We start from the raw sequence: 69,738 nt of genomic DNA, 5'->3' as shown, positions 1-69,738 counted from the left end.
AAAAGATGAGATTTGCATAGCCTCTTTCCAGCCCCCAGCTCATGCCTCTTCATTTTAGTTTCGGATACAATCAACTCTAGGAGATGTCCTGGTCAAGAAGGGTGAGGGAGAAAATCCAAGAATGGCCAAGGGGAGATGGAACCACACTGCAGTTGTCCTGCCCTCTTTCCTGCCCACCCCTCCTCATCCATGGAACCAGCCGTCTGCCCACCAGGCCTGGAGGAGCTTTCCTATCCAAGACTCAAGCCATTATATGTAAGGTTCTGCTTTCAAGTGGCCTTTTATAGACCGCTCAAGCAATGGGTGTGGTGAGACAAATGAATACCAATGAGAAAGGCATGTACTTTGCCAAGGAAATTGAGTTTATTAGGTTACAAGGGAGGGTTGCTGGCACGTGGCAGGCTCTCTGGACAAGCCAAGAAGAAACAGTCCCCAGTGAAGGAAAGTGTGGGCAGGGATCATCTAGAGGAGGCCAGGTGAGCTTCTGGATCCCCCCCCCACCCCCCCCAGGCAGCTCCAACCATGCACATTATGTTTTCTGGCTTGTTTGGTGGAATGAACCAGGGCCAGGTCATAGCTCCAGAACCCTGGGCCCTGTCTCCTTGTTCCTCGGGGAACCGCTGGACTCTAGCGCACGTAGGAGTTGCAGGGCCCACAGCGGGAGCGGGGGACACAGGGCGTGCAGGGGGCAGCAGGAACACAGGGGTTGCAGGGACTGGAGATGCAGGGTGCGATGGTCTTGCCGCATGCATTGGTCGTGGCACAGGGATTGCAGGGCAGCCTGGAGAAAGGGAATGATATAAATTGAGGGAGGCCTCTGATGGAACCAGAGAGACCCCAAGAGTGGACTGCCCATTGGGACTTGACCCAACCTATAACAGAGAAGGTCACAGGCTCACCTGATACAAAGCTCACTATCAGTGTTAATGGTCTCCCTGTCATATGCTATCAAAAGTGCTGGACAGAGACACAGAAACTCTGGTCTCAGCTCCCAACATTGTCCATTCCTAGCTGATGATCTTGGATAAGTCACTAAATTTCTTCAAGCCCCAATCCCTTCATCCATGGAATGATGAGAATACTGATCCTGTCGGCCTCATGGTTAACTCTAGCGGCAAATGAGGTAGCATTTGGAAACATACCCTCTACACAGTATGGTATTACAAAATGCAAGAAATGTCATTGATCACATATCAATATCATCACAGTAGACTGCAGAGTTGGCTGTACAATTTCATTGTATCCCTCAAGCAGTTCATGCCATTTTATGTTTTAATGTTAACCACATTGCTTTCTGAGCTCTGTTTGAACATGTCTGGTGTGAAGGCATAATTTCCTCTCCAAAGTATGTAGTCTTTGCCTGGAGTCCAACTAAGAAGTACACCTGTGTTCGCATGGCTTCACCAAACACCTGCTCAGTACTCACTTGCAGTCCTCGCTGTCCAGCAGCCCCCGGTATGTGTTGATCTCACACTCCAGCCGGGCCCGCACGTCCAGCAGCACCTGGTACTCCTGGTTCTGCCGCTCCAGGTCACTCCTGATCTCCGCCAGCTGTGACTCCACGTTGCCGATCAGGCCCTGCACCTGGGCCAGCTGGCAGCTGTAGCGGGCCTCCGTCTCCGTCAGGGTGTTCTCCAGGGAGTCTCTCTGTCGGGGGAAAGGGGAGGAAGGTCACAGAGCTGCTTCTTAGTCACAATTGTGACTTCCAAATAAGTCACAGTCTCTAAGAGTTCAGGAGAGGATGGTCTGGAGGGCATCCCAGTGCCCCTGACTCCCTGACCTCACCTCCTCACCAGGAGTCTCATCAATACCCACCAGGTTGTGCTGGGCCTGCAGTTCCACCTCCAGGGCATTGACCGTGCGTCTCAGCTCGATGATCTCCGTCTGGCAGGACTGCAGCTGCTCTGAGCTGGACACCACCTGCTTGTTAAGCTCCTCAGTCTGAAACACCAAAGGGCAGAAGGCAGGCTCAGACCCCGCCTGAAGGGCCCCAAGGGGCCGAGGGTCCTGAGACACCACGTGCTGAGATGCTCACCTGCCTGATGTACCATTCCTCCACGTCCCTGCGGTTGGTCTCCACCAAGGCCTCGTACTGAGCCCTGGTCTCGTTGAGCACGCGGTTGAGGTCCACAGTGGGGGCGGCGTCCACCTCCACGTTGAGGCGGTCTCCCAGCTGGCTCCGCAGGGTGTTGACTTCCTGTGGATGCAGAAAATGCAAGAGTGATATTCAATGAAGAGTGGAACCTAAGAAATGGCACTGCTTGTTGACATCCTATTCATCTATTTCCTTGGAAAAGGAACTTCCAGTAGAACAGCTATGACAGCAGAAGATAAAGTGGTCTGTGTTCCATGTGTTCAGCTCCTTCCCACCATGACTGTGTCATGATCCTTGGATTCAAAAAAAATTTCCAGGGGTTTGCTTGGGGGCTATTCAAGAATGTATAAATGCCCAAATTTCCCAGGTTGTAGATTGGCTGCAGATAACCCCATAAATAAAAATAATTGGCTGTATAATTTCAGATTGTATATCAAACCATTCTTGCCATGAAGTAAGATGTTGTCATGACCCCTCCCAGGAGACAGAAGGAACCCTGGATCATTTTTTATCAAGACTTTGAAAGAATAGAGACTTTGATTCACCAGGACTGATATTTTGGCTTTGGGGAAGAGAGACGGCTTCGAATGGCATATCAGAGCAGTGCTGGGACTTCTACAAATCAGCAGCCAATCACAAGCCCAGGGAGGTGCCCTGAGAAACTAAAGTGATGCCCCAATTTCGAGTGAAAGATACAGCTTATCTGGGAGCATGGATAGGTTTCATCTCCCAGTGTTTTCTTTCATCATGAAATTTTGGTATTTTCAAAGAAATCTGAAAGATTCTTATCCCTGATTCCACCACCCCAAGTCACTAAAGCCGCCCTAGGCCTGAGGCTGAGTCATGCTTCTTCATTTCTCATCTCTGGTCTCACCTCCTCATGGTTGCTCTTGAGGCAGATCAGCTCCTCCTTCAGGGACTCCACCTGGGCCTCCAGGTCGGCCTTGCACAGGGTCAGCTCGTCCAGGATCCTACGCAGGCCGTTGATGTCTGACTCCACCAGCTGCCGCAAGCCCAGTTCTGTCTCATACCTGCACAAGGACAGGGTCAGAGCGGTAGCTAGCAGACCCCAAAGGCTCACAGGAATGATCTTGGATAACCCCAGTCACCTTGCCTTCCCCCTTCGGCAGTGGGTAGACCCAGGAGACAGAGACAGGGTGCTGGAGGCTCAGTCAAGACCCAATATTGATCCCCAAATTGACTTGAGTCCTCATCTACTTTTGTGCCTCCTTTGTTTGGTCCCCCCAATCCTCTGCAGAATCCTTCATGATTGATGGATTGACTGCTGTTCAATCAGCCATGGAAAACCCTCTACTTTCATGAGAGACTGAACAAAAGGAGTGGGTACCCATGCGAAATCTGAACCACTTACTTGGTCCTGAAGTCATCTGCAGCCAGCTTGGCATTATCGATCTGCACCACCAGTCTGGCATTTTCAGACTTGGCGCACAGGATCTGGGGAATGAGAGGTTGCTGGGTGAGGACTGGAAATAGCTATAAAATCATTAACTTCTTTTAAAATGCTTATAAAGCCATTTTGAAGGTAAAAGGAGGAAGCAAGCATCAAGATGGCCTAGATGCAAGAAACACAGTTCTCTCCGCCAGACTGAGAATCCTGGCGCATGTCCCCTGCTTAGAGATGACAGCAAAACCCCTCACCTTCTGCTGGAGCTCCTCGATGGTCCGGAAGTAGGACTGGTAGCTGGGGCACAAGAGGGGCTCCTGCTGCTGGCTCCTCTCCAGGATGCGGCTCTCCAGCTCCGCGTTCTCCCGCTCCAGCTGCCGCACCTTCTCCAGGTAGCTAGCCAGCCGGTCATTTAGGAACTGCATGGTCTCCTTCTCGTTGCCATTGAAGGAGCCTTCACAGAACCAGTTGCAGCTTCCCACGTTGGCAGGGATGTTGCAGGCCCCGGGCAGGGTGGTGCCACAGCAGCTGGGAGGCACGCAGGGCCTGGAGGAGCAGCTGGAGCGGAAGCTCAGGTTGGGCAGGCAGAAGTTGTAAGACATGGTGCTGAAGGGAGAGAGGTGTCCAGTTGAACACAGAGTCCAAGTTCTCCAAAGAGCTTGTGAGCCTTCTGCCTCTGTGGAGCATTTATACCCCATCCCCAGAGGGTGTGGACACAGTATGTAATGTCTTTTTTCTTTTTATTTTTTTCACTGCTTTTCAAATGCCCTTCCCTTCAATCTGTTATTGGCCTTCCTCAGAAGAGTCCCTTATCCCATAAATTTTTTTACTTGGCTTCCTGTTAAGTCAGAACTACTCTTCAGGCTGTGCACCCATGAAATCAGAGTCCTGTGGTAGACCTTCAAAGAAGCCACACGGTCTAGCCTGAGGATCTGCCCTTGTTAATTGGGAGTTAGTCCATCCAATGACATTCTTTTGTGTTACGTGATCTGGTAAAACCATGATCAAATTCACCTCCTGGCCCACCTGGCATTTCCAGGGAGGGACTAGGATTGAATCAAGGAACAAGTTGCATTAAGGGTCAGAAATGGGTTCCCTTTCCATCTGCTTTGAGACAAGAATCCTTCAATGATATAGCATCCAAGCCTTAGAAGACATGAGGTAGATGAGAATTGACTCGGGCTGCAGCCAAGAAGGATACACAACTATTTGTGTAATGCTACCTGCCTATCACTCAAAAGGACTGTAAAAGGAAAAGAATCTAAAAAAGAGTGGATATACGTATGTGTGCAGACATGCTCAGCCACTTCACTAGTATCCACCTCTTTGTGACCCTAAGGACTGTAGCCTACCAGGCTCCTCTGTCCATGGGATTCACTAGGCAAGAATACTGGAGTGGGTAGCCTTGCCCTCCTACAGAGGATCTTCCAGACCCAGGGATCAAACCTGGGTCTCCCACATTACAGGCAGATTCTTTACGGCTGAGCCACTGGGGGAATCCGGATATATGTATATGCATAACTGATTCACTTTGCTGTATAGCAGAAATGAATGTAATATCATAAAGCAATTTCCCTCCAATTAAAAAAATAAATTTAAAAAGTAATAAATTTTAATTGATTAAAAAAATAAAATTTAAAAAGTTCTGTAGAGAAGGGACTCCCCTGGAAGCCCAGTGGTTAAGACTCCACACTTCCCTTGCAGGGGCCATGGGTTCAATCCCTGGTCAGGGAACTAAAATCCTATATGCTTTGAGGTGTGGCAAAAGAAAAAAGCACTGTAGAGGCATTTTAAAGACAGAGACTTTGATAATTAGTTTGAGAATGAGAACAAGGAAGATTCTGGAAGAAGAGATCATTTAGAAAGAAGGCTGAGAAAATGCAAGCTGAGAAATCCATATAAATGCATTAAAACTAAGGAAGTCTCTGGAGGCAAGTGTGAGAAAGGAATACGACTAGGCTTGCAAAACTTTTCCAGTGAGGTACCTAGCCATTGTGTTAAAATAGAGTGAGTGGTAAATCTAGGAGATAGTCCAAAGGAGCCCCTCAAGCATGAGAATTTCATGTTGGCTTTAACAGAAAATGTTTTTAAATTTCCATTTAGACTTTCTAACGTTTTGCCCAATTCTCCAAGTATAATTGACACACCAGGAAGATGCATCGTACCCTTTCCCAGGCTCCCACCATCAGCCTTACTGGGTTACCTGCTACCTGGTTTAAGAACCAAAGGTTGAAGGTTCCAAGGGAGGGGGCTCCATGGTCATGACACTGAATCCAAGGACCTGGGTACCCAGGAGAGAAAACGAGGAGACACAGCTAATGGGAATTTTGCAAGACAATCTTGGAGTCACTGAAGGCACTAGAAGGTCTGAGGAAGGGCTGACCAAAGTTCTGAACATATAAATGTTGCACCACCAGGTACCACCTGCCCCTTGGGGAGAAGAGCCCCAGCCTCCGCTGTGGCTTTGGATGCCCTCCAGAGGCAGTTTTATTGACAGCTTATTGGAGTCCTTCCCCCCAGCAAGCTTTCATGATAGTATTCACGTGGTGCTCTGCTTTGTCTCAGATGAAAGGTCCTTCATCTACCCTCTCTCCAAGGCCATTATCACCACTTACTATAACGCCATTCAGACCAAAAGCTCCGGACTTATAATAAAATCAAAATCTCTTTGTTTTCCTCTAAGGCAATTAAAGGGGGAGAAATAGGTGGGTCCTGAGGCAAGCATCTCTGAGACTTCCCAGAGGAAGAACTCAAGGCCAGGAGCTCCTGTCTCACTCATCCAGGCTTGGGATGAGTGAAAAGCCCTATGAATCAGGCTGATGGGCATTTGCTCCTTGGGAACAGCACAAACCTGCTTCCCAATTCTTGTCAGCCTGCTCCAAAGCACTGGCTTTCCAGCAAGGCACCACAGTCCTGTCTTCCTCCCCACCCAGGGAGCTCAGACTAAATGCCATCAGCATCCTCCAAGCTCTTCGGTCTTATCTACTGATTGGCCAGTGCAGCATCATGGAGGCTTTAAGCAAAGGAGAATGTTTAGGTTCTAAGTATGAGAAGATTCAAGGATTGAGACAAAAAAGCGGACATACCTTGCATACAATGCAGAAAGAGCAAAGAAATGGGAAAAAAGGGAAGCAGGGAGAGATGTGCTTAATAAGAAAGATAAGAATACAAAGAAGAGGCAAGGAGGGAACCTGGAAGGAATCCTCAGAACCACAAAGTGTCATGTTGATCAGACGAAGTTAGCCTGTCTTCAAGTGAGGGAACCTGAAGGATGGAAAGCTGAGAAGTAACCAAGATAACATAAATGAAGGTACCGAAGAGTGGTTCACCCTGATGAGTGTCCTGAGAGATGTAAATGGGGACTCAGAAGAGATCTACAGACGTGGGACCATAGTTTCTGAGACTTTGGACAGAAGTGACCATGGTTGCAAGATGTCCAGACCAGAGCATCACCTCTATGATCCAGTCTGAGATTTGTTCGTGGCTGAGAAATGCACTGTTGTCTACATCCAGTCTGCAAAATGTCTAAAGGGGCCCTGATACCTGTCCCTGAATGATAGAGTTATGTAGAAGAGAAAGGAAGAAAGGAACTGGGGTAGTCACACCTGTACATCTTCAAGTCACCGTCAATCGGCAACCACAGAGAAGATGCAGCAAAGAACAGATTACACCTGTTACCTGCTGGCTTCTCCTGGAGATTCCTTTTTTCCCTGCAGAAGATGAAATGGCACAAAAATTCAGGAGGGAGACAGTGGACAGAAGAGCTGGTAAGTAAACAAAAATGCTACCATCCCTTGTAAATCTAGCTCCTTTCTTGCAATGCTTTCAAAATAGCAATAGACTTATGTGAATTTCCTTCTTGAATTAGTGGGGAAGATGGGACTTGAGGGGCTTCCCTGGCAGCTCAGACAGTAAAGAATCTGCCTGCAATGCAGGAGACCTGGGTTCAATCCCTGGATTGGGAAGATCCCCTGGAGAAGGGAATGGCTACCCACTCCAGTATTTTTTCCTGGAAAATCCTGTGGACAGAGGAGCCTGGTGGGCTACAGTGCATGGGGTTGCAAAGAACTGGACATGACTGAGCAACTAACAATTTTCATGGGACTCCAAGATTATAAGGTCTCCATGGTCTCACACAGATTAGGAGCAGACTTCAGGCACTCTCTTGATCTCCTAATTGAAATACTTTCAGAGTTTATTCACTCAGAGAGAAACTGAGCAGTCCTGGACTATCAAACCCACAATTTTGCTTAATTCAGTTTTTTCAAAGCACATTTAAAGAGCAGCTTCTCCATGCTGGGCATGGGATGAAATTGAAACAGAATAATCACAGTTCCTGTAGCAGATTATCTTTTTATGAACAACTCAAGCTAACATGGGTCCCCTAAATATATGAGAAATGACAAGAAGATGAGGAGAGGAGATATTTTAAAGGTATACGGACATTTGGAAATTTACTTGTATTTAATGGATTTAGAAAGGTGTATATATGACATTAAGGGCAGTAACCACTTTTTGAACTTCTACTAAGTGCCTGGCATAGTCCCAGGACTGTGGGATGGGGGGCAGAGGGCCAGAGGTGGGTGGGGAAGGGGATACTTGTGGGGGACAGGCAGATGATGTGCTCTCAGCCCCGCTGAGCAGGCAGTCAAGTCTGTAACTAACTCTAATGTACGGTAATATAATTGAGCCATTCACCTCCCCTCAAAAAAAAAAAAAAAAAAAAATTCCTTCCTTCCCCCTCCCTGTTTTCCCACACTTATTCCTACCCCAAACTCCAGTCAGGCCATTTCAGCCCAGTTCATGATTCTCAGCCAGGAGGTGAAGGATGAGGCCATTTCAGATTATCTCCTTGTCCCCTACAAGAGATTTATTGGTGACTCTACTCTCTAGGTGACACAGAGGTTGGCTTCAAACAACTGATCTCACTAGAAACTTAATCCCTTTAAGAATCTTTTCTTCAACCAGGCCTGGTAATGAGTTATTTTATTTTAATATTGGTTCTTGTTGCTTGGTGGTTCTGCAGCATCCCTGTAAGATCTGTGGTCATTGAGATGAAGTTTCAAAGCAGGTGAAAGAGGCTTCCAGGGATGGGGCGTGGGACAGAAGATGGAAAAGAGGTAACGCTGAGTCAAGCATGTGTAAAATCTTCCTCTTTCTAGAAAAGGGAACAATATTAGGAAGGAGAAATGGAGGTAATGGGTGACCCTGCTGGTAGGTGGACACAGTGGCCACCCTCAGAATCAGTGAGATACTGGTGGTGGAGGCCTCTTGGCAGAGGACCTTGAAGCTCATGTGAATGAACAAACCACATGTTTAGGATGCCTGACAAGCTGGGGGAGGAAAGGGGAAGGAAGGCAAGAGAGGTTTGGGTACAAAAAATAGCCTAAAGGGGGAGCCTCAGCTGAAGGAGGCCAGGAGACTCAGCCTGCAATGTGGTGAGTGGAGAGGATGTTGCAGGGTGAGAGGATGCACTGGGAAGATTATCCTTTCGGGGATTCCCAGACCCTGCAAAACCCATCTCAGCCATCTCCCCCCAGACTTATTGCTGTTATTCAGTCGCTCAGTCGTATCCAACTCTTTGCGACCCCATGGACTGCAGCACACCAGGCTTCCCTGTCCTTCACCAGCTCCCAGAGCTTGATCAAACTCAAGTCCATTGAGCCAGGGATGCCATCCAGCCATTCAACCATCCCCCCAGCCTTGGAGAGTGTCTAAATCTAAAGTTTTATCCAGAGGTACCTCCAGTAAAATTCTTGGCAGTTTGGTTCAGGGTAATGCGCCAGGAATGAGAAGACTTGGACTTGAGTGAGTCCCTAACTTTGAACTTCTTTCACTGCAAAATGCAGATTGTGGAACCTGTTCTGTCTCTCTCAGGGTTTGGGGGTGGGGGCTCAAGTTGGATAGCAGATACGAAAGTACTTTGTAAATGGAAATGATGAACATACATACAGGGTTCTATTTCTCTTCTTCTCTACCTGAGTGGACAAAGTGGTCCTAGTGTTGGTGGAGAGTAACTGGCCTTCTTTGATGATTTCCATCAACATTGCCAGGGTCCTCATGCTATTTTCAGATACTATAGAACTTTCATTCTTTGCACCTACCTTTTATGGCATAAATTCTCAGATATAAAAGAATTCTCAAGCACAAACACTGTCTTATTCCCTTCAAGGAAAACAAATCAAGACATTGGTGTGATTACGGTTCTGTTGTCCTGCTAACACTAACGGAGACTTGGCCTCCATACAGCACAATGGTTGAAAGAACAGTCACTGGAGGCAGACTACCTGGATCTGAACCCTGGCTTCCCCACTGAGTCGCTGTGTGTCCTTGGGCGTGTTATTTAGCCTTTCTGAGCTTTGGTTCCTCATCTGCAAAATGGGGATAACAATAATATCGGCTTCATAGGATTGCTATAGTGTTAAATGAGTATATGTATGTAAACTTATCCCTAACTTAAATTAGTGCCTGGCTAATTAGTAAGAGCTCAGTGAGTGTAAGCATCAATGATGATGATAATGTTGAAGATATGTAATGACGATGATGATGGTAGCAATGGTGATGCTGGTGATGATGATGAAAAAGATAATTGTGGTGGTGATGGTAGTGATGATGGTAATAATGGATTGTTGGTTTCCAGGGAAGCTCTTCACACCTTCCCAAGCATAATTATCTCCTTTACCCAGCATTTCTTCCCAAACCACTTCACACATTCACACACAGACACACACACACACACAAAATGTCTCATCAAAGCTAATATTTTAATTATAGATGACAAGGCATTGTATATGAACTTAAGAAGCACAGGTCAGTCACCTTGAGGCCCCACTGACTCATTTCATGTCCCCAGAAGAATCCCTCCACCACTGAATGACTCACCTCCTCTCCATCTCCTTACATGGGAAGAACAATGCTTCCTTCCTCTCTCATGGTGCGAGAGTAACTGGCTTTATTTTGTTAAATGGCTTTGAACTTGTTGGATGAAAGGAGCTATTTAAGTACAAAGGGAGAAGCAAATGTGTTTGGGCTGGGGAGCTAAATTAAGACTGCTTGAGATCGGTCTTTCTTATTGGGACCTACTCTTGGATATGTGTCTCAGGGATGCATCGCCTGTGCCCACACAGCTCTACACTTGGGAAAAGAGCAGAGGCACAGTGAAGGGGCGGGGAGGGAAGGGTGAACAGCCTCTGACCTTCCAGAGCTTCCTACGATGCAAATCTTGATGGCTCCCAAGTAAATCAGTCCTGTCTACAGAGACAGTGGCCAACAGGTAGGTTTCCAGGCTTGAGAGCAGTTGGAGGCACAGTAGTCACGTTCTGACTTAAAACCTCTCCATCCCTGAGACTTGGGACTGTGGTCACTCCTGTAGAGGATGGGCTGGACTCAAGTGCCATCAGCTAGACTTTGTAAATTTCTCAGCAAGCTACTCTGATTCAGAGAGCTCAAGGAGTAGAGAGGGAAGACAAGAACCAGCTGCTGAATTCAGTGTATTGGCTCTGCTTGTAGTTTCACTGATTAATAAGACCTAGAAAGCAGAAAGTCATCAATTTGAGGGGCTAGAAGACCCTCTACAATCATCTTATCCAGCTCCATCAGATACCTGAGTGACTTCTTCAATGTCTTCACCACGTGGTTATAAAAGCCCTCTTTGAATACTTCCAGTGATGCGGGACTCAGTACTTACTACTTGGCCAGATCTGATGCTGCTTTCTGGAGACATGCTCTTCTTAGCCATGGCTTCCTAAATAAGGAGCTTCTGGTTCATGTGTCTATTGACTAGATTTCCAAGCTCGGCAGCCAAAAGCTTGCCAATGGAGCCTGTAGGGGAGCTTGGGTGGGTGAGTTTGGCCTTTTCTAGATTGATATAGTGACCAGTTCAGCAATTACCATTGCTTAACATGTTCACCACTAACTCAATGGGATCAAGAGTTCCTTATCCATGGGATCAGGGAGTAAGGCCCATCCCTTCTACAGCGATCTCACTTCCCAAATAAACCCCCTAACAGTGGTTCTTAAACTTGATTATGCATAGAATCACCTGGAAGGCTCAATGAAACAGACTGCTTATTCAGAAAGCCTGGGGGTGGGGCCCAAGAAGTTGCATTTCCACCAAGTTCTCATATGACGCTGGTATTACTGGTTGGAGGACCACAATTTTAGAACTACTATCATAAACATTCTCACGTTTAATTTTTGCCTCTTCAAAGCTTCCAAAATATGGACTTTGGATATAGTTCAAAGAAACTGGGCTTCAAGCCTTGATTCCCAGCTGAAAATGGTAACAGCCACTCCCTCTTTGCAGGGTTTTTGTGGGACCCTATGTCCCAGTGTTTATAAAGCCCCAGCACGATGCCTTGCTCATAATGAGCGTGTGATCACAAAAGCTTACTTTAAGGAGAGTATTCTGGAGGGGCCAGCAGAACCTCTGACCTGAGTTTTTCCTTTGCTCAAGGACCAGCTGGCTTCAGCCAGATAAAAAGGCGGGTACGTGGTGGGTGTTATTTAGTCTGTATGTTTAAAGCTCTGCAATCTGGCACTGTGATCATGCTTGGTCTGGTCAAGAGCTAGGTATCTCTCACCTGTGCCATTTTGCTGCACTTTCATATTTTAGCCACAGTCCTCACTGACTTTGCCATCTCCCAGAACCACCCTGGTGAGTAAACCACAATCTCTGCTTCTATGTGAGTGACTGGCTCAGGGAGCTCTGCAGCATCACTCTCAGCATCACTCAGCATGGGATGAAGGAACAGACCCTCAGGCACTGGGCTTCTTATGCTGCAGAAATGAAGTTTATTAGCAAACTAAAAGCAAGGTCTGAAAGACCAGGAGGCAGCAGAAGAGAGAAAATAGAGCAGTCAGGACACTCTGAAAGGAGGAAGGACAAATCCAAGGGCCAGGGCTGAGCAGCTGGACCAGAAAGTCCATCAGTAGAGAAGTTCTGCCTGCCTTCAGCCTCCCCCTAGGCTGACTGGGGCAGAAAGACCTGGGGTGGCAGGCCTGGAGGACGGAGTCAAGGAACTACAGGCATTTGCCATTTTCTGGCTCCTCCAGGTGACGAGTAATTCAGCATCGAGGTGATGAGCAGGGCCCAGAAGGCCCAGAAAGGCAGGGAGAACAGGAGGTACAGGCTGAAGGGCCCACACAGGTGCTGGAGACTGGGGTTGCACATGGGTTGCAGGGGAGCCTGTAGAGAGAGGGAAAAAAGTGTTTAAACATTGGCATGAACTGTGGTGCTGGAGAAGACTCCTGAGTCCGTTGGACAGCTAGGAGATCAAACCAGTTGATCTTAAGGGAAATCAACCCTGAATACTCATTGGAAGGACTGATGCTGAATCTGAAACTACAGTATTTTGGTCATCTGATGCAAAGAGCTGACAACTGGAGAAGTCCCTGATGCTGAGAAAGATTGAGGACAGAAGGAGAAGAGGGTGTCAGAGGATGAGATGGCTGGGTGGCAACACGCTTACAATGGACATGAACTTGGACAAACTTCAGGAGATGGTGAGGGACAGAGAGGCCTGGTGTGCTACAGTCCATGGGGTCACAAAGAGTTGGATATGACTGAAAGACTGAATGACAACAATGAATGAGAAGTACATGGAAGTCTGAAATAAATAGGCACTTTAGAACTGAAAGAGCAGGGGACTTCTCTTGTGGTTCAGGAGCTGAGACTCCATGCTCCCAGTGCAGGGGGCCTGGGTTCGATCCCTAGTCAGTGAACTGGATGCCACATGCCTCAACTAAGAATCCTCATGTCACAATGGCAGATCCCATATGCCACAGCTTGAAGATCCTGCATGCCACAACAAAGATTGAAGATCCTACATGCTGTAACTAAGACCTGGTGCAGCCAAATAAATTTTAAAAAAATCTGAAAGCACAAAGCAGAGCTTAGGCCATATAGGTCCCTCTAAGCCTAGAAAGGGGAGGGACTGTCCGGAGTTCTCAGTGAGGCTGCAGCCAGAGCTCAGAGCGCCTTGTGCAAAGCCAGTGTTCTCTCCCACGAGGAAAGGAACACAGCAGAGAGAAAGGCAGAAAGCAAGTGGAGCAGGAACAGGCCAAGGCCAGCCACTTCCTCAATTTAAACACAGCCCCTAGGGGCTTCCCAGGTGGCTCAGAGGTAAAGAATCCACCTTCGGACACAGGAGACCCAGAAGATGCGGGTTTGATTCCTGGGTCAGGAAGATCCCCTGGAGAAGGAAATGGCTACCCACTCCAGCATTCTTGCCTAGAGAACCCCAGAACCCAGAACCCCAGGAGCCTGGTGGGCTACAGTCCACTGGGTCATGGAAAGTCGGACACAATTGAATGATGAAACAACAACAAAGCATTTATAAACACAGCCCCTGATCCTGTTCCTGACTGCTCATAGGGGTATACCATCTGTCCACCTATGTCATAGTGCTACTGAGAAACTAAAAATGAGGTAATAGGTACCAGTGCTCCATGAAATATTTTTAAATGCTGATCACTCACTGCACTCCTGGGATATTCCAGAAGGAATTTAGCAAAACCTAAATGTACTGAACCCTCAGTATGTCAGCCCCTGTGGGAGTGACTAGCACCTAGAAGCGTAACATGGATGGCATGAGTTTCAGAATTCTTACACACCTTCCTCTGTGTCCAAGCAGCACCAGGCTTGCTGGGAGGCAAGTTTGTCCTCAGAGGTAGAATCTGCAATGCCACTCCCTCCTTTTAGTTCATTCCCAATAAGAGGTTTCTGCTTTTACACATGATATTGACATAAACAATATCAGGCTACATACTTGCAGTCCTCGTTTTCCAGAAGGTTCCGGTATGTGGCAATCTCGCCCTCCAGCCGGGCCTTGACATCCAGCAGCACCTGGTACTCCTGGTTCTGCCGCTCCAGGTCAGCCCAGATCTCAGACAGCTGCTCCTCTACGTCACTGATGAGGCTCTGCATCTGGGCCAGTTCGGTGCCGAAGCGGGCCTCAGATTCACACAGTGAGTTCTGCAGACAGTCCTTCTGCAATACCAAAGAAAGAGGGGAAGAGGTTAAAAGCCACGGACCCTGTCCTCAACCCCTTCAGACCATGAGACCCCAAGCCGTCGTCAGGCCCAGAGAGCAAGTCCTCGGCAGCAACAACTAACAATGCGTTGTGGCTCTTCATCATAGACTTTAGGAGACGTTTGCAGAACCTCCCTCACCGCATGAATGTTCATTTCCTCAGCATTCATACACACTAGAGAGTTCTTACAAAGGCAAAGAAAGTGAAAGTGAAAATGACTTAGTTGTGTCCAACTCTTTGCAACCCCATGGACTATACAGTTCATGGAATTCTCCAGGCCAGAATAATGGAGTGGCTAGCCTTTCCCTTCTCCAGGGGATCTTTCCAACCCAGGGATCAAACCCAGGTCTCCCACATTGTGGGCAGATTTTTTACCAGTTGAGCCACAAGGGAAGCCCAAGAATACTGGAGTGGGTAGCCAGTTCTCTTCTCCAGTGGATCTTCCCAACCCAGGAATTGAACCAGGGTCTCCTGCATTGCAGGCGGATTCTTTACCAACTGAGCCATCAGAGAAACCCAGAGGCAAAGAAGTCAAGGTAAAAGGTGGGTCCTTAGATGATATCTAAGTGAGGCATGTACTGAACCTGGGGACTGCCCATGAGAAGTGGGAGCCCACCTGAGTCTTCCACACTCCCAGAGGAACTCACCAGCGTGTGCTGAGCCTGCAGCTCCACCTCCAGGGTGTTCACTGTGCGTCGAAGCTCCAGGATCTCCGACTGGCAGCACTGCAGCTCCTCTGAGCAGGACATGGCCTGCAGGCTGATGCCTTCAGACTGTAGCACGAGCACATGGAGAAGTGATCACCTCCCTGGCCAGATGCAGCGGATCCCTCCCTGCTCTGCCGCACTGCCCTCACCTGAGTTTGGAACCACTGCTCCACGTCACGGAGGTTGGTCTCCACCATGGCCTCGTACTGGCCCCGCATCTCCTCCAGCACCCTGCCCAGGTTCACAGTGGGTTCCACGTCCAGCTCAATCTTGAGCTTATCTCCCAGCTGACACTTCAGAGTGTGGACTTCCTGTGGACATAGGAGGACATCCCGTTGGTGGGGCTCCTGCTGCCCTCCACTCAGAGCCACAGCTCCCACTTCCCATTCGCTCCAGCGATTTCCCTGCACTCCTCTGAGGACGACACCCTGCCTGCATCAGTGTGGTAGTTTCTGAAGTCATTCAGTGGACCACCTCCCGGTGAAAGTCAGAGCTCCCCTTCAAGCCTTAACCACAAGGCACAAGCATCTACCCCGAGCAGGAGGAAGAGCCTCATTGCTTCCTCTGAAGAAGCCTGAATTCACCCCCAGGACATCTCCATGTGCCACCCAAAGGGCCCCTGCACCTGCTCATGGTTCTTCTTGAGGCAGAGCAGCTCCTCTTTCCGGGACTCCAGCTGGGCCTCCAGGTCAGCCTTGGCAAGTGTGAGGTCATCCAGCACCCTGCGCATCCCGCAGACATCAGTCTCCACCAGCTGGCGGAGGGAGTGCTCCGTCTGGAACCTTCAAGGGCAGACGCAGGGATTGGGGTTAAAGAGAAGAGAGCCCATGAGACACAACCCACAGGGTGACTCGCTGGCCTTCTCTCTGCTGTCCAGTTGTGAGTTGGCATTGCCTGGGTCATGCGCTTACAGAAACTGCAGGGTGATTCTCACTCATTCAACACTAAGCACCTAGGACAACCAGGCAGAGCGGCCTGTCCTGGGGATACCAGGGTGGTCCGCAGACAGTGCCGCTCTCGAGGGCAGATGGCCAAAGTGGAAGCAGCAGAGTAGCCAGACAAGTGGGCTCACTGCAGACCCTCATCTTCCATGCCCCCCGACTGAGATGGACCCTGGACTCTGTCCCAGATTAGGAGCCAAGGATGGGAAGAAGCTTCCTTCACCCTGGGGGAGTGAGGCATCCACAGTGCCCAGAAGAAAGACAATAGAATATAATGTCCTTCCTGCTGCCCTGCTGGGCCCTCTCGGAGAATGTAAACCCTCTGACCTCCACAAGGCTCCAGGCTCCCGATTTCTACCATGAATTACTAGTACTCACAAACTGATGAAGCTGCACTGTGGAGATACATCTTATACCAAGGCAGCAAAATTTCTTACAAAATGACCTTGGATAGGAAATGAGGTGGTGAGTTCTGGTTCTACTGCTCAACAGCCACGTGACTTCCAGTTGGCAAGTCCCCTCAGGGCGCTGGGCCCCATGTCCTCAGAAAGCAGATGCCAGCACTGCCCTGCCCGCCTCACTGGGTTCCTCTTACATGGAATCAAGTGGAGGAAGTGTTTCAAATCACACTATAAACTATAAAGGCTAAACAATTGCAGGGGGCCAGGGGTGTTTTCTCAAGACCTTGAACTTAATGCCCTCTGTTTATGTCAGCTGTAACTGTTGGTTTGGAATCTTGGTCGATTGCATCTCTGATGCCAGGAGCATCACCAGAGAGACATCAAGGTAGGCGTCTGGCTCTTCCCCTAAGTGTGCTACCCCAACTCACTTGGTCCTGAAGTCATCTGCGGCCAGTTTGGCATTGTCTATTTGCACGACCAGCTTGTTGTTCTCAGATTTGACACACAGGATCTGGGGAAAGAAAGTACGCTCAGGGATTCATTTATTCTCAGCGTCACCTATGGCCTCAGTCAAAAGAAGAGCCATTGGCTGAGTTCAATCTACAACATCGCCTTGACAACACAAACTCCCAAAGGTGTGAGTGATGCTGGTGTGGCTGGGAGGGGCACACGCAAGAGGATGCATGACAAAGGGGGAAGGTGTAGAGCCAAAGGAAGCAAGAGGTGGGAGATAGTAGCAAACTGAACACATAGCTAAGACTTATTATTTTGCCAGATCTGAGGCTTAATCTGATATAAACAAGAAGAGCTAGACTCTAGGCCACAGAACAATGGGTTGGTTATGAAAGTTTCAGGTAAGATGGAATCCATTCTTTTTTAACTTTTTTTTCCTTGAAATATAGTTGATTTACAATGTTGTGCCAGTCCCTGCTATAGAGCAAAATGACTCAGTTATACATATATATACATTCTGTTTTATATTCTTTTCCATTATGGTTTATCACAGGATATTGAATATAGTTCCCTGTGCTATATATTAGAACCTTGTTGTTTATCCATTTTCAATGTAATGGTTTGTCATTATCAGCCCCAAACTTTTAATCCATCCCTCTCTCTTCCCACCATTCCCTTGACAACCACTAGTCTGCTCTCTATGTCTGTGAGCCTATTTCTGTTTTGTAGATAGGTTCATTCTGCCATATTTTAGATTCCACATATAAATGATATGATATGGAATTTGTCTTTTTCTGACTTACTTAGTGTGATAATCTCTAGTTGCAACTATGTTGCTGGGAGTGGCATTTTTTCACTCCTTTAATGGTTAAGTAATATTCCATTTTGTATATGCACCACATCTTCTTTATCTCTTCATCTGTTGATAGCCATTTAGATTGTTTCCATGTTTTGGATATTATAAATAGTGCCACTATGAACATTGGGGTACATGTATCTTTCTGATCCTGAATTATATTTTTATCTGGGTATATTCCCAGGAATGGAATTACTGGATCATATGATAATTCTATTATCATAATTCTATTCTGTTAGAATTAGTTTTCTGGGAATCTCCATACTGCTTTCCATAGTGGCTATACCAACTTACACTTAAGGTAGGATCCATTCCTAATAAGTTGTCTCTACCACTGGTTGGTCAACCTCCTCAAAGTTCTTCTCTGAATCTAGACATAGCTCCATGGCCCTTATTTTGACATTCTTTGTCTTTCTGTCTCCAAAACTAAGTAAGCTCCACAGAAGCATTCCATTATAATGGAAGGGGATAGCAGATACACATAAGAGATTAATGCTACTGAATACACTGGCTCTTAAAGGACATTAGAACATATATCCCTGACCCCTTTAACTGCAACAGAACTTAATTTGCACTGTTTTTGCAACTACAATTGAGGAATTGTAAGTACTGAAACTAAGTGGAAACTCAGAATCCCAGAGAATCAAATGCTGCATCTTATCCTTTACACATTCACATTCACCTTCACTCAAGAGAATCTCTTCCCTCCAAGTCTGGGGTTAGCAGGTGCAAACTATTATACAAAGACTGGATAAACAAACTGTACAGCACAGGGAACTATGCTTGATATCCTGGGATAAACCATAATTGAAAAGAATATTTAAAAGAATATAGGGACTACCCTAGTGGCCCTGTGGTTTAGATTTCTGCAGGGGGTACAGATTTAATCCCTGGTGGGGGAGCTAAGATCCCACATGCCTTGCAGTCAAAAAACCATAACATTTAACAACAGAAACAATAATGTAATATTTCAATATTTTTTAAAAAGTATCCACATCAAAAAAATTTTAAGAATATTAAAAAGTATATATACATAAGTTAATCACTTTACTGTACATCAGAAATTAACTGAGCATTGTAAGTCAACTACACTTCAATTTTTTAAAAAATTGATTACAGCTGATTCGACCATCAATCCAGGCCCTGAACATTTAGTGCAAAGGCCAGTCATTTTTTTCTGTAAAAAAGCCAGACTGTTCATCTTTCATACTTTGCAGACCATTGATCTCCATCAGTACTACTGGACTCTGCCATTGGAGCATAAAAGCAGCCAGAGACAGTACCTCAATGAATGTGCATGGCTGTGTACCAATAAAACTTTATTTACAAAGTCAGGCAAGAGGTTGACTTTGGCTGAGGAACTGTTGTTTGTCCACCTCTGGTGGGAAGCACCACAAACCTCACCTTCTGCTGCAGCTCCTCGATGATGCGGAAGTGGCTCTGGTAGTCCGGACACACGGTGGACTCAGGGCATTTGCTCAGCTCTCGGATGCGGCTCTCCAGCTCCGCGTTGTCCCGCTCCAGCCCGCGCACCTTCTCCAGGTAACTGGCCAGCCGGTCGTTCAGGAACTGCATGGTCTCCTTCTCGTGGCTGTTGAAGAAGCCTTCGCCAAAGGTCCCGCAGATTCCGATGTTGCCTGGAATGTCGCAGGTGCCCGGCAAAGGACAGGCGATGTTGCAGCTGTGGGGCAGACAGAGGCTGGGTCGACCCAGAGGGGTTGTGCCCACTCGGACTCGGTTGGCGTGCGCCAGGGTGGCCGAGAGGCCCAGGGGGGCGGCCCCGGCCTGTGAGAGCGGCCCACTGAGGAGAGAACTGCAGCTGATGGAAGTCATGGCCAAGATGCTTGCTTTGTCCACGGCTGGATTTGCTCGAGTTTGAAACCTCCCTTCTTCCCTAGACCTTATATAGGCCTGTCGTGGGCGTTGGTACAAGAAAACTGGCGTTTTCCTCATGAATATGTATATGGATTCTTAAACAATCGCGCTATTAGTCAGTTGAGTTTGTCCCCTGTAAAGAGTTAATGAGCGCATGAAAGAGGCCATGACCCACACAGCCTCCCCTGACCGCAGGGTCCTAGAAAACAGGGAAAATGAGGTGTCTTTGAGCTGCCATGTCCTGCGGCTTTTGTCTCTCACCCCTCTGTCCACTGATCCCTGTGAAGGCATGGAGAACCAGAGCCTCCAACAATGTCCTCAAAATCCCTCTCACTTCCATACTCTTTTCCTGCCACGGAATGTTCCCATCATGGCAAGTTTAAAATATTAATCGATCAGGCACACTAAGGAAAGGAAAAAGCCAGGAGTTCATTTCAGCTGATTGGTGTGGACTATGCATTGTGGGACAGTGTTGGAGGGAGGGAGTTAGATTTTAATAAGAAGGATAAGGAACTTAGTGATCTTGATATTAAAAAGGGCAATGAGAGAGAATGCTGGAAAATAATTTTTTTAATTAAAAAAAAATTCTTAAAGAATTATGATGATTTTAAGTAGAAGAAAACACATTGAGAGACCAGAAAGACTTCATGGAAAAGCAAATGTTTAAATTAGTTTTCTATTTATTTATTTTTGGCTGTGCTGGGTCTTCATTGCTGCCTATGGGTTTTCTTTGTTTGGTGAGCAGGGGCTACTCTTTGTTGTGATGTGCGGGCTCTAAGAGCACAGGTTTAATAGTTGTGGTGTACAGGCGTAGTTGCCCTGTAGTATGTGGGGTCGTCCTGGACCAGGCAGGGATCAATCCCATGTCCCCTGCATTAGTAGGCAGATTCTTAACCACTGGACCACCAGGGAAGTCCAATAGGAACATTTAAAATGTGTTTTGGGGACTTCCATGCTGGTCCAGTGGTTAATACCTTGCCTCCAAATGCAGGAGGTGTGGGGTTCAATCCCTGGTCATGGAGCTGAGATCCCACATACCTCATTGTCAAAAAATCAAAACATAAAACAGAAGAAATATAGTCATAAATTCCATAAACACTTTTAAAATGGTCCACATCAAAAAATAAAAATAAATGTGCTTTGAATGGTGGCTTCCAGAAAGGGTTGGGGTGAAGAGCATTTCTCATAGAAAACAAAATGAACAGAATGAAACATGTTTGAGAAAGGGAAAATAGTCTACTTGTGTTGGTACTTACTGTGAAGACTATGAAGACTCTATGCTAACACTAGAAAGTTATGTTCAGCCCAGGTTGTTGCAAGCTTTGAATGCCAGGACCATTTCATATTTAGCCTTCAGTTAAGGGGAATCAAAGACAGGGAACTTGCCCTGGAAGCTGATTCTCCTCAGATCTGAGGGAAAATAAATATCCAGGTCCCTTTAGAATGAAATTAACAGAGAAGAGATGGAAGTTTCCTATGTAAATATGAGGGGAAAATACTAGGCCAAAACAATGAAAGAGAAACCTAAATTCCAAGCTGATTTTGGTGACTGAAAACTGAATAACACACTTTTTAAAAGAAACTTTTTACTTTGTATTGGGGTATAGCTGATTAAACAATCTTGTGATAGTTTCAGGTGAACAATGAAGGGACTCAGTCACACTTGTACATGTATCCATCTTCCCCCAAACTCCCCTCCCACCCAGGCTGGCACATAACATTGAGCAGAGTTCCATGTGCTCTATAGCAGGTGAAGGAATACTTAGGGAGTTTGGGATGGACATGTACACACTGCTATATTTAAAATGAATAACAAGGACCTGAATAGCACACTTTTTGAGAATCCATGAGCCAAAGTCAAATGAGAAATTAAAGTATTTTAAACTAGATTAGATTAAAATGAAAATATAACTAATATTGGCAATTTAGACTTTCCCTATACAAGTGTAAAGCATAATTTTTGGAATTGGGAAAAAAACTAGTGAATGAAACTAGGTTATTCAAGATTCTCAAGAATTAAATTATGCTCCTGTGTATTGGCGTCCATAGGCTAATTAAGGTGGGCATGGTTAGTACTTTTTGATGTCTGTTCTCAGATGTCTCCCCCTGCTTTCTGGCATCTTCGCTTGTTAGACGCTGGTCCTCTCATTGACTGACTTCTTCCTCATCTTATTTAAGAAGATATACACTCAAGAACTTTGATCTTTCATCTTTTGAAACTTCCTGTGTTTTCTTTGAAAGTCACTTACCTTGGTTGTCCGTGACTCTAGGAGACTCTAGAAAAAATTTGAATGTCCTTAATCTTCAGACACACTCAGAGGATCAGAAGTTTTATGGCGTCCTCTGTTACTCAAACAAACAAAGTGGCCAGTTGTTCAATAACCTCTAGAAAAGGGCAGCTAGCCAGCTTCCAGGCTATGCTAACGAAGATGCTACCTTGACCCCACTCCTAAGATGAATGAATTCACCACGAGGGCCCCTGAGGCAGCAGTACATATTTTGTTGTTATTTAGTCATTCCATGTTGTCTGACTCTTGTGCAACCCTGTGAACTGTAGCCCGTCAGGCTCTTTCTGTCTGTGGGACTTCCCAGGCAAGAATACTGGAATAAGTTCCCATTTCCTTTTCCAGAGGACCTTCCCAACCCAGAGACCAATAGATTCCCCAGCAAAACCTCTTGTCCAAGCCCCTCATGTGAACTATGCTGATGTCACCACAACTCCCCTGGGCACCAGCTGCTTCCATATACAGTTAATGAGACCCTTGGGGACATTTCCCCATAACTCCACCATGTACAGATGTGAGCAATATTCACTGAGGTGCCTCGTCCCAGTGACCTTCTCCAAATGATCTATTACTCATGAGCTCCTAGCCCAGCAAAACCCTCCCCAAGCACCAGAGGCAAAGCAGAGAAACTCCCACCTCTCAAAAAATTCAGAGCAGAAAGAGAAAAAGGTCATGTAATTCAGAGAAAGAGAGGTCACGGAGAGTTAGAAATGTAGGGGGACATCAAAGAGACTGGATCTGGAACCTTAAAGATAAGTAGATTTGGACAAAGAGGATTTTCCAAGAAAAAAAAAAAAAAAGGCAAACACAGGCACTCTCAGAAAGCTGTGTACATGGGCTCAGGAGAAGCACTGTGCAATCTCAGAAATGTGAGGTTGCAGCCAGCAGGGGTCTGCCTCTGAATGACACAAAAACATAGCCCTGAAGACTCACAGCTTGCACTAGTGGTAAAGAACCCACCTGCCAATGCAGAAGACATAAGAGACCTGAGTTCAGTCCCTAGGTTGGGAAGATCCCCTGGAGGAGGGCCTGGAAATCCACTCCAGTATCCTTGCCTGGAGAATCCCATGGACAGAGGAGCCTGAGAGGCTATACTCCATAGGGTCGCAAAGAGTCAGACACAATTAAAGTAACTTAGCACACACGTAGAGAGTCACAGAACATTTCTAAGGCCAATTTAAACTGAAACTCAGGCTAATTCATGGCTAAAAATGTGGTTTCCTATTTTTGTAACATCTGCACAGGTGACTCTCAAACTTTACCCAACATCAGTACACCATGTGCTTCACATATAACCATCTCTCTTTTTTAAATACATTATTTTAATTAAACTTTACAGCTATTGCTTACTTGTTGCTTCTTTTGTGTATGTGCTCAGTTGTGTCTGACTCTTTGCAACCCTATGGACTGTAGCCCACCAGGGTTACAGAGGGTGCATGGGCTTTCCCAGGCAAGAATACTGAAGCTGGTTTCCATTTCCTTCTCTAGGTAACCATATCTTAATTATAATTACACTGCAGAGTAGTTTCAAGCATCCCATTGTAGAATAAGGAAAAACTCAGAACAATTAGGTAACTTGCCTGAGCTCACAAACCTTGAAATATTAGCTCAAGTCTGCCTGACTCTCAAGTCAAGGTTCCTTGTTTCCAAACACCAAGTCAAAGCCCCTAGATCTTAGCCACAGAATGTCCAATAGACCCATCTGATCACTCTAATCATTCAACAGACAGGTACCAATTTCCTGCTCTGGACCACACACTCATCTAAGGAGCTGGAAATACAGCAGGGGACAGAACAAAGTTATCCGGTGGTGGGAGTAATGATTAAAGCAGCAGTTCAGGAAACTTAATCTAGTACAAGTACACATCCTGGGGTAGGAACACTGAATTTCCCTTTTGTGTGCTCTCTAGTACATAATGCAGTGCCTAGTACATAATATATGCTTCAGTTCAGTTCAGTTCAGTCACTCAGTCATGTCCGACTCTTTGTGACCCCGTGAATCGTAGCACGCCAGGCCTCCCTGTCCACCACCAACTCCCGGAGTCTACCCAAACCCATGTCCATCGAGTCAGTGATGCCATCCAGCCATCTCATCCTCTGTCATCCCCTTCTCCTCCTGCCCCCAATCCTTCCCAGCATCAAGGTCTTTTACAGTGAGTCAACTCTTCACATCAGGTGGCCAAAGTATTGGAGTTTCAGCCTCAACATCAGTCCTTCCAATGAACACCCAGGATTGATCTCCTTTAGGATGGACTGGTTGGATCTTCTTGCAGTCCAAGGGACTCTCAAGAGTCTTCTCCAACACCACAGTTCAAAAGCATCAATTCTTCAGCGCTCAGCTATTTTCACCGTCCAACTCTCACATCCATACATGACTACTGGAAAAACCATAGCCTTGACTAGACAGACCTTTGTTGGCAAAGTAGTGTCTCTGCTATTAAATATGCTATCTAGGTTGGTCATAACTTTCCTTCTAAGGAGTAAGCATCTTTTAATTTCATGACTGCAGTCACCATCTTCAGTGATTTTGGAGCCCAAAAAAATTAATTCTGACACTGTGTCGCCATCTATTTCCCATGAAGTGATGGGACCAGATGCCATGATCTTAGTTTTCTGAATGTTGAACTTTAAGCCAATTTTTTCACTCTCCTCCTTCACTTTCATCAAGAGGCTTTTTAGTTCCCCTTCACTTTCTGCCATAAGGGTGGTGTCATCTGCATATCTGAGTTTATTGATATTTCTCCCGGCAATCTTGATTCCAGCTTGTGCTTAAAAAATGTTAAATGGAAGGGTGAAGGGCTGGAGGTGTGTGCAGGATGAACTTGGCAGAGAAGGGATGAGGCAGGAGGAGGCTTTTAAAGAATCCAGACAGCATATGATAGAAACCAAATCCAGCTGCCTGCAGTGCTATCAGAAAGAAAGGGATGGAGAACAGAGATATTACAAAAGAATGCTACAGGTCTGGGCCATGTACTTTATATGGGGGTGGGGTCAAAGGAAGGACTTCCTCAAAGGAAGGAGGACCCCCAAAATTGTGCTTGGGGTCACCTCTGGGTTCCTGGGACAATAAGGTAATGTGAAAGGAACCTGAGAAGTCAAGGCAGAGAGCTGGCTTGAGAGGAAGAAGCTGAGTTGAAGTTTGGAGCCCGTGAATGAAATGTAGTTAATAGGGGCTGCCCAGCAGTGAGTCAGAGATAAACGCCTGGAGCCAGGAGAGATCAGTCTGGATTCTTTGGAGGGACAGGGAAACTCTTCGCAGATGCAGATACTGATATTTATTACACCTGGCAGGCAGGTACAATGGCTTGATTTAGCCCAGGGGCTCATATTCAAGCCAGCAGTGATGGTCAATGAGAGTCTCTCCTCCCTTTGCTAAAACTGGAGGGGTGGCAGTCTCCAAAACAGGTGGCAGGGAAGATAGTTTGCTTAGAGGGCATGTCATTTGAAAACAATCACAATCTGTTTTATAACTGAACAGTCACTAGTTTGTATTTATATTTTTGAAAGTTAAAACAATTTTAAGTAAAGAGGTGGGGTTTTTCCATATATATTAAATGAAAAGGCATGGTTGAAAAACATGTAATTAGATAGGAAAAAGACAGAAAAATGGTTCAACAAGTTGAGCTCATGAAAATTATTGTAAGTGGGCTTCAGAAGAGGCAAATTTGATTTTGTTCTTAGGAAGATGTTGTTCAGTGGCTAAGTTGTATCCAATTTTTTGTGACCCCATGGACTGCAGCACGCCAAGCTTCCCTGTCCTTCACCATCTCCCAGAGTTTGCTCAAACTCATGTTCACTGAGTCGGTAATGCCATCCAACAATCTCATCCTCTGTTGCCCCCGCCTCCTCTTGCCCTCAATCTTTTCCAGCAACGCGGTCTTTCCCAATGAGTTGGTTCTTCACATCAGGTGGCCAAAGTGTTGGAGCTTTAGGTTCAGCACCAGTCCTTCCAATGAATATTCAGGACAGATTTACTTTAGGATTGACTAGTTTGATCTCCTTGCAGTCTATAAAGGAGAGGAAGGCGAAATGGAGCCTTAGAGTCGCATATCATGGGCCATCCAAAAAAAAAAAAAGGTGTCTAGATGAAAAAATGCTCCTATTATGGAAAGTCTAGAATTCCACCTCAGTTTTCTTGTCCTGCCAGCATAGACAGTGATGGGAGCAGAAGTGTGGGTTCTTTCCCAGAGCTCTCTGTGTGGGCCAGCAGCCACCCCAGGGGCCTGCAGGCAGTCACGCTTACACCTTTCCACTTTGCTAGGATTTGGGGTAAATACCATTTGGAGTCAAAACACAGGTGATGAATGGAGTGGGCTGCAGAGACTTAATTGGTGTTATTACGTGAAGCTTGGAAAGAAATATTATACATGAGCATCTTGGTAATACAGGGCTGGTAAACAAAAAACTAATGGCCTTACTTACTAGGTGGCTCAAAACTGGACCTGGTCCCAAGCCAAGGGAGCAAAAATCTCAGGGGAAAAAAATAATCAATCCACATGGCCAAAATTTTTGTGGCCCAAGTAAAACCAGATACTAAATTCAGGGCCCATATCAGTCTAATCCATGAGGGTAGGTAGTGTGATACGGGGAGACCAGAGAGAGGAACCTAGTGGCCAGGTGGGAGAATCACCTTTAAGAAGAGGAGTCTTTGGGATTTGGTACCAGAGGGAGCCCTGAGTCCTCTGGTTGTAAGAATGGATATGAGTGAAAGCATAATGTCTAGGTGTCCTGGGCCAGAATGGTCACCATCTGCCAGCCTCCTCGGCCTGCAGTCCCCTATATCTGAATAACCTTTTCCTCCACACCTCATAGCCCTGGGGGTCCCACAATTAGCGTTCATTCAGGATGTGACCTGGTCAGGCATGCAGGGTACTGGCCAGACTTCCATGGCCAATCACATGGTGGTCACGGCCACTCCTTACAACATATGACATTTGAGTTACTTGTTAGAAGAAAGCCCACAAGAGCCCCCAGGACATTATAATCCTTTAACTGCCCATAGAAAGCTTTTTGATGTTGGTTAGGCCACTTGGAGTGGAAAACTGCGCTCCAGAAGCAATAGTGGTTGTATTTCATTATTGTTTATAAATGGCCAAAGAATACAGCAAAGCTTCCAGCCCACCCACATGGGAATGTATGGCCCCTGGTGCTGCTAATGGGTTCTGTGGCCACCTCTCTAGCTCCTCTGTCCCTCTAAGAAGAAAAAACTATCCGTGCAGTTTTCCAGGAAACCCCATAATCAGATATTCCACAAGCACCTTCCATATGACAGGAGCACTGTACAGATTATCCCTCAACAACAGCGAGAAGAAAGTACAAAGTTTCTAATTTTACCACTGAGGAATCAGTCTCAAGAGAGTGTAGTGACCTGGCCAATTTCACTCAGCTAGTGTCACAGAGGTCAGACTGGAACCCAGGTCTGTCTGACTCTGGAGCACGTGCTCTTTCCCCCACCCTATGGTATTGTCACCAACCAGGGCTCGTGGCCTCCTGCAATCAAAATAAATTGATAAGAGGTCAGACAAGAAATTCAGGTAAGGCGTTATGGGGCTTCTGCAGCTGCGGGAGGGAGCAAAACAAGTAACAGTTTCCCTGGAAGGGAGGGGTAAGGAGGGGCAAGCTGGTTCCTTAACATGCAGTGAGAATAGGGGTGTGTCCAGGGGCCACACCAGAGTGGTGACTTAGATAGTTGGCCCACCCCTTTGGTGGTGTTGAGTGCAGGGGGCATTTGCAATACCCTGCTTTTGCTCCCAACGCCCTGTTTTTGTCCCCAGCTCTTCAGAAGCAACAGTTGGTCTTTTTGGTCTTTTTGCTTCTTCTTGTCTAGGATTTGCCTTAGCTGGGCATGCGCGCAGTTATTTTTAGTCCCTTGTAGTTTCTTTGTATTTTGTTGCTCAAGGAGACATTTGTCTAGGTGCATGGCTTCCCAGGTAGTGCTAATGGTAAAGAACCCGCCTGCCAATGCAGGAGAATGCGGGTGTGATCCCTGGTCAGGAAGATCCTCTGGAGGAGGGCCTGGCAACCCACTCCATATTCTTGCCTGGAGAATCTGATGGACAGAGGAGCCAGGTGGGCTACAGTCCATAGGGTAGCAAAGTGTCAGACACAACTGAAGCGACTTAGCACACACTCACACATGCGTGCATTGCAGTAGAAGGTCCCAGGTCCCAGCCTGTCTCACTACCATGAAGAAGAATTGATTCTGCACTGGTCATTGGACCAGGGTTCAAGAGTAAGCTGAGACCTGAGACTTTCATTCTCCTGGACCCGCTCAGCATATATATGCCGAAAGCTAAATTGACTAGCACAGCAAGGAGAGAATAGAGCCTCTCGGGTGCTGTTCCCTGTCTGCTCTTCCACTGTGTCTGGCTGGGAACCATCTTAGCCAGGTCAGAGCCATGTCCAAGAAGCAGACCGCACTCATGCCAACTGCATTCCTTACTCCAGAACTTCGAAGGCAGCAGCAGAGGAGACAAGCCTATACAAAAGTGGCAGCATCTGTCTAGAGAAAAATATAAACAAGAGGTGGGCCAGGACCAAGAAAACTGTCCCTGGAACCCAATCTGGGCTGCCATGTCTAAGAGAATAGATGAGGATCCCATGCCTTCATGAAAGGGTAGTAGTGTAGTGTTAGTCGTTCAGTCATGTCGAACTCTTAGCAACCTCACAGACTGTAGCCCACCAGGCTCCTCTGCCCATGGGATTTTCCAGGCAAGAATACTTGAGCGGGTTGCCATTTCCTCATCTAGGAGATCTTCCTGACCCAGGGATCGAACCCCGGTCTCCCACATTGCAGGCAGATTCCTTACCATCTGAGCCACCAGGGAAGCCTGCCTCCATGAAAGGGGCCAATTTAAATAAGAAAAAACTTGGCAACTTGGCCAAGGCAGCTCTCAACATGACCTCCCTTTGACTAGACTGGAACTCTGAGTTGTGTGATTTTTGCTCTTGGACAAAATACCAAGAGGCTGAAGATGCCAAAAGCACAGTAGGGACATGTTAGTTCTGAGCTGTTCTGAAGGAATTCAGGTTTGGCAACGAATACCGCTTCCCTTCACCAGTCAATTGAGATTGAAGGGCAAGGTATGTACACATCCCAATGTCAGCAAAGGGCCTCCATCCAGAGGCTAAGACCCCAGTGCCCCAGAGAGCTCCTGGCAGCGACACGCCAGTGCCAGTGACCACCCAAGGTCTTGACAGCCAGGGCTCTTTATCACACCACATACATTGCCAAACACCAGAAGCATGTCATACAGGAAGGAGGTTTATTGACCACTGAATACAGGAGCCCAATTAAATTTGAGGAGATTCTGAAGCACTGGCGTAGAACCAAAATCCCAGAAGAGATACTGGGAAAAAACAATAGCTTTAGTGAAAGATCATTACAACATGGAAACAAAAGGAAAAAGTACAGCTTAAGGAACAAACAGGAAACCACTGCTCAGAAGTTATCTGTTGCCCTATGATTCAGTGAAAATGCCTCCATTGGGTTTGGTCTTTTTGGAAGGAAGACCAAGCTGGTGAGGGCAATCCTAGCCCCGGTACAAGCAGCCTGGATCTCCTGCACTGGGACACAGACCTTCAGAACTGGCTCTTAGTGCTGGTGCAGGCAGGCAGAGCACTGCTGGGATGAAGGGTTCTAGAGGCAGGCGTAGAGCAGGGATTACAGGGGAGTCTGCAGGAAGAGAGAGAAGAATGAGTTAGACTTGGGAGGTGAAAAGTATCTCAGTGACAGGCAGAAAGGTAAGACCAAAAGTCTTAAGGACAGGTCCACCAGCAACAAATTGCACAGCTCAATGGTATCTACAAAAGCAGTCCCCCTTTCACTCTCACTGTATCTCTCCACATCCAGGAGTCCCTTGGTCAATGTGGCTTAGGGACCCTGCTATCATTCCTGTAACATTCTATCAGCATTGCAGTCTGCACACACCAGGAGAGGTGAATGTTTCACTTCAAGAGCATGCACAGGGAAGCTTGTTCTTTACAATGAGATCTTCCACAACCACTTCAGTGCTCTGTGGAATGGCTTAGCCAGGAATCGCCTAGATCAGCAATCCCCAACCTTTTTGACACCAGGGACTCGTTTCATGGGAGACAATTTTTCCAAGGACTGGGAGTCGGAAAGAAGGGGTGGCTTGGGTGGTAATGGGAGCGATGGGGAGAGGCAGATGAAGCTTCGTTCATCTGCTGCTCACCTCCTGCTCTATGGCCTGGTTCCTAATGGACCGAGGACCAGGATGGCCCGGGGCTTGGGGACCCCTGGGCCTAGATCATACATACTTGCAGTCTTCACTCTCCAGAAGGTTCTGGTAAGTCTTGATCTCACACTCCAGCCGGGCCTTGACATCCAGCAGCACCTGGTACTCCTGGTTCTGCCGCTCCAGGTCAGCCCGGATCTCAGACAGCTGCTCCTCCACGTCACTGATGAGGCTCTGCATCTGGGCCAGCTCGGTGCCGAAGCGGGCCTCAGATTCACACAGTGAGTTCTGCAGACAGTCCTTCTATAGTGGGAAATAACAGGGTGAGAGAACTAGCTGCCCCCAAATCATGCAGTGAAAATCCTGGCCACACTCACCCACATGGGACAGATCCCAGGAAGTCATAGGACACTCCTGAGCTCTGGATAAACCACTGTCAATATGGTCAAGACTTTTCACGAAAAAAAAAACCTAACTTGAATGGTGTCATGTTTGCCCATGCCTTCCCCCATGCCTGACATAGACATTCAGTAAAATTGTGTAGAATGAGTGCCTAAATCACCACACCTGATTCTGAAGGAAGTGACTTTTAATGGAAACCGTTCTCTGGGTCAAAATAACCTTGACAACAAGGCATCAAGGTTCAGAGGACTCAGATCCTGAGCTCTGACTTAACTGTTAATAAAGCTGATTAGAGAGACATCTAAGAGATGCTGCTGTGAGCCCAGGGCCTGTGGCCCTCGCAGCATGGTGGGAGTGAGGAGGACCATACCAGGTTGTGTTGGGCTTGGCGCTCCACCTCCAGGGTGTTCACCGTGCGTCGAAGCTCCAGGACCTCCGACTGGCAGCGCTGCAGCTCCTCTGAGCAGGACATGGCCTGCAGGCTGATGCCTTCAGACTGTAGCACAAGCACATGGAGAAGTGATCAATCACCTCCCTGGCCAGATGCAGCGGATCTCTCCCTGCTCTGCAGCACCACCCTCACCTGAGTTTGGAACCACTGCTCCACGTCACGGAGGTTGGTCTCCACCATGGCCTCGTACTGGCCCCGCATCTCCTCCAGCACCCTGCCCAGGTCCACGGTGGGCACCACGTCCAGCTCAATCTTGAGCTTATCTCCCAGCTGACACTTCAGAGTGTTCACTTCCTACAGAGACAGAGAGATCAAGACCTGCAGTAAGAAAAGGGCATTTCACAGAGCAGACAGCACCTGAGCCCCATCCCTGACAGGCAGCATGAGATGCAACACCACACACACTGATGTGAAAGGTCTTGCCCTGGGTCCAGTGGGAAGGACCCACCTGGAGACCTTCCTAATCTCACAAGGCACACCTTTAGAGACGAAACACCCACTCTACCACATCCCGTTGGGCCAGCCTGACTCTCAGGCCCAGATCAGTCCTTTATCCTGCTGCCGCCTGAGCCCAGACTCTAACCCTGGAGACCCTTGGTGGGAGGCGCTCCCTTCTCTGCCCAGCGCCCTCCCCTCCCCACAGAGTCAGCAGCCACAGGACCAGACCTGCTCGTGGTTGCTCTTGAGGCAGAGCTGCTCCTCCTTCAGGGACTCCTGCTGGGCCTCCAGGTCGGCCTTGGCCAGGCTCACGTCATCCAGGATCTTGTGCAGCCCACACAGGTCTGCCTCCACTGCCATGCGCAGGGAGCGCTCACTGTCGTACCTTCCATCACAGAAGGCTCAAGTCAGCCGAGATGCCAAGGAGAGCCCCTCTCAGCTGGCCCCGCCCCCACCCTCTTCACCAGCATGGACCCTTGTTTGCTCATTGGGTTCAGCACTGGCCTTGGAGATGAGTTAGACACAGTGCCCACTCTCAAACAGCTCACTGTCTAGTGAGGCATTCACAGCACTTAATCATTTTCACCATTGTGAAATGAGGCAACTTTGTTTCAGAAAGATTAACTGACCCGCCTAAGATCATGTACCTTAGGACCCAACACAGGGTTCATGACATTGTATGAGCTATTAGTTAACTAGGATAAGCAATATTGGTCATTGATTTGCTCCTTTATCCCTTATGTTGGGATATTTTTCCACCTCTCATCTTTCATCTTTGTTTAGTGGAAATACCTGGCACCTGAGAGCTCCATAGACTGCTCCATAGGTAAATATGGACCCTGACTTATCTCTAAGAGGCTCCCTTAGCTTATATGTGAAATTCAGTGGCTGTCAATGGCTCAGTTTATTCTAGAAATCACTTCATTTTGCTCCTGGTTAATGAAATTGGACTGCTTTATCACAACCATTTTAGGAAACATAAATGAAGACAGACTAATACCAAACTATAGATACTCAATTTGATCTACCTTGTTTGTAAAAGTGACAGAAGCCCAGCAAAAAAATTTTAATAAGGAATAAAGAGGACAGTAATTCACTCATTCAGCAAGTATTCGGACATTGGGACTCAGAGTGGAGGAAGGAGTCACCCTGAGCCCTCCTTCAACCTTACTTGTTAGTCACTCAGTTGGGTCTGACTCTTTGCGACCCCATGGACTGTAGCCCACCAGGCTCCTCTGTCCATGGGATTCTCCAGGCAAGAATACTGGAGTGGGTTGCCATTTCCTTCTCCAGGGGATCTTTCCCACCCAGAGATTGAACCCAGGTCTCCTGCATTGCAGGCAGATTCTTTATCACTGAGCCAACAGGGAAGCCCCAACCTTACTTACTTGATTCTAAAGTCATCGGCAGCCAGCTTAGCATTGTCCACTTGGATGATCAGCCTGGCGTTCTCAGCCTTGCTGCACAGGATCTGACCAAAGCCAGGAATATAGTTCACATACAGAGCATCACACTCCGGACTCCTGCTCTACATGAGATGTCTATGTTCACGCTCGGGAGACTCCAAGAAACCAAAGCTCCCTGAGCTCTTGGTGGGTGTTTGCCTTCCATGCTCTTCTGCCTCCCTCGGGCCCAGCACACCCCACCCAGGCTGCTCCACACCTCACCTTCTGCTGCAGCTCCTCGATGATGCGGAAGTGGCTCTGATAGTCTGGACACATGGTGGACTCAGGGCATTTGCTCAACTCTCGGATTTGGCTCTCCAGCTTCGCGTTGTCCCGCTCCAGCCCGCGCACCTTCTCCAGGTAGCTGGCCAGCCGGTCGTTCAAGAACTGCATGGTCTCCTTCTCGTGGCTGTTGAAGAAGCCTTCACTGAAGTTTCCGCAGATTCCGATGTTGCCAGGGATGTCGCAGGTCCCCGGCAAAGGACAGGCGGTGTTGCAGCTGTGGGGCAGACAGAGGCTGGGTCGACCCAGAGGGGTTGTGCCCACTCGGACTTGGTTGGCGTGTGTCAGGGTGGCCGAGAGGTCCAGAAGGGCAGCATTGACCTCTGCCCCAAGCTGGTCTCCAGTGTCAATGGAGGAGATGCAGATGTTTCTTGCTCCAGGAGTGTTGGTGCAGCCCAGAGAGTGGCATGAGCTGATATAGGAGGAAGTCATGGTGGGCTGAGGATACAGAGGAGGTTCAGAGCTGCTGAGAAGGCTGAGCCACTGAGTCTGACAACCCTCTTCCCTCCTGGCCCTTTTATACCCCAACCCAAGTGGGTGTGGGCTCCATGCTTTGACCTCCCTGCCTTGATTCTCTACCTACTGTTGTACCGTCATCCTGTTACTCAGCTGTTGAGTTTACCATTAAGAGTTCCTGACCTCATTAGAGGAATGTTGATGAATCTGAGGTGCTTCCTGGCTCTTTGATATCAGATGAGCTGTTGGTGGGCTGTCAGAAGCTTTTCATTGTATTTAAAAGAACAAAAGTCCTTTCCGTCATCAGATGGTTGGCCTCCTTAGTGGTATGTCCACACTGAACACGTGGCTATTCCTGTAGGTCATCAGAGCAGCAAGAGAGACAAACTTCTGTGATTACAGTGCCACTGACCTGGGCGAAGACTCAACCAGCCTTCCCTATCCAGGGAAGAAACTGGGTTTTGGCAGATGTTATGGGCTCATTGGTTATCGAGAAGTTTTGTATTTCTTCTTTCTTCAGTTGTTTGCCTTTCTGCTCCACTCTGAGGGGCAATAAGGTTTCTCTGATAAGTCCATTCATTCAACGCACATCTCCTGACACATCCTATGTGCCAGGCTCAAACCTGACACACAGTCGTTTAGACACGATACCATTTCTGTCCATCAAGAAACACTACAACGTGGGTAGCCATGGGTGTTTTCAATAATGTCTGAGAAATTCATTAGTATGCGCGTGACTGTGAACACCTGATCTAGACCAAGAAAAGTGAGCATAAAAAAAATAACAAAGATTATTGATAATAATAATAATCTTTTTGAATCTCATATAAGAGATTCAAATAGTCTTTTTGAATCACATATAAGAACTTGACCATGAAATGCAAGAGTCAAAGTCACTGATATCTCTCTCCCAGTCTTACTTCCTTGATTCTAAAGTCCGTTATGGAGCACTTATCACGTGTCTTAGGGGATTTATTGATTATGTTGTCTGTATCCTTCCTACATTATGTGAGGTAGGTATTCTTATCTTAATTTTACAAAAATAAATAAATAAGGCTTTGGGGACCAGAGATGTGAAGCTGTTTTTCTCTGATCAGGCCAGTTGTAAAATGTCAAAGCCTCTTCTCAGTATGTTTCTTTCCACTCCAGAGCCTGTTTTTATTCACCTTGATCCCCCACCCTAGCCCCCAAGAGGAGAACAACTATGTCATTGCTAGACGAAGAAGGATTAAAAGGCTCAGAAACTGAGCAAGAAGTTGAAATTGAGAGAAAAAACAAGAATCTGATAGTCTATATTTTTCTCTTTTGTTCTAAATTGTTTCTCCCAGAAAATACAAACGTTGGGGTACCAAAGTAGTAGGGGTTCTCCAAGGACTATGCAGGAAATGCTCAGGGGAAAAGTTCCATCTCCAAAACGGTTATACATATCAAACACATCACTAGCTCTTAGTACCAGGGAACCAAAACAGCTGACGGCTAAGGACTCAAATTTTCTCAAAATTTTTGGCAGGCTATAGGCCCCTAGTACTGAGAAAGATCTAACATGGGCCCCGAGGTGGTTGTAACTAGATCTTTGAGAAAGTGAATATTAGGCAGGGCTCTGAGCATTAAACAAGAGCTGAACAGACATCTCTATAGGGACTAGATATGTAGAGTAGAGACTAGATATATAGAGACATCTATAGGGACTAGATAACCCTCTCTCTCTCTCTCTCTCTCTCTCTATATATATATATATATATATATATATTCATATGAATATGTATCTGCTTTTCAGGTGCATGTGTGCATGCTAACTCACTTCAGGCATGTCCAACTCTTTGCAACTCCATGGACTGTAGCCTGCCAGGCTCCTCCACCCATGGGATTCTCCAGGCAAGAATGGGTTGCCATGACCTCCTCCAGGAGATCTTCCCATCCCAGATATAGAATCCACATCTCTTTCGTCTCATAGGTCTCCTGCATTGGCAAGCAGGTTCTTTACCACTAGCAAAAGAAACTGCCTGCCAATGCAGGAAAATGAGGGTTTGATCCCTGGGTTGGGAAGATCCCCTGGAGTAGGAAATGGCAACCCAGTCCAGTGTTCTTGCCTGGAAAATTCCATGGACAGAGAAGCCTGGCAAGTTGCAGTCCATGGGGTCACAAAAGAGTTAGACACAACTTATTGACTAAACAACAACAACAAAGTGAGTTTAAACCTATCTCCTGTAAGGTTTTTATTATTTTTTAATTATTTTTTTGTTATTATTAATTAGACTCACAATGTCAAGTATTCACATATCAGAGATTCAGACTATTCTGAAATGTGTCTCAGTAGGTGAGAAAGAACTCACTTCTAAAAGTTCTTAACATCTTTAAACGCAATTTACTAAGTAAAGTGACTTGGAAGGAAATTTAGGAAGAAATAAATGAGAATGAAACCTCTTTACTACTTTGGGTTCTATCAAGAAGAAATACAGAATTCGAGAATTCCATCTACATTCCCCAGAAAGGTCAGCTCTGGCCTAAGAGTCACTCAGAGTTCATCAATGAATAGCCCTTTCCAGACACCATAATTAGGAGGCATCACCAGGCCAGACCATCCCATCCTTCAGAGGTCTCTGGATGCAATCTGCATAGGTTACATCTTCAAACACTCCTTTGTTACTCTCCTCCACTTCATCACATAGCAACTCGCTTCCCTATAAACCAGAGAACTAGACTTTTAAAGTCATTTCATTTGACTTGCTAAATAGAAGGAATCTTGACCTTATGCTCTGACAGGATTTATTCCATTGGCTAAAATGCATAATATCTTTCATCTCAAAGCATACTTATTACTGCATTACATCACTTCTGAAGACTTGTATGTCTGGATGATGCTCCTCCCTGCTAGAGTTTGATCATGGTCTTGACATGGGTGTCTACTGGATACACTATCTTTATACATGACACTGATGTTCCCTTGTAAATTTGCTTGGTTCCACTGATCTGCATTTTTCTCAAAGGAAGTGAGTATGGGTGAGGATCCTAGCTCTCATACCTAAGACTGCCTTCCTTCCCAGTTCTTTAAAAAGAGTTCCTGTAGCCCTTGGTGATCAAATATGAACCAGGCTCAGTGATAAGAAGTGGTGAACACAGAGCATGAAACAGGAGATTATGGCCTTCCTTCTTTCACCTATGTGCAAAGTTCTCTGCACTGAGTCTAACTTTAGGAATACTGATATCCAGAAGCAGGAAGTCTACTGCAGACAAAAGTGAGGAGCTGTGTCTTTAGGGTGCTATCTTCAAACACAGCATTGATACACGTGGATGTATCTCAACCAATGGGAGAGAAGAATGTGGAGTTGCTGACCAGAACCTGGAAATGTGCCTCACCCACAAACCTGCCTTTTCTAGGCCTGTCCTTTGCTGCAGGAAGATGCGTGAGGGCATCAAGGGGATTGTTCTCTGAATAGGGACATCACCATCACACATTGTGATGGATGTAAAGATCAAAGACAACTGTTATATGGAGAACTTTGCATGCCATGTGTCCTAGGTATTAGGAAATGGTGCCAAAGGTAATCATAGGTCAAGAAAGCCATGAAGACTCAATAGAAGAGGCTGAGCATATCAGTTTATTATTCTAGGTATATGACACTTGAGTCTTCGATGATGGAAAAGACACTTTTCTTTTTCAGTTAGATAAAACTTTGCCATCTGATGTCTTAGGTCCAAGCCCCATAATCCACAAAGTTTAGTCATTTATCAATGTTGTTTTTCCACCTACCATGAAATAGCCTAGACACTAGGAGTGTATCTACAAAAGACATGGTCCCTTAGTTGAGGGGGAGACATTAGGAGCAAGTCTCCACCCTGGATCCATGGGGTTGGTGCCACACTTAATCTGAAGTCTTTAGACATGTAATTGTCTTTCTTCCCATTATTCTGTTGGTGGCCCAAGAGCAGATCAAGATTGAACCTAGCATTCTTTGCAACTCTCTAGAGAAAATATGCCTGGTTTTTCTTTGCTTGTCCACTCATAATATTTCTGACTCCTGATGTATGGGTTTTCCACATGTTAGGCAATTCTCTGCAACACCAGCTAGAGGTCCTTATAATTCAATTCAATTCTGATACTATCTACCTGGAGTTAAGTGTCAGATCCCGAAAATTAAGGGCTCAATCCCACAAAATTTCTCCCACTCCAGACACTCATTCCAAGTCCCAGATTGTTACCTGTGCTTCTGACCAAACAACTAGAAATCAGAGTTCCCACAGCCTCCTCTGTGTGTTTAATAAATTGCTCGCATAGCTCACAGAGCTCAGGGAAACACTTTCCTTTACTAGTTTATTATAAAGGATATAATAAAGGATACAGATGAAAAGGTACAGAGCGCAAGGTATGTAGGAAGGGGTACAAAGCCTCCATCCCTCTCCAGATCACCACTCTCCTGTCACCTCTATGTGTTCACCAACCTGAAAGTTCTCTAAACTTCACACTCCTGGGATTTTCATGGAGGGTTCATCATGTAGGCATGATCAATTATTAACCGTCTCCAGTCCCTCTCCCTTTCCCAGAGCATGGGGATCAAGTGGAAAGTTCCAAGCTTCTAATCATGGGTTGGTCCTGCTTGTGACTAGCCAGCATCCTAAGTTTTGCAGGAACCCGACGAGAGTCACATCATTGTAACAAAGAACACTCCTATCACCCAGGAAATTCCAAGAGATTTAGGAGCTCTGTGTCAGTAACTGGAGTCAAAGATCAAATAGTAGAACAAAAGATGCTCCCAATGTTCTTATCACATGGAAAATCACAAGAGCTTTAGGAGCTCTCTGCCAGAAACCAGGGACAGAGATCAACATACATATTTCCTGTTACTTCGCAGCAACAGAAATAGAAAATACCAAAACCTCCATTTCTGAGCTGCCTGACCTCAACCACATTACCTAACCTTTAAAAGCATCCATTTTGCCCTTTTGCAACCCCATGGACTGCAGCTCGCCAGGCTTCCCTGTCCTTCACTTTCTCCCAGAATTTGCTCAAGCTCACATCCAATGACTCAGTGATGCCATCCAACCACCTCATCCTCTGTCACCCACTTCTCCTCCTGCCCTCAATCTTTCCCAGCATCAGGGTCTTTTCCAGTGAGTCAGCTCTTCACATCAGGTGGCCAAAGTATTGGAGTTTCATCTTCAGCATCAGTTCTTCCAATGAATATTCAGGGTTGATTTCCTTTAAGATTGACTGGTTTTATCTTCTTGCTGTCCAAGGGACTCTCAAGAGTCTTCTCCAGCACTACATTTTGAAAGCATCTATTCTTCGGCACTGAGCCTTCTTTGTGGTTCAACTCTCACATCCATACATAATTAGTGGGAAAAAAAACATAGCTTTGGCTATATAGACTTTTGTAGGCAAAATAGTGTCTCTGGTTTTTAATATGCTGTCTAGGTTTGTCATAGCTTTTCTTCCAAGGAGCAAGCATATTTAAATTCTGTAGCTGCAATCACTGTCCAAAGTGATTTTGGAGCCCAAGAAAATAAAAATCTGTCACTGTTTCCACTTTTTCCCCATCTATTTGCCATGAAGTGATGGGACCAGATGCCATTATCTTAGAGTTTTAAATGCTGCATTTTAAGCTAGCTTTTTCACTTTTGTCCTATGAACATTTACAGGAGTATTTACACACAGGGCTACTGGTAGGAATAAAGGACACCAAGTGGTAGAACTCTAGCATAATACCTAGCACACAGTAAGCACTTAATAATGTCAGTTCCCTTCCTCTTCAGGATCTCCATCACCATCACCCCCTTTAAAAAGTTTCATGTTTTCAGAAAAATAAAAATAAGAATAGCTTAATATATGAAAGAACATTCACTGATGATTAAGAAATAGAAACTAAAATAGTAAGGAGATACTACTTTCTCCTTATAGGATTAATTTAATTGGATAGTGCACAATGTTGGTGAGAGTGTGGGGAAACAGGTCTTATGGAATCCTGGAGATGGGGATGTTAACAGGTGCAATCATGAGCTTGCACCTCCGCTCACAGGCACGGGGACCAGGGCCCACGTGGTGGTGTCTGTGAGCCTCTGAGTCCACCCTCTGCTCCTCCAGGTGATCTATCCTCCTTGCCCTGGCCAAGATGATTGGGGAAAAGGCTCCAGAAGGTGGATTGGTAGAGTTGGGGCGTCCTCAATAATCAATGCTCTAGAGAGGGAGGAAACACAGAATTGTGTTTCAGCTAGACTAAAAATAGATTTTTGACATAGATCAAAGATTCTGATGGTGGGAAATAGAAAGGTACTGGAAAGGGCTTTATTTTGCTTATTATAGATCCATTATTACTAAATATCCTGAGTCTGAAACACCTAGAGGTAGTGACTATCACAGATGAATGAGCTCGTGGGTTCAACCACACTCCCTGTGAAGCCTTCCTGAGCCTCCCAGGAAGGTAGCGCACCCCTTGCTGGCACACTCCTTCCATCCCTGAAAATTATGGGTGTGCCCCCCCACTACTGAGTGGGGAACTCCCTGAGGTCAGGGAGTCTATCTTGTTGCTTCTCTTCCTTCATTTCTGTATCCCCAGAACCCAGCGTAGAGCCTGGTTAGAGTCTATGGAGAGATTAAGTACTCCATCAATGTGCATTTAAGTAGAGAATGAGAAACATCCTGTGTCCACTCGAAGGTAGTTAGTTGTATGTTGAACCAGTGAAGTAAAATCAGAGATTCTTAGACAATGTGGAAAAACATATATACCAACCAGGGGTGCACCAGTAAATTAGCTTTCCGGGAGGGGTAGGAAGCCCGATTTGTAGCGTATGCCAATTTCTGTGCTGTAAATACTTCCATAATAGCCAACACCAGGCACCCATATGATATCCCTGAAGGTGGAGCTGGGAAGAATCCATAGGAGTCAACTCCATGTACCACTCAATGTCACTTGCCCAACCCAAACTGATGAAAATATATTTCTTACATATTCGTTTATTTTATAAACCTACATAGAAGTCAAAGGTAGATCACATTGAATGACACATTCAACAGATCTGCCCTTAGAAAGACAGAAGGCAGTGTAGCCATGGGGACGGTTATGACTGCTTCATCATCTCACCACCTACTGACGCGCCATGCTTCCCTTAGAGTGCAAGATTCCAGTTGGGCCTGGAAAGGGTAGATTCCACTGGTTGGTCTGCGTGTCTCAAGGAACAGCCTTGCTCTGATAGTGCCATGTGCTCTATGAAGGGTCATCTTCTGCATTTCTCAGATTCTGACACTGACCCATGAAATGTACTAACCCAAGTGAGCCTTTGACAAGGGTAAGGCAGGGATGCACCAGGCACAGAGTGGTGCTTTTTGATAAGAAAAGCTCCAGAGTTATGTTGGTTTCCACACTGTGCTGAAAAACCCAGGGTCTGGACATTTTCTAATCTAGTTTTTTCAGCCTCCAGGGCAGTGGTTCTCAAAGTCTGGTCCTCTGGCCAGCAGCATTAGGATCATCCAGGAACTTGTCAGGATACACATTTTCAGATCCAACTCCACATACACAGAATTCAAAAACTCTGGGGTTGGAGCCAAGCAATTTGTGTTTCAAAAGCCCTCCAGGAGATTCCAAAGGATGCTCAAGTCTGGTAACCACTGCTCTGAGAAGGGGCAACTCTCCTGAATGTGGCAGTTAGAAACATCTGGAGCAAATTCTCCCCCCTTAAAATCCCATGAAGAATAACTTCTAACCATAACTGTGCAGTAGGATCTTCTGGGAAACTTATAGAAATTCTAATACCCAGACCACAACCAGACCAATAATGTCAGAATCCCTGGACATGACACCCAGACATCGGTATTTTTTAAAGCTCTTCAGGTGGTTCCAATGTGCAGCCAAGGTTGAGAAGCAGTGACTTGGAAGAATAAGAAAAGAGACCATGGAAATGTGATATAAGGAAAACCAGCACTTTAGAATCAAGCAGAAGTGTGGGTTCTGGCTTTAAGCCACAGAGCTTTCATTTTCTGTTGTACAAAATGAAGATTATAAAATCTGTCCTGAGAGTATTTGGGGAAGAATCACACCCCAGAAAGCAGAATTTAGGGGAAACAGAGAAAATAATGGTATAGTAGAGAGAGCAAATTCCTTATTTACCATAACAGGAAGGCTAGATAGCATCTAAACTTGAAGACTCTAAAGTTAACCATATTCACATAATACTCAGCATTATAGAAATGTATACACACCAGAAAAAAAGAGCTAAAAGCTGAAAACAGTTGCTTCTGGGAAGACAAACTGATGGGAGGGGTGAACTGCTATATTTTGATATGTGTATTTTAGCGTAATTTGAAATCTTAAACTATTTGCAATGTATTAATTTGATAAAAATAAAAATTAATTATCTTTAAAATAAAAAAACTACTTTTCCTGAAACAGTAGAAAGCCACAAAGAGCTTATCTGCAATTCTGAAATCTAAAAAATTCTGAAGACTGGATGTTTCCTGGTGAGTCCCTTGTCTTCATATGGTGTTTATTTAACCCACTTTGTATCACTAGCCACACCCTTCATGGAAGAATTAGTCATGTTTTACAAGGTCTCCCCCGCCCCATCAAAGGTGAGGGAGAAAGAGCTCAGCATGTGAGCATAGACATTGGAACTCTGTGAGGAACTGACTCTCTCACTCCCCGGGGATTGGAGTGTTGCCTCCGATGTGTGGATGAGTCTGTGGCTGTAGACCCACACCCTGTGGCACGTGGGGGCCCCCCTGACACATCTTCACCTGCAGAGAAGGGTCATTCCCCAAAACAGAAGAGGCATTTTCTAGACACCCAGAAGTCTTGTTTCTGGAACGGAGCTCCTGGGAGCATCTTGGGCTGGTACTGTTTCCTGCCCACAGAGGAAAATGGGAGCTAGAAGAAGGTAGGTCTTAAGACAAGCTTGTTTTCCTGGAAGGACCAAGTGACTAGGACAAGACAGCATCGAGCCAGCTTATCTAGATTTGGGATCCATAGACCCCTTTTGTTAATCCTCAGTGTGGGCCTGAGCCTCCTCTCAACCACCACCCTCCACCAGCAATCTGGGGAATCTGGGTCCTCTGTCCAAATCCTGGATGGGATGCTTAGTGACAGTCCCCCGGGCAGGCACGACCAAATCACTCGGCCACTTCTCCCCACAGAGGAAAGTCTCCTTTGAGGGCTGACAGGGCGGGATTAGGGTTTTGTTCTCACTAAATAGGGGGCATCTCTGTACAGGGTCTGCTCCAGCAAGGTCACTCACTAGCCAGAAACCAAAACCAGTGGCCCAAAACCAGTCAGTGAGTTCTCTCTGGTCCCTCGTTTCTCATCTGAAAAGGCAAGTTCTGGAACAGACCATGGACTTGAATTCCTGAGCCCAAGCCAAGGAAGAATTACACTGTATGTTTTGCAACCCAAGACTATGTGCATACATAGAGATTCAATTTCCCATAAAAATGCTTCTTTCTAATTTCTATTGTTTCATTTCAATCTGTGTACATGTGTGTGTGTGTGTGTGTGTGTATCTCAAGCTGATTAAAAACAAGTACAATGACTTCATACACCATCAGTGATTCACAGCCATTATTTAAAAAACACTGGACCAGTGCCCACTGTAACTCACTGAAACAACCCAACAATGATAGATTCAGATTCAACATGCAACCTCACTAAATTATTCATTTCATTTATCAGCTAGGATCCAGAAGAGAGAGATGCAGCTCCCCATGTGCTGCAGAAAGAAAGTGGCCCCACTAAGAAAACTTGAAAGTCAAGCCGAGCCACAGGGAATGCCCCCTGCCCCCCATCAGAGATGAGCCACTTGTAAAATCGGCTTCAGTTGCTTCCTACCCTACTCTCATCTGCAGTGACAGGAGAGTCCCCACCAACCCCTGGGTGAGCATTAGAAGGACCAGGCAGGCCTGGCCATAAACCGATTCCTACTAGGCTTGTTACTCTCTCATGTAGGCCCCATGCAATGCTGGAGGCTGAGGGTCTCACTAGATCTTAGCCTCTCTGGGGCAGGCAGCTGCCCCAGCCTCCCTGCAGTAAATACAGCTTTTCACAGAGCCTGAAGAGCAGGGGTTCCGGCTGCAGGGGTTCTAGTGCTGTCCCAGTCACTAGAAGCCATGGTCCTAGAAAGCCCAGCTGCGGGTTAGTGACCAGGGCCAAGCAGACAGCTAATTTCTGCTGTCTAGCAAAGAGATCCAGTTACACATATACATATATATACATTATTTTTAATATTCTTTTCATTATGGTTTATCATAGGATGTTTTAATTCCACAGGAATAATTTTTTAATATTTATTTATTTGGCTGTGTGGGGTCTTAGTTGCAGCATGTGAGATCTTCATTGCGTCATGCAGGATCTTTCACTGCAGCACATAGACTCTCCAGCTGTGGTGCCCAGGTGTAATAGTTATGATGCACAGGCTTAGTTGCTCTTCAGCATGTGGGATCTAAGTTCCCCGATGAGGGATCGAACCTATGTTCCCTGCATTGCAAGGCAGATTCTTAGCCACTGGATCACCAGGGAAGGCCATATCATAGGATATTAAATATGGTTATCTATGTTATACAGTAGGACCTTGTTTATCCACTCTCTATATAAAAGCAAAGCAGATTTTCTTTAAGCAACATTTACTGAGCACTTACCATGTGCCAGGCATCATGACAGGCATTTTCACACGCATTCTATCCCAACAACTCTGTGAAGGAGGTAGAATTATCCTCATTACCACAGGGGAGAAGGAGACAGAGATGTGTAGAGGTTAGGCTATCTGCCAAAATGACACAGCACGTTAGTAATAGAATTCAAATGCTAGCCCAGGTTTTCTAAAGCCAAAGTCACTGGTTATTTCCATTATGGCAAGATGCTAGTTTGTGTGTCTGTCTGGTTACTTATTGATGGCTAAAGAAGAGGACTATTTGAAAATACACTTATCTCAACCAATTGTTCGAGAAGATAGACATCAAATGATCTTAGGAACTTCCTGTTTTGCCAAACTGAGATCACTGCATTCACAGGCTAAAATTTATGAAACCCAAAAAGAGAAATGTTTCATTGTGAATGATTCTCCCAGTTCTCACCTGGCATATCCTGTTTTGATCATATTGTGAAAGTTTTCTTAACAAAATAGGCAGGGTACCATTAAGCATAATTCAGTCCACAAATCACCCGGCCTCTTCATCACTGTGTCTGATTCCTGGGCCCTTCTCTCTGCAAGTATCACCTTCTGGCCAGGCTTCTTAAATGGCTCCTTTGCCCCAGTGGGCCCCCACTCCCACCCCAGAAGGAGGCCTTGTTCTAGGACCATGAGTGGTGGCAGATGTGAGGCCCAGTCTCTTTAATATTCTCAGGGAAAGTTGCATCTTTGAAATGCAGGTCCTTTCTTTCCTAATCCCCACTCAGGGAGTATCCTGCTACCCGTGGGAGTTTCTCCCAAGCATCAATTATGCCAGAGGCTTTATTACTTTGCTGTGGCCCTGCCAAGGTTTTCCTATAAACCTGAGTTAATTAAATCCAGAGGCTTTGATATGAGTTCCTCTGAGAATCCCCACATGTGTAGCACTGGGTCCAGTCTCCAGGAGGTCCTGGTGCTGGTAGGCAAAAAAGCCTTTCCAGAGTTTACGCCTGAGGCTTCCTCATCCATCAGACAAGAGAGATGGGTTGATTGGGAGGATCACTTGTGGTGTTTCTAACTTGGAAATCCAAAGCTTTAGTTGCTCAGTCATGTCTGTGTGACCCCATAGACTGTAGCCTCTGTCCATGGGATTCTCCAGGCAAGAATACTGGAGTGGGTTGCCACGCACTTCACCAGGGAATGTTCCCAAGCCAGTGATCAAACCCAGGTCTCCCACACTACAGGCAGATTTTTTACCATCTGAGCCACCAGGCAAGCCCATTGGAAGGACCATCCAAACGTGAAAGATGGTGGCCATCTGTGACCAGCAGGGGGTAGCACTCCTGGCCCTGGGCTGTGGGGCTTGGTTTCATATTAAAAAGCTTGAATGAGCATTTGAGTGGTCAGACAGGTCTTGGCAAGTCAGAATGACACACAAGTGTGGAAACAGTGATGAGGTTGGATTAGACAATATGCGATGGGGGACAAGGAACTTACAGCGGCCCTCAAAATGTCTGGGGCCTGGACTCCTGGTCCTCAACTCCCTGTGTGATTACCTCTGCTGCAGCACTGGCTACAGCCTAAGGTCCAGGCACCTACTGATTCAAATGTTAAAAGGATGAGGAGAGACAGAAAACAACAAAAGTCTGTAAAGCGATTATCCTTCAATTAAAAAATTAATTAATTTTTAAAAAAGAAAAAACGTTGAGGAGATTCTGGGTTTGGTGGTTTCTTTGTTTGTTTTTAATTCTTGGCTGCTCTTCGCAGCTTGCAGAATCTTAATTCCCCTACCAGAGATCAAACCCATGCCTTCCTAAGTGAAAGTGTGGAGTTCTAACCACTGGACTGCAAGAGAATTCTCAGATAGTTGCTAACTCTTTTTGAAAGGAGAATTATATTCCTGGGAAACAGTTTCAGCATCTCAGGGGGAAAAAATTTTCTCTAGTCTTAGAGATGTGAAAGCAGGAGAAAGGGGAAAATATTTATTAGCCTGAAAAAATAATAAAACTTAGTGTTTGGAGAAAGCATACAGAGCTCAGAGAGACCTGCTAGGCTTGGCGGCGAAACGCTTGACTCTAGTTTCCACCTGTTGGTTGTGTATCTGTGAGCACATCTTTCCATTCCCCTAGGCCTGAGACTCCCTGTCTGTACATGGGAGAGATTGGACCAGCTCATCTGTAAGGCTCTTTGTGATTCTGACAGTTTAGGACTGTGGCATCCAGCAGAACTTTCTACAATAGTGGAAATATTCTATTTTCTGCACTATGTGGTACCACCAGCCACATATAGGTATTGAGCACTTGAAATGTGGCTAGCACAACTGAGGAATTGAATTTTTCCATTTTATTTCATTAAAACTTAAACAGCCACATGGAGGTAGTGGCTACAGTATTGGACAGCAAAGGCCCAGGATTCTGGAACTGAATGAAGATTTGGTTCTGTTCAGTCTGTTGTGTTTATCAAGCTAAGCACATTCTAGATAAATTTTGCACAGCGATAGAAAGTAAAAGGGGCTCCCAAGTGATGGCACTGGTAAAGAATCCACTTGCCAAGGCAGGAGATATAAGAGATGCAGGTTCAATCCCTGGGTCCAGAAGAGCCCCTAGAGGAGGGCATAGCAACCCACTCCAGTGTTCTTGCCTGGAGAATCCCATGGACAGAGGAGACCAGCGGGCTACACTCCATGGGGTAGCAAAGAGTCGGACATGGCTGGAACAGTTTAGCATGAATACATGGAAAGTCAGAAGGAGGTTTTGTTTGCAGTCAGTTATTGGAGCATCCAGTGAGGTAGAAGCCCCTCTCTCTTGACATTGCAGCTCACTTGAAGTTACTCCAACCAGTAACCACAGTTGGCTAAGCAGTGCGTTTGTGTCTCCTGCCAAGCTCATGACCCAGTCTGCCAGGCTTGCATGCAGGATCATGTACAGAGAGTCCCAGGCAGCTTCAGGATCCAATCCATTTCTCATCACTTCTTGGCAGGTCTCGAGGGCAGATCCTTAATAGAAATATCACCTCAGCTCATTAAAGAAGGACTTTGTATTTGGAGGATGAGGTTCAGAAAGGTATTCAAGATTCCAGCTCTCTCCTCTTCATCTGCCATGGCCAATCTGTTGCCTACTTGGCTCCTTCACTGAGTTGCTCAGATTGACCCTTCTTTTTCCATTCTCACTGTCATTTCCTTAGTCAAGATCCTGTTAGTCTCTTCCACTCACTTTCTCCCTGCCTCTCAGCCACCTTCTTTATATTCCTTGGTGGAACTTTCTAAAATACCACTCCAGTCATATCATCCTTGGACTCAAATCCTACAGCCCTCCCACTGCCTTCAGAATAGAGTCCAGTCTCTTCATAGGGTACCTGAGGCCTCCCAAGGGCTGAAGCCTTCCTACCATTTGAACTTTATTCCCACCAGTCTTTCCCATGAGCCTGCTGCTTCAGTCAGCAGATCCATTCAAAGCCTCCTGGGCCTGATTTCTATTTTCCTATGGACCCCAAATACCTATTCCTGTCCTTTGCTCTGTAGACATCCTAGTCAACTTTCTGGACCCATCTCAAACACCACAAGCTACATGAAGCCCTTCCACTCTCCTCAAGCTAGTACTTCTCCCAATCTTTGTCAGCTTGTACTCTTTCCAGGTAGGAATTTGGGGGTGTAGCAGAGTGGCTAGAATAAGGCTGCAGTGGAGCTGGGTTCAAATTTTGTTCTTGCCTATAACCTTGGGCAACTGACTAAACCACTCTCTGAGCCTCAGTTTCCCATCTGTAAAATGAACATGATGCCTGATGCCTACCTTACAGAGCGTCTGTGAAAACTGCATAAATCAATTTATGTAAGGTGCTCAACACAAAACCAGGTGCACTGTGCGTGCATGCAAGAATGTGTGCATGCTCAGTCATGTCCAACTCTTTGTGACCCCACAGACTAACCAGCCAGGCTCCTCTGTCCATGGGGTTTTTCAGGCAAAAGTACTAGAACAGGTTGCCATTTCCTACTACAGGGGATCTTCCTGACTCAGGGATCAAACCCACATCTCCTGCAAGTCCTGAATTGGCAGGTGAATTCTTTACCACTGGCAGGAGGAGAAGGGGACAATAGAGGATGAGATGGCATCACCGACTCAATGGGCATGAGTTTGAGTAAGCTCCAGGAGTTGGTGATGGACAGGGAAGCCTGGCGTGCTGCAGTCCATGGGGTCGCAAAGAGTTAGACACGCCTGAGTGACTGAACTGAACCAAATTGAGCCACCAGCGAAGTCCACCAGGGGCAATATAAGTGTTCAATAAGTGGTAGTAATAGTTGGTTTTGTTTTTTTTTTTTTTTTGCTTATTGTGGAAGGAGTGTGGCCTTACACATGCTGGTAAGCTCTCTCTAATTATAAGTGTCTGGACTGTGAAAATTGTTTTGCTTGCATTTTTTTGTATCCCCTGCACTCAGCTGTGTTTGTGATTAGTGGGGACAGAGAATATGAATTGCTTGAGTATCTCTGGGACCTGAAAGTCTATATTTGAGTCCTGGGTTCACAACTTACCAGCTGTGTAACCTTGGGAAAGTTTTTTAATCTCTCTGGCCTCAATAATGGTACATTTTTCACTGACTGTTTCAAGGGTTAAATGAAGCATTAACAAGGTTCTAGAGGACTACCACAGTGGGTTTCTCAGTCCCTAATATGGAACCTGCATGAACGTTTTTTGAATGAATGAATGACCCCATTGTACCAGGTGTAATGAGGTTTGGGGGTGGGGTTATCAGATACTCAATTAACAGTAGTCTGGCATAGGATTCTGGCATCATCACCTCCCCCTCCTCTTTATTCTTTTATTACTTGGCTCTGGATGGGTAGCCTGGTTTTAACTGGTTTGTGGCATGCAGGTCTTTTTAGTAAATGCCGCTCAAGTCTCTATAGAAGCAGAAAGGGCATAAAAATAAAATAAAATTTGGCCACATTCCCCTGGAGCCCAACTGAGCAAAATTGGCTGGTGGATACAGCAGCATGCGTGACAAGGAGAGGGAAACAGGTGTGCAGGACACTGGATGAGGCTTTATTTACTAGTTAACTAAGAACAATGCTCCAAAGTGCAGCATAGACCGCCAGAAACACCCGCGAAGAGAGCCATTCACCCGTAGAAATAAGAGCAGCCATTTCTAAGAGGCGGGAGCTAGGGCGCCCCCTGCAGTCTCAGAGCGCAGTTGCTGACGGCTCACTTCCTGGAACTGCTAGTGGCCTTCCTTGCCCCCAGGGGCTGGCCCTGCTCTTTTGGTGGCCGCTGAACTGCAGTCAGGCGCAGCCTCAGGAAGCAGCAGCCACCGAGTTCGCATCCCTCAGGATCCAGCATCGCTGAGGGATTTCAGTGGCAGCCTGGGTGGCAGGGCACACAAGGCACACAGAAGGTGCGGGGCACGCAGAGGGTCCGGGGCACACTAGGGGAGTGGGCACAAGAGGGCTGGGAGGGAGTGGAGCACGGGTTACATGGCAACCTGCGGAAGAAAGGCACGTGGCAAGGTTTAGAAAGAAGCCCAGCTCGGCAACAAGTCCTGTCAATTCTGCATCCCCCACTCCCACCTCACTCAACCCCAACCTTTGTGCTTCCCAAGGGCTCCCAGTGGCCACCATCTCCACTGTTTTCCCTAGTATAACCTCATTGTCTTCACCTATGTGAGCCCAACAGCTTCTTAACTGGTCTCCCCAACCCCACTCTTACCTCTCCTAACCATCCAAGCATCCTCAGTTTCTTAGCCAGAGTGATCTTCTAACTTGCCCCTCCCCTGACCAAGGAGAGGGGTGAGGCAGAGGATGAGTTGATTAGATAGCATCACTGATTCAGTGGACATGAGTTTGAGCAAACTCAGAGATAGTGAAGAACAAGGAAACCCAGCATGTTTCAGTTCAGTTCAGTTCAGTCGCTCAGTTGTGTCCAACTCTTTGCAACTCCATGAATCGCAGCACGCAAGGCCTCCCTGTCCATCACCAACTCCCAGAGTTTACTCAAACTCATGTCCATCGAGTCAGTGATGCCATCCAGCCATCTCATCCTCTGTCGTCCCCTTCTCCTCCTGCCCCCAATCCCTCCCAGCATCAGGGTCTTTTCCAATGAGTCAAATCTTCACATGAGTTGGCCAAAGGGATATCAAGGGATATCAAACAGGTCTTAGCGACTGCACAACAATCTCTGCCCAAAACCTAAGTGGCTCAAAGGATATTAAACAGGTCTTAGCGACTGCACAACAATCTCTGCCCAAAACCTAAGTGCCTCTCCCTTGTGCCAGGAGGAAGAGCAGCTTCCTTCAACTCAACTGCCACAGCCACCCTGAAGCTGCCCCTGATCTCTGTCAGATCCCCCCAGGGCACCATATCCCTCCTTCCAGAGTTTTCTGTCATTGTTCTACTGTGGTCTGTCTCCCCACTAGCCAGAGAGATCAGCAGTCCCTATGCCCACCCTGCATACCTAGCATAGAGCTGGACTTGATAAGAGTGTTTTGAATAAGATGAATTCATCAATTGTTAGAGAAGGAATACAAAAGGATGATCTCAGAGACTGACAGGTGTGGGTTCAAAACCAGCAACAACACATTGGACATAGGATGGAGGGTAAATAGCCCAGAGACTGGATAGGCAGCCCAAGGACCACATCCAGTGTGAAGTGTGTTCCATTTGGCCAGCACTGGGCTTTTTTTTTAATTTGTTGAAAATATTTAAAAATCATGAGAATTTAACATTTAAAAGAAAACCAGCTTCCCTTGAATAATGGGAAGATCCAACGATTCTGAATCTTCATCTCACATGGTAGAAATGGCCCTGAAGGGGGGCAGCACCATCCTCGGTGGACAGGATAGAGCTCCCCAGTTCTCCACCATCCCTTGGTGACCCACATCACTCTGGTATGTTCTTAGCCTGGTCTTTGAAAAAGATTTGACTCTGCAACTCTTTGCTCTGGAGGACAGGATTATAAATGATCGAAAAGCAGGGCTGAATGTCTACCTACAGTCATCAGCCCACCTGATTTCCAAGGCCCAGAGATATCCTGCATCCAGACAGCCACCAACCCTGCCAGTTCTACCTGTACCACGGCTGGGAGTGGATGCCTCCACTGCCTGGATTCAGACCCTCCCCATTTCTTGTTACCTAGGCCACACCCACGGCCTCCTGAATGGCTCCCCTGCCTGCCCCTCCTCCTCCTTTCCACTCAGTCCTTTCTGCTGCCATCTTCTTGAAAAGTAGCATGGAGCTCTCACTGGCTTGGTCATTTTCTGAGCATTCACTACACCAGGTACCAGGTACAGGTACATTGTACCCTGAAGCAGATACAGGGAATGAAAATATCTTCTCTTGGGCTTCCCTGGTGATTCAGTAGTAAACAATCCACTGCCAATGCAGGAGACACAGGTTCCATCCCTGACTGGGGGAGATCCCACATGCCTCAGGGCAGCTAAGCCTGTGAGCCACAACTACTGAGCCTGTGCTCTAGGGTCTGGGAGCCACAACAAGAGAAGCCACTGCAATGAGAAGCCATGCATATTGCAACTAGAGAGTCACCCCCGCTCACCACAGAGAAAAGCCTCCACAGCAACAAAGACCCAGCACAGTCAAAAATAACTAAATAAAAATAAGCATTCAAAAATAAGTAAATTTTTTTTCTCTTGTCTTTGAGTTCAAGGGAGTTAGTCAGTTAAGCAAATCATCATTTCCTCCTCAAAAAAGTAAGCCCTCCCAACTGTCTATTAAATAAAATCCTCCCTCCCCAGCATGGACATTAGTGGTTCTCCATCAAATGAGGCCCAACTGACCTTTCCTGTCCTTCCTCCCACCACAGCTTATCACATGAAGTTACATCACCCTCTCAAGTGTCAAAGACATCCCCCACACACACCCGTATGATCTCCAGTGGCCTGTCTGTCTCCCTGGAGATGGAAACGACTGGAGATGGATGTTCTGTCATCATCCATCTCAGTTCCCCTGTGCCACCTGGCACATGTGGACACTTGGAAGGAGTTTGTCAGCTTGGAGCAGAATGGTCCCAATGGGCCAGGGGTGGGATGGCACCATGAATACCTGCCTGATGTCTTCAGATCATGCCAGCATCCTAATCACTTCTTAATCATGGCTCTATCTTATGGGCAATTACTTCCTATAACCTCTCCCAAACCTCACATATGCCACGTACTTGCAGTCCTCGCTCTCCAGCAGTCCCCGGTACGTGTTGATCTCCGCCTCCAGCCGGGCCCGCACGTCCAGCAGCACCCGGTACTCCTGATTCTGCCGCTCCAGGTCACAGCGGATCTCCGCCAGTTGGGACTCTACATTGGTGACCAGGCCCTGCATCTGGGCCAGCTGGGAGCCGTAACGGGCCTCTGTCTCTGCCAGAGTGTTCTCCAGGGAGTCTCTCTAAGGCAAAGGGAAAAACAAAATAACTAATAAGAATAGGTCTATTTTCCATGGCCTGGCTCAAAAAGAACCAAGAAGCAGTCACTGTGGAAGACAGTATAGAAGTTTCTCAAAAAACTAAAATGAGAACTACCATATGGCCCAGCAGTTTCACTCCTGGGTACATATCTGAAGAAAACAAAAACACTAATTCAGAAAGATGCATGAACCCCAGTGTTTACAGCAGCATTACATACAATAGCCAAGACACAGAAGTAACCTAAGTGTCCATCAACAGATGAATGGATAGAGAAGATGTGGAACATATACACAATGGAATACTACTCACCCATAAAAAATAATAAAATAATGCCATCTGCAGCACCATAGATGGACTTGGAGAGCATTAGGCTAAGTCATATGTCAGATACGTATGATTTCACTTATGCCTGCATGCAAAGTTACTTCACTCTTGTCTGACCCCTTGTGATCCCATGGACTGTAGCTCTGCAGGCTCCTCTGTCCATGGGATTCTCCAGGCAAGAATACTGAAGTGGGTTGCCATGCCCTCCTCTAGGGGATCTTCCCAACCCAGGGATCCAAACCACATCTCTTATGTCTCCTGCATTGGCGGGTAGGTTCTTTACCACTAGCACCACCTGGAAAGCCCATGATATCTCTTATATGTGGAATCTGAAAAATACAATAAGCTAGTGAATAAAACAAAAGTGAAGAGGAATCACAGATATAGACAGCAAACTAGTGGTTACCAGTGGGGAGAGGAAAAAAAGTGAGAGGCAATACAAGGGTTGGGGATAAAAGGATTATTATAGGATTATATGAAATCATGTGTGGGAAACTACGGAAAATTGAAAAGCACTATAGTATTTAAAGAAACTTCTATTCAATTAAAAATAAAGAGCCAGGGAGAAACTGGGCAGGGACATTCTGTAGAACTGACGAAACTGAAACCCAGAAAGGTCAAGTGACTTGTTCAAGGTTAAACAGCTGGTTATAGACCAGGATTTGAACCCACATTCATGTGATCCTAAATTCCATATTCCTTCTTCAACCTTAGGCTTCAGGCCTTAGATCTGAGGTTCACCAGGCTCCTCCCCTACAAGTATCACTGAAATCAGTGGTCTTCAACCCTGGCTGCACATTAGAGTCACATGGGAGCCTCTAAAAACCACCCAGGCCCAGGCCCCACCTCCAGAGACTCTGATTAAATTTATCTGGGGAGGAACTTGGGCAGGGAGCACTTTTAAAACTCTATAGATAAGGGTGAAAATCATGGGTTTGGAAGAGCAGGCTAAGCAGAGGTCAAGCCTTCTTGGGGAGAGTAGTTGACAGTGGTTGCTTAGCCCACATCAGATTTGAACCATGGCCCATTTATCTCTGAGCTGGGTCTTGGGAGAAACTTTCCTCCAGGAGAGGTCAGCTGGGCAAGCAGCAGTGGTGGCTGAATCTGGACCTCCCCCCCATCCTCCCCTCCTCCTGCTCCTCCCCCTCCTCCTTCCTGGAAGCCTGCACCCACTTTCCATGCTGCCTGGCATCCAGAGCTGGGGGAGAGGAGCCCATCAGCACACTCACCAGGCTGAGCTGGGTCTGCAGCTCTATCTCCAGCGTGTTGACCGTTCGTCTCAAATCAATGATATCTGACTGGTAGCTCTGAAGCTGCTCAGAGCTCGTGACCACCTGCTGGTTAAGCTCTTCCATCTGCAATGGGGGAGACAGGAGAAGGCTGGGAGTGCCTCTCGGGGACCCTGGGGAGACCAGCCCCCCTGCGAGAGACCCACCTGCCTGGTGAACCATTCCTCCACATCCCTGCGATTGGTCTCCACCAGAGCCTCATACCGACATCGCATCTCTTCCAGCACTGTGTTCAAGTCCACTGGGGACACAGTATCAACCTCAATGTTAAGGCGGTCCCCAAGCTGGCATCGGAGAGCACCAACTTCCTGAAAAGAAGCAAGAGCACCAGACAAATGTGAAGTCACGTGATCCTGGCTCACCTACCCAGGGAGATACGAGAAGATGAAGCAAAGGATGCTAAAGATCTCCACATGAGAGGGGCCCTGTAGGGACTGCAGCCACCCTGCAGCATCCCAAGGGTCTTTCAGCTCCACCTGGACCTCCCTGTGATGGGAGAGGCTTCCTGTTGCCTTGGCAGAAGCGGAGAGCAGCATCAGGGTTTGCTTGATCCATTTGGACTAAAATGGGACAGCTGTGCCCTGTCTCCCATGCCACCATCCCAGCCTGCATTTGCCTGGGAAGGAGAGCAGCAGGAGCCTGGCTTTACTTGGTTCAAGGCCCCAGTTACAGCAGGCGCCTCCTGGGCTTGGCAGCCAAGGAGAGAAAGTTGTCGCAGAGGCTGCCAAGACTCGGTGATAGCTCCTCATTAGTGGCCTCTTGGGGCAGCTCCCAGTTCTCTGATTTAGATGGGGTGAGTCAGGTGCCTTCAGGCATTCAGTAAGTATGTGGTAACTGATGGTTACTTTTCACTTCAGCCTAGGAAACCCAGCCAGGATTCAGAGACACTTGTGCTTTCAAATCCCAAGTCAAGAGTTTGAGTGTCAACCCAGGGAACGAGGGAAGAAACACCTGAACTCAGGTGAGCTTTGCAGCACACAGGTGCCCGGGGTGGAGGGGTTTCACACCAAGGACCTACAGTAGATGAGGAAAAGTCAGAAAGCAGAGGGTCGACCAATGCCTTCTGGATGAAGTATATTATGTACAGATGAAAGGAAGAAGAACGATGGGGGGAGAGAAAACAGAAGAAAACCACTGCCTCTCCCTTAGAAGAGGTGGGGGCCGCCTCACAATCCAGCCTCGCAGAGTTGGACAGCCATTTCGTGTCAGTTCTGGAAAATAACCCCTCCCCATCCCTACTGGGTCACTCTACTCCCGGTATGCGGTTCTCGTGAGAAAACAAGCCACCACAAGCCCTTGGCAATCACACAAGTCCAAGAAATGCAGAAGGGAGGGTTGTTAGCATTTCTGAGCACCAACCAAGGGACAGGTGACTGAGAACCTGTGCGTTAGAAGTCACTTCAATCATGTCCGACTCTGCAACGCTCTGAACTATAGCGCACCAGGCTTCTCTGTCCATAGAACTCTCCAGGCAAGAACACTGGAGTGATTTGCCAAGTACTCCTCCAGGGAATCTTCCCGACCCGGAGATCAAACCTGCATCTCCTGGGTCTCCTGCATCAGCAGGCTGATTCTTTACCACTAGTGCCACCTGGGAAGCCCTTAAGACCCGTAACCTCACGGAATTCTCACAGTAGCCTTGTTGATAGAGTCAGCCCCATTTTACAGATGAGGACGCTCAGAAAGTTTTAATAAATTGGGCAAAGTCACAAATACAATCTGTGGCCAGCCTGGGAATTTCAACCAATGTCTAGCCAACCCCAAGCCCCAGGTTCCCCCCACTGGGCTCCCCAAGGCCACCTTGGTTGGACTTCAAGCCTCACCTCCTCATGGTTCTTCTTGAGACACATCAGCTCCTCCTTCAGGGACTCAACCTGCATCTCCAGGTCGGCCTTGCACAGGGTCAGCTCGTCCAGGATCCGGCGCAGGCCATTGGTGTCGGCCTCCACCAGCTGTCGCAAACCCAGCTCCGTTTCATACCTGTGTAAGAATATGGTCAGCCACTGAGGGCTGAAACTGAATATCGGACCCAGGGACAACCTGGAGCCGCTGGCACTTTTCCAACTGTCTATGAAAATAACAGAATACTGTCCGCAAGCACATGCCAGGAGAGAGGGTTCTCCCCCCACCCCACACCCCACCCCATCCCCTGGGCCAAACTCACTTGCTCCTAAAGTCATCTGCTGCCAGCTTGGTGTTGTCAATTTGCACGACTATCCTGGCATTCTCTGCCTTTGAGTACAGAATCTGGGGCCACAGCACACAGAGGGGATCAGTCCAGGACAAGAAGAAGCAAACAGAACCCAAGTGAGTCCTACAGCCACCCCTGCCAAAACCCCTGGAACTCTGGGGGATAGTCATTGAATCTAAATGCCTTGTTTTGGAGGCAATGAGCACCATGGAAGGATAGACTTTATTAGACATGATGTTAGAAGGGTCCTTAACAAGTCTTCACATTTACTGAAAACTCACCACATATCAAGGGCTATGCTAAGCACTTTACCTGTATTTGCCATAGAATCTTCTAGACATAAGGACCCTTATTATTCCCATTTTCCAGATGAGGAACCGAGGCCCAGGGAAGGGACCTCCTAGAGTCAGGTAATGAAGTGATGACAGAACTGAGACTAGATCCCAAGCCTCTTTCCACATGAACGACTCTGGCTGAGCCCTCGAATTATGAGAAAATGCTGCACCCTAGGGAAGTTTCTTTTCCCTGAAGGTAGCTAAAGAAATTAATGAGATTCAAATCTGGATCTCTGCTCTTCCGGTCGCCCTCCCAGGGAGTCTGTTCACCACTTGCCCTTACCTTCTGCTGAAGCTCCTCAATGGTCTTGAAACAACACAGGTAGTTAGGACCCACGGTGGGCTCTTGAAAGTCAAAGGCCTCTTGGAGTCGTCTCTCCAGCTCCACATTCTCCCGCTCCAGCTGCCTCACCCTCTCCAGGTAGGCAGCCAGGCGGTTGTTCAGGAACTGCAGGGTCTCCTTCTCATTGCTATTGAAGACACTTTCACAGTACAAACTGCAGGAACCCATGGAGCTGAAGATGCTGCTGGTTGGGTGGTAGGTGGTAGACACAGAGAGAAAAGGTACACACGTCCCAGGCTGGCAGATGTAACCCAGACACCGCTCTGGCCAGCAGCTCATGCAGCTGGACCCAAAAGAGGAGGATCAGGGTCAGCTCTTGATGGGGGCTGGGGAGCAGTCAGATGGCGTGTCGGAAAGGCTGCAGCTACCTGAATTGCAATGTGGTCTGCCAATCGCATTCTGCTCGAGCCTTTTTATACTCATGGAGTGAGGGGCCGTTTGCTACCAAATCATTGTGGAGGGGTGTTGATGTTTAGACTCAATCCCAGAGGAAGCTGCTAATTAATTTGTAATTTGGTTTCCAATAAGGAGTTCCTTTCCTCATAAAAGAGGCCAAGCTTGTCATTTGGCTAACGCGGGACTCTGGTCTTCTGTCATTGATCAGGGGAGAGAGCTCCAGGATACATCTTCAAAGGACCAGCTCCAGGCCCAGGCCCTCATTTCCAGGCCAGGGCTGCCAGGCCTGACCCTGGGCTGCCAATGACCTTGTCCCCTGCACCCCTACCTTCTCCAGCCCAGAGACAGGCCACAGTTCTGGGGCAGAGGCGCCTGCTTTTAATGAGAGCATCCTTTGTGGGAAGAGGAAGCCTGGCCCCTTAAGGAGGAAATGTGTGGGTGACAGAAGCTGCATGGATCCTGGCAGTGATATAAACCCAGGGAGGAAGGAAAAACAGCCTCTGAGTCTCATTCATGAGCATCATCTTCCTCCCAGGGGAAGAAAAAAATGAGAGGAGAGAACAAACTCAGCACAGGGACATCATTTCAGCAGGATGCTACTGAGGAAGAAAGAGGTGAGAACCCTACTCTTGGGAAAGGAGGTCAATGTCATGAGTACCTCTGTGAGCAGAAGCTCAATTTAGACAATCTCTGGATCCTCCTCTTCACTTATCACTGCTCCACATACAGAGAGCTCGATTACTGTTAGTTGAAAGGACTGAAACAGGTTCTGCTCTCACTTTCTGCAAAAACTGGGCAGGTGGAGGGGGTGGTTTACTTTGGGACCTCAGAGACCAGAGGCAGAGTGAATCCGCTCTCTCAAGATGTGACACTGAAGCACTGGGATGAGTGAAGCCAGGAGACCAGGAGCAGGTGTCTCTGATTCTAGAAGTCCTTGAGCACTTCCCAAGAAAGCAAGCTAAGGAGAGACCAGTGGTTTTTAGGCCTGAGTGCAAAATTCCTGGGCTCACACACTTTGTGTTTAATATGCATGTGTTATGTAGTCACTTCTTATTCATGCACCTTCTCAATATAATATTGAAGTATAAGTATTTGTCTTATTTTTCATGTATTTCTAGAAGAGTTGATGAAGGGGCAGGAAAGGGAAAATGCCACCCAGCCCTATTCCCTGAAATGTGCTGCTTAAGAAAAGTCGAGATAGAGATCTAACTCACTGTGTGACCTTGGGAAAGTCACTCTACCTCTCTGGGCTTCAGTTCCCTTCAGCAAATTGAAAGAATTAGATTAAATCATTCCTCAGTTTGATTTTTTTGCAGCAACCAGAAATTCTAGTTGAAGAAGACAGAAGTAAAGGTGATAAAAATACCAACTACATGGAATGAGACACATCAGACAAGCCTTCAAAATCATCACCAGTGCTTATGCAATATGTGCAAGTACCAGGTACTGTGCTGGATGTTTGGCATCAAATTTTCCACGTAATCCTCACCCCCAGGACTTCCGTGGTGGTCCACTGGTTAATAGTTCACCTTCCAATGTGGAGACACATCCCTGGTCAATTCTGGTTCAATTCCTGGTCAGGGAGCTAAAATCTCACATGCCTTGCAGCCAAAACACCAAAAACTGTAAATATAGTTTTTAAAAAACACTAACATAAAACAGAAGCAATATTGTAATAAATTCAATAATGTCTTTAAAAACGGTCCACATCAAAAAAAATCTTTTAAAAAATCCTCATTCCCAAAATATAAGATATAGTTGTATCCTGAAGATATTGCAGGTTTAGTTTCAGACCTCAGCAATCAAGTCAATATTGCAATAAAGCAACTCACATGAATTTTTAAGTTTTCTGCTATTGTTTAGCCACCAAGTTGTGTCCAACTCTACCAGGCTTCCTTGTCCATGGGATTTCCCAGGAAAAAATACTGAAGTGGATTGCCATTTGTTTCTCCATGGGAATCTTCCCAACCCAGGGATTGAACCCCATCTCTTGCATTGCAGGTGGATTCTTCACCACTGAGCCACCAGGGAAGTCCTTAGGTTTTCTAGTGCATGGAAACATTACGTTTATACCATACTGTTGTCTATTAAGTGTCAATAGCATTATGTCTTTTTACAATTGTATATACCTTAAGTAAGAAATACTTTCTCATTAAACTATCATCTGAGACTCCAAAGAGTCATAATGGTGACATCAAAAATCACTGATCACAGATCACCATCATAAATATAAAAATCCTGAAAACGTTTATAAGAATTACGAAAATGTGACACAGAAATGCACAGTGAGCAGATGCTATTAGAAACATGGCACTGATAGACTAGCCAGATGCAGGGTTGCCACAAACCTTCAATTTGTTTTTTAAAAAAAAAAACAGTGTCTGTGAAGCACAATGAAGCCAAACACAAGAAAATGAGGTCAGGGACTTCCCTGGTAGTCCAGTGGTTAAGACTTTGCTTCCATTGCATGGGGTGCAGGTTCAATCCCTGGTCAGAGAGCTGAAATCCCACATGCCTCAAGGCTAAAAAATCAAAATATAAAATAGAAGCAATGTTGTAACAAATTCAATAAAGTCTTTAAAAATGGTCCACATCAAAAATTCTTTTAAAAAAAAAATAAGAGAGAAAAGAAAGAAAATGAGGTCCACCTGTATTATTGTAATAATGTGTAATGGTAGTTCTCAAAGGGTGACCTCCAGACTAGCAGCATCAGCCTCACTCAGGAACAGGTTAATGACGCAATTTCTCAGGTCCCTTCCAGACCAGCTGAATTGGAAATTCTGAGAATGGGATCCAGTCATCCATGTTTAACAATCCTCCAGGTGATAGGAACATCACCTGATGAGTGATAGGAACATGAATATCTCTAACTTTGTTAAGTATAATTTCCATTTTATTGTTTCTTCAGAGAACAGTATTTCTTCAGTCTTTAAAGGCTTAGCTTAGCTCCACAGGTCTAAAGGGAGTGGAGGTGTTTGGTCCTTCCAGGTTTCACAAGAAATGATTCCTGACTACCTTGGTGTGAATGGCGCAACTGACAAGGTAGTGTAATTACACATCCAGTTTGGGAAGCACATAGATGTTAAAAATGGTCACTTCAGAAATGTCCCTGCCAGTACTATGTTTGGAGCTTCCCAGGTGGTGCTAAAGAACCCACCTGCCAATGCAGAAGACATAAGAGATGTGGTTTCGATCCCTGGGTCGGGAAGATCCCCTGGAGGAGCATATGGCAACCCACTCCAGTATTCTTGCCTGGAGAATCCCATGGACAGAAGAGCCTAGCAGGCTACAGTCCATTGGGTTGTAGAGTCAGACACGGCTGCAGTGACTTAGCATGTACACACAGCATTAGGTGGACTCTACTGGGTACTCTTAAAGGCTGAGGGAGTCTCAGGGTCACCTGTCAGATCCTTCATCGAATTGTTCTCCACCTCTGGCATTGTCACAACTGATGTCTCTTGACATCACTGAAGTTCCTTAGTGGTGCTCTTCACATCTTATGAAGAGCATGTGGCTATTTGGGGACAACTTTTCTTCCTTTCTGTCTCAAAGAGTTTAGCCTTCATCTTTCTCCATTTCTGACTGGGATTGGCAGAGCTTGCAATTTGCCTGGTCTGTTGAAGAAAGACATTCTGGGCACAAATGAGTCTTTGGTCCAAGGGACTGAGAGCCCCCACTTCCATGTGGAAATGCCTTGGGACCCAAAGGTGCCATGTACCTCATCAGAGGTCAAGAGATGATGAGTCTCTTAGGAACAAGACTCTGAACTGTGGGAGAAAGTCACAATGGCAGGCTCACTCCCCCGTCTCCTGCTTTGGATGAGCTGTGGGGTTTGGTTTGGTTTTTTGTTTATTTATTTATTTGGCTATACCAGATGTTAGTTGTGGCACTCAGGATCTCTGATCTTTGTTGCAGCATGCGGAAAGTGGAATCTAGATCCCTGACCAGGGATCGAACCCAGACTCCCTGCATTGGAAGCACAGGGTCTTAGCCACTGGACCACCAGGGAAGTCCCAAGGCTGTGGGGTTTTAAGAGAGGTACTGAACTGGAAGGGATGTGTGAAGGATTGAAGATACCACATTTCTAAAAGCTTGGGACTTTAATGGAGTCCCCCGGGTGTGAGATTCCATATTGCTGCTCTTATAAGAACCACAGGCATGAGGCTAATGAATTGGCCTAAAATGTTTCACATTATACTGATCTCAGTGTTAACCATCTTCCCCTAGAACCCCAAGTCGACCATGTATACTAAGGGGGTAGGAGGGGCTTGTAACACATGTCACCACAGTAGAACCTTGGAGAGAAAGTTTTAGTCACTCAGTGGCGCCTGACTCTTCAGGATCCCATGGACTGCAACCCACCAGGCACCTCTATCCATGGGATTTTCCAGGCAAGAACACTGGAGTGGTTTGCCATTTCCTTCTCCAGGGGATTTTCCTGACTCAGGGATCAAACCTGGGTCTCCTGCACTGCAGGCAGACTCTTTGCCAACTGAGCTACCAGAGAAGCCCTTGGAGAAGGGTCTTAAACAGGAAAGTTGAGTTAAACATCCCACTGTAGACCCCTACCCACCCCAAAGAGGGACATAAGGACCCTGTCATCGCCAGGGTCATACATGGCCAACCTCCCCCATTCATCTGCCTAAGAGTCACCCCTCTTCACCCAGCAGAGACCCAAATCAACAATATCAGAACAGAGCTGGTTAGGCATTGAGAACCAGAGCAAATGTGCTTTATTGTTCGTACGATAGAAGCCCTGTGCTGCATTTCAGACACCACCGAAACAGCGCCTGATAGGAAAACCTAACCTAGGAGGCAGCCTGAGAACAGAGGCTCTGGTCCCCATCAAAGTAATGAGGAGCTGAGGCCTTAGAGGTCTTATTGCCACTAAGGCCTCCGACCTTAGTAGCAGGCTTTGAGAAAGATAACGTGTGTAATTGTCTGGGCCTGGGCTAGGCACAAAGTTACAGGGGATTGGGCTTTAGGGTTATGGTTGAACTGAGGCCAAGTCCAAGCCCTGGATACAGTGGCCTTGGCTTTCTGGACTAGTCACTCTCAGAACCGGCTTCCTGGGCAAGGCACACAGATGGGGCGGGGGCTACAGGTGGTTCGGGCTGTGCCAGGCCCACAGGGTGCCGCAGGAAGACAGGGGAGGCAAGACTTAGAGGGCGAGTGGTCCGGGGCACACGGGTTACAAGGGAGCCTAGGAGAAAAAAAGAAAGTCAGATCACTATGATTTTCCAATTGCTGTTTTTCAATAACCCAGAGCCCCTTAAAAATCCCTCCAGTCCTGGGGCTCAGGGATTTTGCACATGAGCCACCTGTTCTCCTTGCTGGGCCCTGCAATTAACCTTTCTCTGCTCCTGACTCTGATGTTTTGCCTTGAACTTGCATTCAATCACACTTGTCAAAGAAAGAAGCAATTATAATGCATCATGTAGTTCAGCTATGAAAAATACAATGATGTCATAATGAATGATGAAAACTCTAAATATTGAATTAACGAAAATGAAATATATAAGAATAATAAATTACATTCAAGAATTAATTTAATAATTTTTTTAAGTTAATGGATGAAGAAGAAAAATAGTCTTCTAATCCTGCCCCCTCATTTTACCAATGAGGAAACAGAGGCCCAGAAAGAAAAGGACATTGTCAAGGTCACATGTTGCCTATATAACAAGACCTAAACCAAAACCCAGGGCCACTGAATTCAAATGCCCAGCTCTTCCCAGGCCACCATGCTGTCTCTCCAAGGCTTCATAGACGAGAGAGCATGCAGGGTACTCACTTGCAGTCCTCGCTGTCCAGCAGCCCCCGGTACGTGTTGATCTCACACTCCAGTCGGGCCCGGACATCCAGCAGCACCTGGTACTCCTGGTTCTGCCGCTCCAGGTCACAGCGGATCTCCGCCAGCTGCGACTCCACGTTGCCAATCAGGCCCTGCATCTGGGCCAGCTGGGAGCTGTAGCGGGCCTCCGTCTCCGCCAGGGTGGATTCCAAAGCATCTCTCTGTGAGGGTAAGGATTGTGTAGGAAGGAAGAATCACTTCAAGCCTGGATGAGCCACAATCAGATATCTCATCTGAGATGAGTCAATTAGCCCTTTAGCTTCCTGATCTAGAGAGGAGCTCCCCTATTAATGATATCTCTGAGTCACTGATAATTACTCAGAATGAATCTGTTCTCACAAATACAGGAGATGCTGCCAGGACAGGCCGGGTGTTACTGGTTACTTGTCTTTTACCCCTGGGACCTTGGAGGGAGTTGGGCCCTCCTTCCTCTTCCCTGCATAGAAAAATCCCTGACACTCAATAACTTGACCCTCTGGAACCTGCCCATGTGGTCAGAGCATGGAGGCTAGGGTGGGCGGGCCCCTGCACTGCGAGGCTAGGTCCAGCCACAGCCCCCAGCCAGCCTCAGGCTCACCATGCTGTGCTGGGCCTGCAGCTCAATCTCCAGGGCATTGACCGTACGTCTCAGCTCAATGATCTCCGCCTGGTAGGACTGCAGCTGCTCTGAGCTGGACACCACCTGCTGGTTCAGTTCCTCAGTCTGAAACACACACACATGGGACCCAGTCAGAAATACCGGGGACTCGGCTTCAGAAGTCGACAGAAGCCACTTAGAATCATGAGCCAAGAAGGACTGCCCAGATCACCCAGTCCACCCCATTCATCTCACCCTTGAGATCACTGTCGCCTTCAGGACAGCAATGTGCCCAAGGTGCACAGCGAGGTTGAAACAGGGCGGGGACTCAAACTCAGGTTTTTGATTCAGAGCCTCAAGGTCACTTCTGTGACCTACCATGTGTCTCTACTGCACTGATGGTTTCCAGGTACCCACCTGGGTGTTGAACCAGTCCTCAGCCTCCCGGCGGTTATTTTCCACCAGGGTCTCATACTGGCACCTCATCTCATTCAGAACACGGTTCAGGTCAACGGGCGGGGCAGCGTCCACCTCGACGTTGAGTCGATCACCAAGCTGGCAGCGCAGTGAGTTCACTTCCTGTGGCACAGACCAGGGTCAGCACTAACTTTCCCAGATGGATGCCTTCCCCCATGCCTACCTGCTCCCCATGTTCACTTGCTCCCCATGCTCACCTACCCCCCAACCTCACCTTCTCTTCTAGTTTCACCTGTTCCTCATGCTCACCTGCCCCCCATGCTCTTCCATTCTCCATGCTTACCTGTCCCCCAGCCTCACCTTCTCCCCCAGCTTCACCTTCTCCCCCAGCTTCAACTATTCCCCAGGCCTACCCTGGCTCCCCATGCTCACCTCTTCATGGTTCTTCTTGAGGCAGAGCAGCTCCTCCTTCAGGGACTCCACCTGGGCCTCCAGGTCGGCCTTGCACAGGGTCAGATCATCCAGGATCCTACGCAGGCCATTCATGTCCGACTCCACCAGCTGCCGCATGGATACCTCGGTCTCATACCTGGCAGGCACACAGCAGGGCACCTGAAACTGTTTTTTCTTTCTATATCTATGTCAGATCCCACCCCAGACTGGCCTGGCACTGTTTCCTACCTTATGCCTCAGTGATTCAGGGTAACCCAAACCCTGAGTCTGGACACCACCCACGTCCAGCTGTACCAGCCCCAACCAAAAGGCGAACAGGGCAACTCACTTTGTCCTGAAGTCATCTGCAGCCAGCTTGGCATTGTCAATCTGCACTACCAGCCTGGCGTTCTCAGACTTGGTGCACAGGGTCTGGGGAAATAAAGAAGTGACTTCAGGGAAAGAAAAGGCATTCTGCTGGCAGGAGTTCCCCATTCTGCTGCCCGATTCAGCTGGCATGGATTGCCTTTGGAGGGAGAGGGTCACCCCATCACTGGGCTCTTGGCAGCTGAGGCTCCATGAAGCTTATGGGCATGCTGTAGGGATCAGAGCGGGAAACCCTAAGGTCCCTAGCAACGCAGGTCATCTCAGACCTGTAACCTGAGTTAGAGACAGGGAAATGCTGCAGGGAAGACCTGACATGGTGGCTTCTTCCTGTCTTCCTGTCTCCCAGGACTGGAGGGTGCTCTCAGCAGGTCATTAGCAAGAACACACTCTATGATTCCCTGGACACAAATGTTCCCTTTCAAGAGTTGACTAGGACTTTCTGGGGATGTGGGCTGGGTAAGAAGGAAACTTCTGACAGGCTCTCCCAGAGTTAGGTATAGGAAACCTGGTCTGCACCAAACACTTCAAACCCAATCCCCTCCCCTTAGAAAAGGAAGAAGAAAATAAAGTCAAATCCAGAGTGGTGGCTTGTGGTATTACATTAAAGGTCTCACAACCAGTTAGTTCGTAGAGTTTGTACTCAAGCTCTGACTCCACTAACCACCCCCTGGATCACCTTGAGTAAGTCAGTTAACCAGCCTGAGTCTCAGTGTTCTCATCTGTAAAATGGTCAAATGATACCGCCTTGGGAGGAGCCAAGGAGGGCGCAGATGCGACCAAGCTTTGTGACCTCTGAAGTGTTACCAGGCTAGTGCTGGTGGCCCCAGGCTCCGTCTCAGACCCACTAACCTTCTTCTGGAGCTCCTCAATGGTCTGGAAGTAGGACTGGTAGTCGGGGCACAGGTAGGGTACCTGCCGCTCACACCACTCGCGGATGCGGCTCTCCAGCTCCGCGTTCTCCCGCTCCAGCTGCCGCACCTTCTCCAGGTAGCTGGCCAGCCGGTCGTTCAGGAACTGCATGGTTTCCTTCTCATTGCCGGTAAGAATGCCCTCGCCGAACCAGCCCCCGGCCAGGCTGTAGCTGGTAGCAAAGCCTCCGGAGGGGAGGCAGAGAGCAGGGAGGCAGCTGGCGGCCCTGCAGCTGCTCTTGCCCAGCCCGACTGAACAGGCAGAGAAACTCCGGGGCCCCCGGGAGAAGCCGGGGAGCTTGCAAGAGCTGCTGGAGAACATTGTGGACGCGCGAGCCGAGCCCCCGCCGGCCCCTCCGGGGACCTTGAGAGACCCCGACGAGAAGCTGGCCTTGAGGCATTTGGAAGCCATGACTTGGACAGCACACGTGATGGAGCTTCGAGCCCAGAGACCCCCCAATACAGAGAAGCAGCTCCTTATCCCTGGGTTTATATCTCCACCCCAGTGGGCGTTGTTCTTTACAAAGTGTTTTCTCCTTGTTAAAGTTAATACCACTTTCCATCAGAACCCCTCATTAACCTATTTAGCTTCCCATGAACATTTCCCGGCCTCGTAAAAAAAAAGAGCCCCGTTGGACCGGGGGCTACGTCAAGATTCATCTCCAGCTCCCCATGTCCCCCGGAGGACCAAGTCTTCATCTGTTCTTCAAAGGAGCCTGTCATCAGCATCCAGAGGTGTGGGAGTCCAGCCGCCGTCTCAACTTTCTCCAGCAGCGGCTCCTTTGATGAGCCCTAGGGCATAGAGGAGGCCTTGGGCTGGCTCCTGGGAGACAGACAAGCAAGCCAGATGGTTGCAGAAAGACGGGGGCCTAGCCCCTAGAGAGACACAGAAGGCTCTAGAAGGGGCTGGGAAATATGGCTCTGGTGACCAACTCCCTCAGTTTCTCCAGGATTATTCTGTTTTCTATGATAAAGTCCCATGTCCCAGGAACCCCTTAATCCTGGACAAAAGGGGACAATTGGTCACCCCAGATACAGCAGAGCCTCGAGAGACACATTCCTGCTCCCTTTCTTGTTAGGAAATCTCCTCCGGTTGTGTAGCCTCAGCACTAGCCAAAACCACTAAAAGTCGGCTACCTGAGCACCTGTCCATGGTGACACCTCCCATGTGTAGGAACGTATGCCTTTCCAGGCCCTGGGTGAACAATGGAGAAGGTTTTTCTTCTGGTTGCCTGGGGACAGGGGAGTGGTCTTGTTCACAGCCTCCTCAGAAGCACATAGAGATTGATTATTGGTTTTATCTCTGCTATAGTTGTCTGCTTCCCTGATAGCTCAGTTGGTAAAGAATCCGCCTGTGATGCAGGAGACCCGGTTCAATTCCTGGGTCAGGAAGATCCGCTGGAGAAGGGATAGGCTATCCATTCCACTATCCTTGGGCTTCCCTGGTGACTCAGCTGGTAAAGAATCCACCTGCAATGTGGGAGACCTGGGTTCGATCCCTGGGTTGGGAAGATCCCCTGGAAAAGAGAAAGGCTACCCACTCCAGTATTCTGGCCTGTAGAATTCCATGAACTCTATAGTCCATGGGATCGCAAAGAGTTGGATATGCCTGAGCAACTTTCACTTCACTTCACTTCACTTCATTTCGTAGTTGTCTGGACTGATGCTGAGAGCTTGACAAGAGTGGATTACTTTTCAGCAGATCCGATCTGCAAGCAAGAGAGACCCATAAGTGGAACCAGGAACTGAGTTCCTTGGGAGTATCAGGAAGAGCTCTGTAGGACTTGCCCTCTGGGTTGCCCTGCAGTCTTGGTTCCTGCTCACTCTTCTTGTTATTGTTTAGTCACTCAGTCAACTCTTTTGCAGCCCCACCTTCTGTAGCCCTCCAGGCTCCTCTGTCCATGGGGATTTCCCAGGCAAGAACACTAGAGTGGATTGCCGTTACCCTTTCCAGGGGATCTTCCCGACCCAGGGATCAAACCTGCATCTCCTGTATTGCCAGGTGGATTCTTTACCACTGAGCCACCTGAAAAGCCCAGTCACTCTTCGAAGGACAAATAATTCTTCCCACCAGGAGAGTGACCATCAGCCAAGTGCTGCGCTAGTCCTCACATTGCCTCGTGAGCCCCGGTGTATCATCTCCATCTCAAAGTTGTAAAAACCAAGATGCAGAGTTAATTAGAGCTCCCCCAAGGGCTTCCAGCTACAAAGCCAAGCTGCCAATCCAAATCCAGCTGAGCCCCCTCCACTACACTGCCCACCTGCACCTCCGCTCTAGAACCAGCTCTTGGACGTGGTCGGGCTCATGCAGAATGGAAAGGACAGAATGGAATGGCCTTCACGTAGGGATGGTCAGCAGCCTCGGTCATCCCAGGAGAAGCAGCACAGCATTGAGTTTACATGTAAACCCTGTGGGTTCAGAGCCCAGCCCCACCACGTCCCCAACCACTTGCCTTCACGTCTCTCCACCTCTCCGTCTCCTTCCCTGTGAAATGGGAGGAGGATAATATACCCACTTCCTAGGACTGCTGTCAGGACTACATGAGTTTAAAGAACTAGAACAATCCCTGGGCATGATAGGTTCTCAGTGACGGCAGCTGCTAAGACTGCCAGTCCCCACGTGGGTGGAGTCTTGTCCTCAGACCAGTGATCCTAAGCTCATGTCATAGAGGAGTATGGACAGGTTCTGAGGACACAGGCCACCATCCCATGGGCCAGGTGTGTGTGTTTGGGGCCCTCAGGTGTAGAGCTCCCATGAGTCACCGTGCCCTTCCCACACCCAGGGCCCTGGTGTGACCAGCACCCGCCCGGCACAACCCCAGGATCCCATTGGCTGCCTCAGCCTCTCCTGTCTGGAAATCCATGCTCCAGTGCAAAGGACGCAGCTGAGCTGGAAGCCTGGCTGCACCTCCTTGGGTGTTTGCCTTTCCCACCCATGGGGGTACCGGGCCCCACCCAAGCCCTCCTAAGCCGCAGCCTCCTGAGGACGTGCTCTGTCTCAGCAAGGGCCGCCCTGGAGCCACAGGACCCAGAGAAACTGCAGCTGCCAAGGCCTAGGAAGCCTCAGGCTGTTTACACAGCTTGGGGGCCACATGGCTTCCCAGGCAGGGCCCCACAGCTGTGCCACCTGGAAGCGGTTCCTTTGCCCAGCCAGCCCTGTTATTAACGAGGCCAAAGGGACCAGCCATTGTTCACCAAACACTCATTGCTCAGCCTTTCAACAGCCTCATGAGATGGCATCACCAATATCCCCCTTTAGCAGTTGAGTAAACTGAGGCTTGGAATGTTCCAGGAGCCGACCTGAGGTCACATAGCTGGTGAGCAGCTGAGAACTAGCATTCGTACAAGCATTCCAGGTGCATCTTTCCCTTAAGCCCCCCACACACCCTGCAACTCAGGTGTGGGTAGTAGGACTCTGACTTCCAGGGCGAGGGTTGCTTGCCAACATTCATACCGTCTTCCCAGGGAGACTGAAGCCTAAGCCTTCCACCTCCAGACCAAGGCCCACTGCATTGTCACATTGGGGACCCAGCCCCAGCCTGACCTTCCCCCTAGAGCCCACAGCTTACCCCAGCCCTGCAGTG

At 47.4% G+C, this 69,738-nt stretch overlaps 5 protein-coding genes across 5 annotated transcripts; all 5 read right to left on the bottom strand.

Moving 5' to 3' along the window:
* Window positions 1–627: 627 nt before the first annotated feature.
* On the bottom strand, window positions 628–4,102 carry LOC136148984 (keratin, type I microfibrillar 48 kDa, component 8C-1). The gene is made up of 7 exons (XM_065908759.1): window positions 3,755–4,102; window positions 3,468–3,550; window positions 2,970–3,126; window positions 2,036–2,197; window positions 1,816–1,941; window positions 1,427–1,647; window positions 628–781 (listed from the first exon to the last, which is right to left on the bottom strand). The coding sequence occupies exons 1-7, from the start codon at window positions 4,100–4,102 to the stop codon at window positions 628–630; spliced, it is 1,251 nt and encodes a 416-aa protein (XP_065764831.1).
* Window positions 4,103–12,566: 8,464 nt separating this feature from the next.
* Window positions 12,567–19,724, bottom strand: LOC136149065 (keratin, type I cuticular Ha7-like). Its single transcript, XM_065908954.1, has 7 exons — window positions 19,296–19,724; window positions 17,011–17,093; window positions 15,866–16,022; window positions 15,390–15,551; window positions 15,181–15,306; window positions 14,270–14,490; window positions 12,567–12,687 (listed from the first exon to the last, which is right to left on the bottom strand). The coding sequence occupies exons 1-7, from the start codon at window positions 19,722–19,724 to the stop codon at window positions 12,567–12,569; spliced, it is 1,299 nt and encodes a 432-aa protein (XP_065765026.1).
* Window positions 19,725–29,583: 9,859 nt separating this feature from the next.
* On the bottom strand, window positions 29,584–33,699 carry LOC136150123 (keratin, type I cuticular Ha7-like). Its single transcript, XM_065910891.1, is given in 8 exon segments — window positions 29,584–29,689; window positions 29,691–29,726; window positions 30,332–30,552; window positions 31,022–31,147; window positions 31,235–31,396; window positions 31,769–31,925; window positions 32,929–33,011; window positions 33,208–33,699. Coding segments are annotated over 8 exon segments (1,383 nt in total).
* Window positions 33,700–49,650: 15,951 nt separating this feature from the next.
* Window positions 49,651–57,465, bottom strand: KRT32 (keratin 32). The gene is made up of 7 exons (XM_065908895.1): window positions 57,127–57,465; window positions 56,482–56,564; window positions 56,141–56,297; window positions 54,464–54,625; window positions 54,258–54,383; window positions 52,465–52,685; window positions 49,651–49,780 (listed from the first exon to the last, which is right to left on the bottom strand). The coding sequence occupies exons 1-7, from the start codon at window positions 57,463–57,465 to the stop codon at window positions 49,651–49,653; spliced, it is 1,218 nt and encodes a 405-aa protein (XP_065764967.1).
* Window positions 57,466–62,637: 5,172 nt separating this feature from the next.
* Window positions 62,638–66,566, bottom strand: KRT35 (keratin 35). Its single transcript, XM_065908723.1, has 7 exons — window positions 66,096–66,566; window positions 65,209–65,291; window positions 64,860–65,016; window positions 64,428–64,589; window positions 64,011–64,136; window positions 63,374–63,594; window positions 62,638–62,785 (listed from the first exon to the last, which is right to left on the bottom strand). Exons 1-7 carry the CDS (start codon window positions 66,564–66,566, stop codon window positions 62,638–62,640), a joined length of 1,368 nt encoding a protein of 455 aa, XP_065764795.1.
* Between the last annotated feature and the right edge of the window lie 3,172 nt (window positions 66,567–69,738).

The sequence above is a fragment of the Muntiacus reevesi genome, chromosome 18, assembly GCF_963930625.1.
Source record: "Muntiacus reevesi chromosome 18, mMunRee1.1, whole genome shotgun sequence".
Taxonomy (NCBI): domain Eukaryota; kingdom Metazoa; phylum Chordata; class Mammalia; order Artiodactyla; family Cervidae; genus Muntiacus; species Muntiacus reevesi.
Note: the sequence above shows the minus strand (reverse complement) of the source record. Positions and strands in the feature narration are given on the sequence as shown.

What these genes read in the sequence shown, in the direction of transcription:
- LOC136148984 (XM_065908759.1), bottom strand. Translation starts at nt 4,102, where the DNA reads ATGTCTTACAACTTCTGCCTGCCCAACCTGAGCTTCCGCTCCAGCTGC. An exon ending in TCGAGGAGCTCCAGCAGAAG is followed by an intron (nt 3,551 to 3,754) that starts GTGAGGGGTTTT and finishes CTCATTCCCCAG; the next exon opens with ATCCTGTGCGCCAAGTCTGA. An exon ending in TGCAGGCCCAGCACAACCTG is followed by an intron (nt 1,648 to 1,815) that starts GTGGGTATTGAT and finishes TTCCCCCGACAG; the next exon opens with AGAGACTCCCTGGAGAACAC.
- LOC136149065 (XM_065908954.1), bottom strand. Translation starts at nt 19,724, where the DNA reads ATGACTTCCATCAGCTGCAGTTCTCTCCTCAGTGGGCCGCTCTCACAG. An exon ending in TCAAGAAGAACCATGAGCAG is followed by an intron (nt 15,552 to 15,865) that starts GTGCAGGGGCCC and finishes CTATGTCCACAG; the next exon opens with GAAGTCCACACTCTGAAGTG. An exon ending in TGCAGGCTCAGCACACGCTG is followed by an intron (nt 14,491 to 15,180) that starts GTGAGTTCCTCT and finishes TTGGTATTGCAG; the next exon opens with AAGGACTGTCTGCAGAACTC.
- KRT32 (XM_065908895.1), bottom strand. Translation starts at nt 57,465, where the DNA reads ATGAGCTGCTGGCCAGAGCGGTGTCTGGGTTACATCTGCCAGCCTGGG. An exon ending in TTGAGGAGCTTCAGCAGAAG is followed by an intron (nt 56,565 to 57,126) that starts GTAAGGGCAAGT and finishes CTGTGGCCCCAG; the next exon opens with ATTCTGTACTCAAAGGCAGA. An exon ending in TCAAGAAGAACCATGAGGAG is followed by an intron (nt 54,626 to 56,140) that starts GTGAGGCTTGAA and finishes GCTTCTTTTCAG; the next exon opens with GAAGTTGGTGCTCTCCGATG.
- KRT35 (XM_065908723.1), bottom strand. Translation starts at nt 66,566, where the DNA reads ATGGCTTCCAAATGCCTCAAGGCCAGCTTCTCGTCGGGGTCTCTCAAG. An exon ending in TTGAGGAGCTCCAGAAGAAG is followed by an intron (nt 65,292 to 66,095) that starts GTTAGTGGGTCT and finishes TTATTTCCCCAG; the next exon opens with ACCCTGTGCACCAAGTCTGA. An exon ending in CTGGACAGCGAGGACTGCAA is followed by an intron (nt 62,786 to 63,373) that starts GTGAGTACCCTG and finishes TTTTTCTCCTAG; the next exon opens with GCTCCCTTGTAACCCGTGTG.